Here is a 72,089-nt window from a genome sequence, read left to right as displayed (position 1 = left end):
CTGGATGGTCCGTGTTTCGATTCTGCACCCCTGTTTAGCTCTGACCAGGTTTACTAAACCTTTCTGCGCCTTACTTTCTTCAGGAGAAAATGGGCATAAAATGGTACCTACCTTTTAAGATTTTGTTAAATGGTTAACACTCACATGGCCATATGCTTCCCACGTAAGTACTCAATACAGTTCAGTTCAATTCAGTCGCTCAGTCGTGTCCGACTCTTCGAGATCCCATGAATCGCAGCACACCAGGCCCCCCTGTCCATCACCAACTCCCGGAGTTCACTCACACTCACGTCCATCGAGTCAGTGACGCCATCCAGCCATCTCATCCTCGGTTGTCCCCTTCTCCTCCTGCCCTCAATCCCTCCCCACATCAGAGTCTTTTCCAATGAGTCAGTTCTTCCCATGAAGTGGCCAAAGTACTGGAGCTCAGCTTTAGCATCATTCCTTCCAAAGAAATCCCAGGGCTGATCTCCTTCAGAATGGACTGGTTGGATCTCCTTGCCGTCCAAGGGACTCTCAAGAGTCTTCTCCAACACCACAGTTCAAAAGCATCAATTCTTCAGCTCTCAGCCTTCTTCACAGTCCAACTCTCACATCCATGCGTGACCACGGGAAAAACCATAGCCTTGACCAGACGGACCTTGGTCGGCAAAGTAATGTCTCTGCTTTTGAATATGCTATCCAGGTTGGTCATAACTTTTCTTCCAAGGAGTGAGCATCTTTTAATTTCATGGCTGCATCAATACAGGTTAACAGTCATTGTTATCCCCTTGTGCTCAGTTGTGTCCGACTCTTTGCAACCCCCGTGGACTGTTGCCTGCCAGGCTCTTCTTGTCCATGGAATTTTTCAGGCAAGAATACTGGAGTGGGTTGCCATTTTCCTCCTCCAAGGGATCTTCCTGACCCAGGGACTGAAACCACAACTCCTATATCGGCAGGTGGATTCTTTACCACGAGCACCACCTGGGGAGCCGATGTCATGAGGTGCAGGGATCGAAAATCAGGTTCTCCTAGTAGGGGGTGTTCCCTCAGGAGATACTTTTTCTTTTTCAAGCTTTCCTGTCGTTCGGGAATTAAACTGACTGGAGGCTGGTTAACCTTCTACTGGCCTTATCCCCTTATCACAGCTAATAGGCTTGGGAGACGATCACAGCTCTGTGAAGAGGGAGACATTTCTCTTCGGATACAAATTGTAAGGGAGTCGCTCATTGCTCAGGGGGAGAAAAGGAGACAGAGAGCAAGCTGTCTTAGTTAGCTTGGGCTGCTGTAACAGAATCCCATGCTGTGTGTTCCAACACTGTGTTAATCTCCAATATTCATCTCTCACAGCTCCAGACGCGGGAGTCTCACATAAAAGCGCCAGCAGGCTGGGTTCTGGTGAGCATCCTCTTCCTGGCTTGAGCATGGCCATTTGCTCACTGTGTCCTCCTATGGCAGAGAGAAAGAAAGAGAGCCAGGGAGCTTTGGTCTCTCTTCCTCCTCTTCAGTTCCCTTCAGTTGCTCAGTCGTGTATGACTCTTGGCAACCCCATGGACTGCAGCACGCCAGGCCTCCCTGTCCATCACCAACTCCCAGAGTTCACCCAAACTCCTGTCCATCGAGTCGGTGATGCCATCCAGCCATCTCATCCTCTGTCGTCCCCTTCTCCCCCTGCCCCCAATCCCTCCCAGCATCAGAGTCTTTTCCAATGAGTCAGTTCTTTGCATTAGGTAGCTAAACTATTGGAGTTTCAGCTTCAGGATCAGTCCTTCCAATGAATACTCGGGACTTGTTTCCTTTAGGATGGACTGGTTGGATCTCCTTGCAGTCCAGGGGACTTTCAAGAGTCTTCTCCAACACCACAGTTCAAAAGCATCAATTCTTCGGTGCTCAGCTTTCTTCACAGTCCAACTTTCACATCCATACATGACCATTAGAAAAACCATAGCCTTGACTAGATAGACCTTTGTTGGCAAAGTAATGTCTCTGCTTTTTAATATGCTGTCTATGTTGGTCATAGCTTTTCTTCCAAGGAGCAAGCGTCTTGGCTGCAGTCACAATCTACACTGATTTTGGAGCACAAGAAAATAAAGTCAGCCACTGTTTCCATTATTTCCCCATCTATTTTCCGTGAAGTGATGGAACCAGATGCAATGATCTTAGTTTTCTGAATGTTGAATTTTAAGCCAACTTTTTCACTCTCTTCTTTCACTTTCATCAGGAGGCTCTTTAGTTCTTCTTCACTTTCTGCCATAAATGTGGTGTCATCTGCATATCTGAGGTTATTGATATTTCTACTGGCAATCTTGATTCCAACTTGTGTTTCATCCAGCCCAGCATTTCTCATGATGTACTCTGCATATAAGTTAAATAAGCAGTGTGACAATGTACAGCCTTGATGTACTCCTTTTCCTATTTGGAATCAGTCTGTTGTTCCATGTCCAGTTCTAACTGTTGCTTCCTGACCTGCATACAGACTTCTCAGGAAGCAGGTCAGGTGGTCTGGTTTTCCTATCTCTTTAAGAATTTTCCACAGTTTGTTGTGATCCACACTGTCAAAGGCTTTGGCATAGTTGATAAAGGAGAAGTAGATGTTTTTCTGGAACTCTCTTCCTTTTTCTATGATCTGGTGGATGTTGGCAATTTGATCTCTGGTTCCTTTGCCCTTTCTCAATCCAGCCTGAACATCTGGAAGTTCTCAGTTCATGTACTATTGAAGCCTGACTTGGAGAATTTAGAGCATTACGTTGCTAGTGTGTGAGATGAGTGCAATTGTGTGAACATTCTTTAAACATTCTTTGGCATTGCCTTTCTTTGGGATTGGAATGAAAACTGACCTTTTCCAGTCCTGTGGACACTGCTGAGTTTTCCAAATTTGCTGGCATATTGAGTGCAACACTTTCATAGCATCATCTTTTAGAATTTGAAATAGCTCAACTGGAGTTCCATCACCTCCACTAGCTTTCTTTGTAGTGATGCTTCCTAAGGCCCACTTGACTTTGTATTCCAGGATGTCTGGCTCTAGGTGGGTGATCACACCCTTGTGGTTATCTGGGTCATGAAGATTTTTTTTTGGTATAATTCTTCTGTGTACTCTTGCCACCTCTTCTTAATATCTTCTGCTTCTGTTAGGTCCATATCATTTCTGTCCTTTATCGAGCCCATCTTTGCATGAAGTGTTCCTTTGGTATCTCTAATTTTCTTGAAGAGATCTCTAGTCTTTCCCATTCTATTGTTTTCCTCTGTTTATTTGCATTGATCACTGAGGAAGGCTTTCTTATGTCTCCTTGCTATTCTTTGGAACTCTGCATTCAGATAGGTATAACTTTCTTTTTCTCCTTTGCCTTTAGCTTCTTTTCTTTTCTCAGCTATTTGTAAGGCCTCCTCAGACAACCATGTTGCCTTTTTGCATTTCTTTTTCTTAGGAATGGTCTTGAACCCTGTCTCCTGTACAATGTCACGAACCTCTATCTATAGTTCTTCAGGCATTCTGTCTAACAGATCTAGTCCTGTAAATCTATTTCTCACTGCCACTGAATAATTGTAAGGGATTTGATTTAGGTCATATCTGAATGGTCTAGGGGTTTTCCCTACTTTTTTCAATTTATGTCTGAATTTGACAATAAAGAGTTCATGATCTGGGCCACAGTCAGCTCCTAGTCTTGTTTTTGCTGACTATATAGAGCTTCTCCATCTTTGGCTGCAAAGATATAATCAATCTGATTTTGGTATTGACCTTCTGGTTATACCCATGTGTAGAATAATGGTCAACAAAAGAGTCTGAAATGCAGTACTTGGATGAAATCTCAAAAATGACAGAATGATCTCTGTTTGTCTCCAAGGCAAACCATTCAATATCACAGTAATCCAAGTCTATAACCCAACCAGTAACGCTGAAGAAGCTGAAGTTGAACAGTTCTATGAAGACCTACAAGACCTTTTAGAACTAACACCCAAAAAAGATGTCCTTTTCATTATAGGGGACTGGAATGCAAAAGTAGGAAGTCAAGAAACACTTGGAGTAACAGGCAAATTTGGCCTTGGAAATTCACTGGTCATAGCAAACACCTTCCTCCAACAACACAAGAGAAGATGCTACACATGGACATCACCAGATGGTTAACACCGAAATCAGATTGATTATATTCTTTGCAGCCGAAGATGGAGAAGCTCTATACAGTCAACAAAAACAAGACCAGGCGCTGACCGTGGCTCAGATCATGAACCCCTTATTACCAAATTCAGACTCAAATTGAAGAAAGTAGGGGAAACCGCTAGACCATTCGGGTATGACCTAAATCAAATCCCTTATGATTCTACAGTGGAAGTGAGAAATAAATTTAAGGGCCTAGATCTGACAGATAGAGTGCCTGATGAACTATGGGATGAGGTTCATGACATTGTACAGGAGACAGGGATCAAGACCATCCTCACGGAAAAGAAATGCAAAAAAGCAAAATGGCTGTCTGGGGAGGCCTTACAAATAGCTGTGAAAAGAAGAGAAGGGAAAAGCTAAGGAGAAAAGGAAAGATATAAGAATCTGAATGCAGAGTTCCAAAGAATAGCAAGAAGAGATAAGAAAGCCTTCTTCAGTGATCAATGCAAAGAAATATACGAAAAGAACAGAATGGGAAAGACTAGAGATCTCTTCAATAAAATTAGAGATACCAAGGGAATATTTCATGCAAAGATGGGCTCGATAAAGGACAGAAATGGTATGGACCTAACAGAAGCAGAAGATGTTAAGAAGAGGTGGCAAGAATACACAGAAGAACTGTACAAAAAAGATCTTCAGAACCCAGATAATCACGATGGTGTGATCACTCATCTAGAGCCAGACATCCTGGAATGTGAAGTCAACTGGGCCTTAGAAAGCATCACTATGAACAAAGCTAGTGGAGGGGATGGAATTCCAGTTGAGCTGTTTCAAATCCTGAAAGATGATGCTGTGAAAGTGCTGCACTCAATATGCCAGCAAATTTGGAAAACTCAGCAGTGTCCACAGGACTGGAAAAGGTCAGTTTTCATTCCAATCCCAAAGAAAGGCAATGCCAAAGAATGCTCAAACTACTGCACAATTGCACTCATCTCACAGGCTAGTAAAGTAATGCTCAAAATTCTCCAAGCCAAGCTTCAGCAATACATGAACCATGAACTTCCTGATGTTCAAGCTGGTTTTCAAAAAGGCAGAGGAACCAGAGATCAAATTGCCAACATGTGCTGGATCATGGAAAAAGCAAGAGAGTTCCAGAAAAACATCTATTTCTGCTTTATTGACTATGCCAAAGCCTTTGACTGTGTGGATCACAAGAAACTGTGGAAAACTCTGAGAGAGATGGGAATACCAGACCACCTGACCTGCCTCTTGAGAAATCTGTATACAGGTCAGGAAGCAACAGTTATAACTGGACATGGAACAACAGACTGGTTCCAAATAGGAAAAGGAGTGCATCAAGGCTGTATATTGTCACCCTGCTTATTTTACTTATATGCAGAGTACATCATGAGAAACGCTGGACTGGAAGACACACAAGCTGGAATCAAGATTGCCGGGAGAAATATCAATAACCTCAGATATGCAGATGACATCACCCTTATGGCAGAAAGTGAAGAGGAACGAAAAAGTCTCTTGATGAAAGTGAAAGGGGAGAGTGAAAAAGTTGGCTTAAAGCTCAACATTCAGAAAACAAAGATCATAGCATCTGGTCATGTCACTTCATGGGAAATAGATGGGGCAACAGTGGAAACAGTGTCAGACTTTATTTTTCTGGGCTCCAAAATCACTGCAGATGGTGATTGTAGCCATGAAATTAAAAGACACTTACTCCTTGGAAGAAAAGTTATGACCAATCTAGATAGCATATTCAAAAGCAGAGGCATTACTTTTCTGACTAAGGTCCGTCTAGTCAAGGCTATGGTTTTTCCAGTGGTCATGTATGGATGTGAGAGTTGGACTGTGAAGAAAGCTGAGCACCGAAGAATTGATGCTTTTGAAGTGTGGTGTTGGAGAAGACTCTTGAGAGTCTCTTGGACTGCAAGGAGATCCAACCAGTCCATTCTGAAGGAGATCGACCCTGGGATTTCTTTGGAAGGAATGATGCTAAAGCTGAAACTCCAGTACTTTGGCCACCTCATGCAAAGAGTTGACTCACTGGAAAAGACTTTGATGCTGGGAGGGATTGGGGGCAGGAGGCGAAGGGGACGACAGAGGATGAGATGGCTGATGGCATCACTGACTCAATGGATACGAGTCTGAGTGAACTCCAGGAGTTGGTGATGGACAGGGAGGCCTGGTGTGCTGTGATTCATGGGGTAGCAAAGAGTTGAACACGACTGAGTGACTGAACTGAAAATGTTGATATTCACTCTTGTCATCTCCTGTTTGACCACTTCCAATTTGCCTTGATTCATGGACCTGACATTCCAGGTTCCTATGCAATATTGCTCTTTATAGCATTGGACTTTACTTCTATCACCAGTCACATCCACAAATGGGTGTTGTTTTTATAAAATATAAATTTATTTTTTTTAATTGGAGGCTAATTACTTTACAATATTGTATTGGTTTTTCCATACATCAACATGAATCCACCACAGGTGTACACGTGTTCCCCACCCTGAACACCACCACCCCCCCACCCCCCCCCCCACACACACCATCCCTTTGGTTCGTCCCAGTGCACCAGCCCCGAGCATCCGGTGTTGTTTTTCCTTTGGCTCTGTCTCCTCCTTCTTTCTGGAGTTATTTCTCCACTGATCTCCAGTAGCATACTGGGCACCTACCCACCTGGGGAGTTCATGAGGTTCTCAAGGCAAGAATACTGAAGAGATCATTCCCTTCTCCAGTGGACCACATTTTGTCAGAACTCTCCACTATGACCTGTCCGTCTTGGGTGGCCCTACATGGCATGGCTCATAGTTTCATTGAGTTAGACAAGGCTGTGGTCCATGTGATCAGGTTGGTTTTTCTGTGATTGTGGTTTTCATTTTGTCTGCCCTCTGTTGGAGAAGGATAAGAGGCTTACGGAAGCTGCCTGATGGGAGAGACTGACTGGGGAGAACTGGGTGTTTTTCTGATGGGCGGGGCCATGCTCAGTAAATCTTTAATCCAACTTTCTGTTGATGGGTGGGGCTGTGTTCCCTCCCTGTTGTTTGACCTGAGACCAAACTGTGGTGGAGGCGATGAGGATGACGGCGACCTCCTTTAAGAGGTCATGTGCACGCCCTGGCACACTCAGTGCCCCCAGCCCTGCAGCAGCCACCGCCCACCCATGCCCTGCCGGAGACTGCTGGACACTCCGGGCAAGTCAGGGACAGTCTCTTGTGGGGTCACTGCTCCTTTCTCCTGGTGCACACAAGGTTCTGTCTGTCCCCTCTAAGAATCTGTTTCCCAGTCCTGTGTAAGTTCTGGTGGCTCTCTGGTGGAGTTAATGACGACCTCCTACAAGAGGGCTTATGCCAAACCCAGGTCTGCTGCACCCAGAGCCCGTGCCTCCGTGGCAGTCCACTGCTGACCTGGACCCCACAGGAGACGCTCACAGTTCTGTCTCAGCCTCTGTGGGTCCCCGTGTCCTGGTGCACAAGGTCTGTTGGAGCCCTCTGAGGGTCTCTGGCGATTTGATTCTCTGGGGTTTGATTCTAAATATGATTTTGCCCCTCCTCCCATCTTGCTGGGGCTTCTCCTTTGCCCTTGGACGTGGGGTATCTCTTTTTGGTGGGAGCCCACATTCTGCTGTTTATGGTTGTTCAGCAGCAAGTTGTAATAATTCTAAGGCCAAAGGCTAACCTCCGAATATTAATACTATCACACTGAGAGTTTAGGGCTTCAACGTAAACATTTGGGAGACCTCTAACATTCAGTCCACACTATTAACAAACAGAAAATTTAAGAGATAGTTTCAGAGTGTGGTCAATGTCAGGAAGAGAATGGTTCATAAGAATGGGTTTGTTTGTGCCTGGGATTGGGTGGGACAGAGACCTACTCCAGCTGGGTGAGCAGGGGTGGGCTCTCTGGACTGGGATCTGAGTTAGAGCAGGGATCTAGGGGGAGGATTCAGGCTGTGGGAGTGAGAGGGTGAAGACCCCGAGGTGGGGAAGAGCCTGGGGCATTGGGGAAGCAACAGATAAAGAGCCCAGCGTGACCCCAGGAAATGCACAGAGAAGGGAGAGGGGAGAGAGGGGAGGGGAAGGAGAGGGTGTTTGGGGCAGGGTTTGGAGGGGGAGTGAGTGGGTTTCATCCTGAGTGCCACGAGAGCCCACTGCAGGTTTTAGCCAAGTGGAGGTCGGCCAGTGTGTCCCGATTGTGTTTCACACCTGGTGTTACTGTGCTTTCCATGTGCTGTGATGTAGGATTTGCATTATTAGTATGGATAGATGCATTTATTAAGTACTTACTGTATGCTAGGCCTCTGCTAACAACTCTGCACACATGTGCTGGGCAGTAGACTAAAAACTGCTGCAGAGGACTCAGGGCACTGTAGGCGTGTAACTCCATTATAGGCGTGTACTTCCAAAGTGAGATGCCAGACCAGATGCAGATTTTCAAGGCAGCAGGGGCTGCATGATGTGAACACCTGCCCATAGGATGTAAAGAGCAGGAAGAGTGCCTTTGTGAAGACGATTTCTTTGGAGACAGCTGATGCCAAAGTCTGCCCCCTCCTCCCTGATAACTGGGAGCTTCAGTGGGGTTACTTGGAGAGTGGATTGTCAGGGCTGACAGTTTGGGGACAATCTGCCTGCAATGCAGGAGAGCCCGGTTCAATTCCTGGGTTAGGAAGATCCCCCGGAGAAGGGAAAGGCTACCCACTCCAGTATTCAGGCCTGGAGAATTCCATGGACCATGGGGTTGCAAAGAGTTGGACTGCGCGACTTTCACTGAAATTGGGTGGGTCTCATATGAGAGGAGGCAGACGAAGGGCAGGGAGAGGGGATGGAGGAAGAAATGAGGAAGCAGGTCAAAGGCACATGAAAGTTTGGCCAGAGGCGCAGATGGTGGAAACACTGGGCCAAGACCATTTGGAAGGAGACAGCCTAAGAGGCTCCCCCTAGAGGTCTGAGTTCCCTGCAGAATAGACCCTTGGCGGGAGAAGAAGATTTGAAGACAAGTCACGTGTGACAATTGCCTTGAGCTAGACTTTCCCGTCTGAATTGAGACTGTGTTTGAAAGTGACTAGAGGGTTTTTTTTTTTTTTTCCAAATCATGTGAGTTTCACTGGTTGTGGGCCAGGGTTCAGACAGACTTCCACCAGCTACAAAAGCCTCCGTGACCAAATACATTCTAAAGAGAAATGTTGAGTTTGGATAATAACCCTTGAGCTACTCTTGTTCCAACAATACTGGTTCTAAATGGTTTTTCATTTAAACTTCTCTGAGGTGGGCGATCTTCTTATCTGCACTGAAAGATGAAGTTAAGGCTTAGAGAGTTTCTGCTAAACAGCATGAGGTCACAAAACTGGCTGGGAGGCTCACGGGTTTGAAGCCTGAGCTTCAATGACCACACTGTGCCATGCTACTGAGGAAGCAAAGAGCCCACCAGCTGGACAGAAAACTGATGGAAATAGCTTGTGGGTGGTGGGTTTTAGATTGTTTAAGAAAGATGTCAGCCGATGTACCAAGCCTGATCCACCACCTCTCAGCTGAGGACAGCCTGAAAGTTTCCCTGGAATGAAGTGGGACTTTGTCTCCGTGGGCGGCATTTTCTCTTGCACACTCCACGAGGGCAGAGCTGGGTCTTTAGGGAGATGGGGAAGAAGGGGTGCCGCCTTCTGCCCCCATCCGGGCCCTCTTCCCCTGCTGTGTGTGCTCCCCGCTGGTAGCTTAGGGAGGACCCAGAACTGTAAGTTCAGGCCCAGGGCTGTGACTGTTCACCCGGTCTTCATCTTGTGTCCAGTTTGCTGAGCTCTGGGGGTGCTGGGGCAGCTCTAAAGTCACAGAACCCTTATGCTGGAGACACGAGGAATTACGTTTTCCAAAGGGGCTCTCAAGGACCCCTCTCTGCCACTGTTACCTTTCTCAGGGAGCAGCCTGAAACCAGCTTGTGTGTGCCACCATTCCTGGTACAAAGCCATTGTTGAACACCCATTGTTAGGATCACGGCTATCGGATAAATGAAATGCTGCTGTATATTCAAGCATGGCCTTTACAGCATTATATTAAAACAATAAATCAAGTATCACAGGCTCAGCGTTTGAGCCAGCTTTTATTGCATTATTCCATCCTCTCCATTATCCAGCTTTAAAAATCCCTCCCTCTGCATTTATGATTTTGAAACATTACATCAGTTACGTTCCCCTGGCACTTTAATCTAATCCAACATTTTAAAGGGGTAGGTAAGTGTTTCGGACACTGGGCCAGGCTCTGATCATTTTATGAAACTGTTGTTTTATCGAAGAACATTACCTTTATTACCAGATTCTACGGCGTACTTGAGGGGGACTATCTGGTTACAATTACAAATAGCATTTCTTAGGAGCTGCAGTAGAAAGCTCAGCCGTTTGAAGATGGGCTGTGGCTTCCACGATGGGCTGGAGCATGTTACTGCAAGATGTCAAAAGGAAGCATGTTCGTGGCTCGGCCTGGTGCTTCTCCTGGGGGGATGTTAGGTTAGCTATTGGTGCAGGGGGTTCCAGTGGAAAACCTTGACCCTGGGCCCTGAAGTAATGTTAGTCATTCTTAGCGCAGTTGTCACCTCCAGGAAGGGAGGGCCTTGAGGTACAGCCTAATGCAGTTTGTTAAACTCACCCCAGATGAAGTGGATGCCATTAAACCTTGAGTGCAGTGGGCTCCTTCTTACAGGGTGGAGGTCAGACTCCTGGAGGAGGGATCACCGTCTACAGGGCTGCCTCTCCATCTCTCGGGAAGAAGTGGGCGTCTGTCCCCATCAGCCTGTAAGCAGCTGCCAATATCTGTGTGTGTTGTTCCTCAATACTCGTTTATTTCGCTTGTACTCGGGGGGGAGTCCGTAGATAAGCCATTTTTCAACAACAATCCAAATGGTGTCAGTAGGATACTGTTTAAAATTCAAGGGGCCCATCTTTCATATCCCATGAGCCTCTAGGAAGCCAGTAAATGTCAAAGAAATGTCAAATTATGTGTGCATTAGTTGGGGCCTCAGTGCATTTATGAGGAAGCCTCATGTTGTTTGGCCATCTCATTCTGTGAAGGCAACGAACAGAATAGGTGCCATGAATACATCAAATTTCAGCATCTTGTTCTTTAGTTGCTAAGTCATGTCCGATTCTTTTGCGACCCCATGGACTGTCACCCGCCAGGCTCCTCTGTCCATGGGATTTTCCAGGGAAAGAATTCTGGAGTGGGTGTCCTCCAGGGGATCCTCCTGACCCAGGGAACAAAGCCGCGTCTCCTGTGTCTCCTGCACTGGCAGGCGGGCTCCTTACCGCTGAGCCACCAGGAAAGCCCATTTCATCAGCTACCCCTGCAATTGATTGTCTAGCTTTGGGAGCACGCAGGGCTCTTCCCTCTTGGGAGCTGCCTTTGCTGGGTGATTCTTTTCACTCTGCTGTTGAGAGTAGGTGGGCAGACACATCCTGACCATCAGAGAGGAAGGCCCAAGTTAGGGTCGCCTTGATGTTCTGAGCCCTTATGGCAGACACTTTTATTTATTTATTTTTTAAATATAGATTTATTTATTTTAATCAGAGGTTAATTACTTTACAGTTCCATGGAATTAGGCTGCCCAGGCACCTTGAGCAGTCACCTGCTGGGTCAGAGGAAGGTGATGCCTTGAAGAAAAGTGGGCTGAGCATGGCATTGGTGCCAGTGTCAGCAAGGGCTTCTCCGAGACCACGGCGGCTTAGCCATCTGAGGACACGGGCATTGCACAGAAGGACCCCTGAGGTGCTGGGTCTTTCTGAATCAGATGGTCTTCAGGGACAGAGCTGAGCTGAGCTGAACCCCAGGAGCCAGTTTAATGTCTTTCTTCTCTTTATTAAGACCAAAAGTGAATTTGTCAAACTTCTTATAAAAACGCTTGCATCAGTATAAAGAATAAATTACTTATTTTCTTTTCTGTGTATCTCTTCCCACAGTCATTCCCTCAAACTACTTGAATTCTATAGCCAAAGTTTTTCTTTTCGATGACTGAGGATTTGATGTTTATGGAATACCCACTTTCTGCCAGGCACTGTGCTCCACTGTTTATGTTTATATTAGCTCTAGTTAGGTCTGCAAGACATGAGGAATTGTCATTTTAGAAGGGATAAAACAGGCTCCGATTTACCAACTTCACCTAACCTCTCCATGCCCAAGCAAGTGTTTGGACCAAGCTTTTCCTGGCCCCCCAGTCTAATTTCTGGGAGGTACCCAGGAAACCCCTACTTCTGAACAGGTGTGTGTGTGGGGGTTTGAAAAAATATACTCAAAGCTGTTTAGCTCTGAACTGTGTCCAGAGGCAGTCATTGCAGAGGGCCTCAAACCGCACCCATGCTCACTCAGCAATTTTTCATAGGAAATGGAATCTCAGTCTCCTTGCCAACATGCTAGGGGAGAAGATGTGAGGCTGATCGTCATCAGTCAGTGCAGCTGAAGGCAGAAAGGATGAAGAATGGGATAAACTGGAATCAAAAAGTGTGTGGCCAACTCTATTGACAATGCTATTTATTTGAAGCTTTAGAATAATAGAGTCTTGAATAGACAGTGATTGGCTGTCAAGGAAAAGCATGAAGTGTCATGATGCCAAGGCATAAGACTGGACATGTCCTGTACATACAGTGTGCTAAGAGAGTTCAAAGAGTTTTTCATCTGACTACTTCTCTGCTATTAAAATGGGTGGGGAGGACCACAGACTCCATGTGAACGAAGTCACATTTGTGAAAGAGCTTTGGGATTTTAGAAAGAAAACTTCTTTGGAAGAAGACTCCATCAATCTAGTTTTATTGTTAGAATAACTCTTCACTCCTGATTTGATAAACTGCCTTAATTTACTCTGTCTCCCTTGAACCTATCATGAGACCGTTTTCCACTTGAATCAATCTGCAAATGATTCCTCAGCTTTGTTGGAGACTCAGGTTCTGATCCAGCAGGCACTTATTCAGGTCCAGCATGAAACATTTGCTCCTGTGTCTTTCTGAGAGATTCCTTCCCCCAAGCATTTCAGGACTTCTCTGGTGGTTAAGAATCTGCCTGCTGACGGACACAGGTTCAATCCCTGGTATGGGAACTAAGGCCTCACATGCTGAGGGGCAACTAAGCCCAAGCACCTCAGCTACTGAGCCCAGGCACCCTAAAGTCTGGGCTCTGCAATAAGAGATGCCACTGCAATGGGAAGACCAAATGCTGCAGCTAGAGAAAGCCAGCTCGCAGCAGTGAAGACCCAGAGTGATCAAACGTAAATAAATGAGCACTCCACTGAACACACCAGCAGGAGCATCTCTCTCAGTGGAAGACAAGGGGCATTTTCTGGCTTTTCCTCTGCATTTGCACTAAGGGAAAGGATTATGTCTTTAAGAAACGTTCAGATACCCAGTGAAATTGTTATACAAACCCTACTTGTTCTCTGCTTAAAAGAAACATGAACAATTTGGACTTCACTGATATAGAACTTACTTCAAGTTAAACATAAGCTTGAAAAATTACATTTATTAATAACCAAAACTAAGCTGCAGGGCACATGGTTCACCTCTGCTAAGAATACTTTATTTGAAAGTCCATTCAGCACCTATTTCCATATCAGTAATTGATGTGCTATTTACTGATCATTTAAATCTGATTATTAAAGCAGATCCTGAAAGAAAATTGACTTGCTAATTTGTAGCCATCTTGTTTAGGCTGAAATATATAGTCATACTTAATAAGCCTGCATATCTTTGAATATCCAATATTCAGGATTATTTTCGCTGATGACCTTATGCAGAATCAATCTAATTAATGAGATTGCTCTATGCTTCATTGTTGACAACTTTCTTTTCATATGTTTAAATTTTATTTTCAAGAATTTTCATTCTTAGAAATATAAACAGATGACACAGGAGTTTTGAAAGTATCGATAAACGGCAACAATAGGAGAGTTTTGTAAGGAAGGGGAATTAGAGACGATTTGACACCCATTTCTGACCGTTGGCTGCCATCATAGGTGTGATGCTTGATTCTGACTTTACTGGGCCACAGTGCCCAGGTAGTCAGTCAAACATTTTGGAGTTTCTGAGGTTAACATTAGTTGGTTGACTTTGAGTAAAACAGATTACTGTCCATGATGGCAGGGGTGGGGGTGGGGAGGCTCATCAAGTCAACTGGAGAAACAAATAAGATAAAGGCTGATCTCCCTTGAGCAAGAAGAAATTCTGCCAGCAAAAGGCTTCTGAGCTGGACAATAGCTCTTCCCTGCATTTCCAGCCTGCTGGCCTGCTCTGCAGATTTTGGACTTGTACCTCCATACTTGTCTGAGCCAATTTCTTAAAGTCAACCCCCACCCCCTCTCTTTCTTTCTCTCTCAACTATCCGTTTATCTTCTTGGTCCTGTTTTTCTGGTGTACCCTGACAAGCACAACAGGCTTCTCAGAATACTAACATTCTGAGAAAGTACCTAGTCCCACTCTCGGCACATTTAAGAAGATGACTGTTCAAAGCTTTCTGAATGTCGGGTGTTGCTGGCTTTTAGGTCTGATGCCGAATGGCATTTTTTATAGTTTCCTTGTCTCTATTATCAGTGTGATTTTGTATAGTATTTAGCACAACCGTAATGGTTGGCAAACACATGCAAGAATTTTGTACAACACCTGGACAAAAGAGGGCAAAGTAGTCCAGTGGCATCAAACCAGAGAGAAAATAAACTTTTATTTTTCTGGCAGGATTCCACTCCAGAAATGGTTTCAAGCAGTTTCCAAATGTCAGGGTTAAACTAGCACATGCGAATAGTGGAAGAGAATAGGTTGTTGAATTTAAATAGAAGAAAATGTTAATTTTAAATGTGTTTAAGGGAACTTTGAAGTATTTAAACAAGCGCAATTGGCCTCCTCTATACAGTTCAGTGATTGCAGCCACAAAATTAAAAGACACTTGCTCCTTGGAAGAAGAGCTATGACCAACCTAGACAGCGTATTAAAAAGCATAGACAATACTTTGCTGACAAAAGCCTGTATAGTCAAAGCTATATTTTTTCCAGTAGTCATGTATGGATGTGAAATTTGAACCATAAAGAAGGCTGGGTGCTGAAGAACTGATGCTTTCAAACTATGGTGCTGGAGAAGACTCTTGAGAGTCCCTTGGACTGCAAGGAGAACCAACCAGTCCTGAGTATTCATTGGAAGGACTGATCCTGAGGCTGAAACTCCAATACTTTGGCCACCTGATGTGAAGAACTGACTTCACAGACCCTGATGCTGGGAAAGATTGAAGAGAAGGGGACGACAGACGATGAGATGGTTGGATGGCATCACTGACTCAATGGACATGAGTTTGAGTAAACTCTGGGAGTTGGTGATGGACAGGGAGGCCTGGCGTGCTGCGGTCCATGGGGTCGCAAAGAGTCGAACACAACTTACTGACTGAACAACAAAAATATAGTTCAGTTAATAAGAGAAATGCTGGTTTTGTGAAATCAACTGATAAAATGCAGGATATTCATTTTATGAAATAATATTTTTCTTCATAAAAGTGCTGCATAAGAATATATAGACAACTTGGAAAATATGGAAAGATAGAAATTAGTCATCTTTTAGAAGATGACCATTGTTAACATTTTGGAGTATTTCTTTCCATCTTTTTATCCATGGTATTTTTATTTTAGAGTTTGGGTTTTTCATGGTTGTATTACATTTTAATACACAATATCACTTTTGGAAGTGTGTGCGCAAGGAGTGGAGCTCACCTTTCTGAGAATCAGAGCCAATGACTATAAAAAATTTAAAAAGAAGACATGCTATTGCTGTCAGCACATTTTTTCTCTGTCCTGTTGGTAGTCCGTGCCTCTATGAGTCTCTCTGGACTGTAACCCACAGCGGTGTTTCCAAGGTGAGCAGTCCAGACCGGTGTTCAGGCGCAGTTCTTGTTCAAATGCCAGCACTCACCTATGGGTAAACTCAGCCAAGTTTCCTCCTCTGTAAAGTGGGGCTTATAAAACTCTCTCTTGTATGTTGCAAGGATAGCATAAAAACATGGAAAAACTCCCAGAACAGTGCTTACAACATAGAGCCAGACTCTGTTTGCCTTTCCTGGACACTGCAGTTACCATCAGCTGAGGGTCTGTGGCAGAGCCCATGTTGACCTCGTCTTTCCACGCTGTTTTCCCATAGAAGCTGCTCAGTTCATGTCTGTGTCATGGTTTGGTAATTCTTTGCAGTATTTCAAATCCTCCACCATCAGATGGTGGTTAGCAATCTTTGGCAATAAAGTATTTTTAAATGAAGGTATGTACATTTTTTTGACAATAAGTGTGTAAGTTATTATACATGTAATAGACTATAGTATAGTATAAACATAATTTTTATATGCATTGGGAAACAAAAAATTCACGGGGCTCACTTTTTAAAAAAGTTTATTTATGTATTTATTTGAGTGCCTGGGCCCTAGCTGTGGCCTTAGGATCTCCCGTCTCCGGTGTGACACGCGGGTTCTTTACTGTGGCATCTGGAGTCGTTTACCAGCAGCAGGAGCACTCTTAATCGCAGCATAAGGGATCTGGTTCCCTGGCCAGGGATGGATCCCCGGGCCCCTGCACTGGGAGGTGGAATCTTAGCCACTGGACCTCCAGGGAAGTCCCCACATGAGACTCACTTTATTTTGATATTCCCTTTTTTGCAGTTGTCTGGAACTGAACGTGCAATATCTCTGAGGTCTTCCAGTAGTAATCTCTCAATTGGTGAAAACTATTGGACTTCCCTTAAAGCTTGGTTTGCAAAGAATCCGCCTGCAATGCAGGAGACCCTGGTTCAATTCCTGGGTCAGGAAGACCCGCTGGAGAAGGGATGGGCTACCCACTCCAGTATTCTTGGGCTTTCCTTGTGGCTCGGCTGGTAAAGAATCCGCCTGCAATGCGGGAGACCTGAGTTTGATCTCTGGGTTGGGAAGATCCCCTGGAGAAGGGAACAGCTACCCACTCCAGTATTCTGGCCTGGAGAATTCCATGGACTGTGTATAGTCCATGGGGTCACAGAGAGTCAGTACACAACTGAGCAACCTTCACTTTCACTTTCATTATTAGATAAAGGGAGATTGCTTCAAATTACACCATTAACATAATTTTTAGACACAATAATAAGCCCCTAGTTAGTGAGTGCAATTTGTTAGCACTTCACACATATACCTCATTAGCCTGTCTGTTCATTACGACAGTTTGTGGTACAGACACTGTGTGGATCATGATAAACTCAGAAAATTCTGAGAGAGATGGGAATACCAGACCACCTGACCTGCCTCTTGAGAAATCTGTATGTAGGTCAGGAAGCAACAGTTAGAACTGGACCTGGAATAACAGACTGGTTCCAAATAGAAAAAGGAGTCCGTCAAGGCTGTATATTGTCTCCCTGCTTATTTAACTGATATGCAGAGTACATCATGAGAAACGCTGGCCTGAAGGAAACACAAGCCGGAATCAAGATTGCCAGAAGAAATATCAATAACCTCAGATATGCAGATGAGACCACATTTATGGCAGAAAGTGAAGAGGAGCTAAAAAGCCTCTTGATGAAAGTGAAAGAGGAGAGTGAAAAAGTTGGCTTAAAGCTCAACATTCAGAAAACGAAGATTATGGCATCTGGTCCCATCACTTCATGAGAAATAGATGGGGAAACAGCGGAAACAGTGTCAGACTTTATTTTTTGGGGCTCCAAAATCACTGCAGATGATGATTGCGGCCATGAAATTAAAAGACGCTTACTCCTTGGAAGAAAAGTTATGACCAACCTAGTTAGCATATTCAAAAGCAGAGATATTACTTTGCTGACTAAGGTCCTTCTAGTCAAGGCTAAGGTTTTTCCTGTGGTCATGTATGGATGTGAGAGTTGGACTGTGAAGAAGGCTGAGCGCCAAAGAATTGATGCTTTTGAACTGTGGTGTTGGAGAAGACTCTTGAGAGTCCCTTGGACTGCAAGGAGATCCAACCAGTCCATTCTGAAGGAGATCAACCCTGGGATTTCTTTGGAAGGAGTGATGCTAAAGCTGAAACTCCAGTACTTTGGCCACCTCATGCGAAGAGTTGACTCATTGGAAAAGACTCTGATGCTGGGAGAGATTGGGGGCAGGAGGAGAAGGGGACGACAGAGGATGAGATGGCTGGATGGCGTTACTGACACGATGGACGTGAGTCTGAGTGAACTCCGGGAGATGGTAATGAACAGGGAGGCCTGGCGTGCTGTGATTCATGGGGTTGCAAAGAGTCGGACACTACTGAGCGACTGAACTGATGCCCATTTTGCAGATGAGAAAATGGGAGTGACATAGCTGGGTTAGTTACACAGCTATCCCAAGGTCTCCCAGCTGGTAAGTGGGAAGATAGAAAGTTGAAAGTGAAAGTTGCTCAGTCATGTCCTACTCTTTGCGACCCCATGTTCTATACAGTCCATGGAATTCTCTAGGCCAGAATACTGGAGTGGGTAGCCGTTCCCTTCTCCAGGGGACCTTCCCAACACAGAGATTGAACTGGGAGTCTCTTCCACTGCATGTGGATTCTTTACCAGCTGATCTACTGGGGAAGTGGGAAGAGAAGCCACTAATTTTTCAGGTCTTCCCTTTAACCTCTAGAACAAGTAAAACTTAGGTACCTCTGGTCTTATCTATACAGACGTGGGAGCAGCTGCAATCGGAGAAGGAAATGGAAAGAAGGAGAGGCGGGTTTGGGGGAAGTTGGCTGTGATCTGCAAGGGCTCTGGAAGCTCACACAGAGAATGGAAGCCAGGGTGAAGTATGTCTTAGTGCCTGCACTCATTCTTTCAGCCCTGCTCCTCCGAGACCAGACCATGTGAGTTACCAGTTTTTGATCACTGTGCTCAGAATCTTTCTGGTTGAAAATAAAAAACAACACCAAAAAAGGAGAATGTCTGTTCTTCATGAGGAATTGCAGAAAAGGAAGGCACACTTTTCTTTCTTCAATTTTCCCGGGGAAGTAAGTCATCGCGTCTGAGAATGGTGCGCAGAGCGCGAGTCAGTTCTCATGCATGCTTATGTCATCGGCAAACAGCTTTTGAAAGAAACACCCAGGGTAATTTATCAAGGAAACAGCTTTTGACTCTATTCTTTTCCCTGGGGTTTATGAAACTTCAGCAGGTGGCATTTTGGTGTTTAGCATGACAAGCTTGTGGAACTGCAACAGCCCGCAAGGAGAAGGGCAAGTTGATTTGGCTGCTTTCAAACACCAAGGATAAGGGGGAAAGAAACTAATATGGATTGAGCATCTCGAATAGGCTGGGCTCTAGACTAGGGGCTGTAACATGCATCTAATTTTTGTTTAATTTCACGTGCATCAGATTTAACTGCAGCGTTCCTTTAGTCATTCAGCTAAGTGCCTGCGCGTGAGCGGATACTAGGTCAGAGGCTGAGGCTGCAAGGTGGTACTTGGGGCCACAGATATAGCCCCATTTCTGCAAGTCTCGGGGCTCCTCTGATGGGCACCATTGGCTTAGGGACTCCCTGATGGCCTGAGGGAAGCTTCCTTAGGCTGTGTGGCAGGCAGAGTCTTCACCCACACAATTTCCTGCCCTCTCTTCCTGGGCAGATCAGACCTGCATTGTGGTCCAGTGGCTCTCCTGGCCTCTACATGTTCCCTTCCCTTTTCCCCTCACTGGCATTTTCCCCCAATAAATCTTTTGCTCATCTTATCGCATTTTGGCATCTACATCTTGGAGAACCCAAGCTAATGAGATAGAAGTAATCACAGGGCCCTTGTTTATGCATGTGGCTAAGCAGGCAGTTCCCCAAATCTTGCTTTAATAGCCAGTGGCTCAAATCGCATGAGCTTCCCGCCAGTATGAAGCAGCAGAGGGAAACGAGCTCATTCGCTGGCTGAGCGGCAGTCACATAGGAGGGGACGCCACGCTGACTCCAGTGTCCTCTCAGGTATTTGCTGGATGGCGGCTGACTCAAGGATTTCAGCCTGCTCTGCAGATATGTCGGTTTTACCAAAGAAAGCATCTCAGTATCTTGGACTATCAACTCCTCACTGGGGCACTTCTTTTCATGAAGATGCAACAAATCACACGTCTTCTCCAGGGACTCCGCTTTGATCTGTTTCCTTCTGAAGCAGTTTGCCATCCCTCCCGGCCCTGACCGTGTAGCTCTAAGTGCAGAGTTCATAAACTAGTTCATAAAGCGATCAGCCCCATCCCTTGGCCAAAGTGATTTCTCCAGCTTGAGAACACAGAGCTATTACTACCTGGGCCACTAGCTTGGGCTTTATTTTACTACCTACCATTCTATCTTATGGAATATCAGTGGCTCAGTGGTAAAGAATCCCTCTGCAAAGCAGGAGACAGGGGTTCCATCCCCGAGTCAGGGAAGATCCCCTGAAGAAGGAAATGACAACCCACTCCGGTATTCTTGCCTGGAGAACCCTATGGACAGAGGAGCCTGGGGGGCTACAGTCCATAGGATCACAAAGAGTCAGACATGACTGAGTGACTCCACTTTCTTTCTTTAATGTTTAAAAGAAGTCACAAAAGAAAAGCTTAAGCGATCTAAGTGGGAAGAGAGAGAGAGATTGTAGTTCTGATTCCAGCTCAGGTCTTCATTAACCAGGCACCCTGAGTGAGTTTTGTAATGTTTATGTGTTTAGTTTTCTCATCTGGAAAAAGGAATTATAATGCTGCTTGGCTTGGAGGGAAGTATTTCATATAAAATATCCATTTATGAAGGAGCATGAAGGTACTGGTGGAGAAGGAAACGGAAACCCACTCCAGTATTTCTGCCTGAGAAATCCCATGGACAGAGGAGCCTGGAGAGCTACATTTCACAGGGTTGCAGAAGTCGGACGTGTCTTAGCCACCGGACAGCAACAACAACCAGAGTAACAGGGGTCACAGAGCAGGGCTTACCCACCAGCAACCAGGAGACCAAAAGGCCCCGGAGGCTGGCAAGGCCTGAAGGGCAGCCAAGGGGGCTTGAGCAGTGGGAGTTAAATAAATGCGGGCTGATTTTTAAACCCTGCATGAGCTCTGTGAGCCGTCAGTGTAGAATTCTATTACAGACTCTAAAGGGCAGGCCGTTGGGATCCATGGTGCCAAAGGAGGCCCTGCCCCCAGCAAGCGCTTCGTACATACTCTGTGGATGAGTTGGTAGCAAGGGAGCTGGAAGCGTAGGAGACCACCGGTGCAAGAATATGCCTCTCATTCCTTCCCTGGAATCTTCTCCCCAAAACAAGCCCCAAAGGAGGGAGACTGTGTCTTGAGAGGAAACTATTTGGATGTTTAATTGCTTCCTCATTTATCAGCATCTATTAAGCATAGTCTAAGTGCTTGGCTGACGGTTCAAGGAGCTGTCAGATCGGTCTTGGAGAGAGCTCACTGCTGCTGCTGTTGTTGAGTCGCTTCAGTCGTGTCTGACTCTGCGCGACCCCATAGACGGCAGCCCACCAGGCTCCCCCGTCCCTGGGATTCTCCAGGCAAGAACACTGGAGTGGGCTGCCATTTCCTTCTCTAGTTCATGAAAGTGAAAAGGGAAAGCGAAACGCTACCCAGAGTAGGGAGGGGCTGGTCCAGAAGTCTCCAGGGAGGAAATGCCACTGGAGTTTAGTCTGTGAGGTAGTATGCGGAACGTGGTCATTTAAAAAGGGAGTGTCCTCTCACAGGTTCAGAGTCATAAAAGAGCCTGGTTGTAGGGGCTTCCCTGGTGGTCTAGCAGCTAAGACTGCACCCCAGTCTCAGGGTTGAAAGTTCAGTCCCTGGTCAGGAAACTAAGACTCCACATGCATCGTAGCCAAAACATAAAATAAAAAAGCAAACCAAAACATAGGGAAAAAACAGAAGCCATGTTGTATAAAATGCTATAAAGACTTTTAAAAAAATGGTCCACATTAAGAAAAAATATCTTAAAAAAATAAGAGCCTGGTTGTTACGGGCAACAGAGTATTTTTCATGAGCTATGCACCAGAAAATTACAGAAAATAAAGTGTTTCCCAAGTGAAGGAGAGAGAAACGTTGGAAGGACTGTACTGGGGCATGATATTATTCTGTTCGCCAACAAGATCTGAGACAAAATGCCGGAAGTGAGATATATCGTGTGGAGGAAGAATTTGCAGAACCCTGTGTCTGCAGCAATAAGCCCTCGGCAGATTGGGGTCAGTGTCTCTGATGGGACTTTTGCAGACACTGTCTATCTCCAGAGAATCTCTTCTGCAACAGCCTTGGAGATGGACGGGAATATGCATAAAGGGAAAGCAAGACCTCAGCCCTTGGATAGTCAAAGCTATGGTCTTTCCAGTAGTCATGTATGGATGTGAGAGATGGACCGTAAAGAAGACTGAGTGCCAAAGAATTGAAGCTTTTGAACTGTGGTGATGGAGAAGACTCTTGAGAGTCCTTTGGACTGCAAGGAGATCCAACCAGTCCATCCTAAAGGAGATCAGTCCTGGGTGCTCATTGGAGGGACTGATGCTGAAGCTGACACTCCAATACTTTGGCCACCTGAGGCAAAGAGCTGACTCCTTGGAAAAGACCCTGATTCTGGGAAAGATTGAGGGCAGGAGGAGAAGGAGACGATAGAGGATGAGATGGTTGGATGGCATCACCGACTCAATGGACATGAGTTTGAGCGGACTCCGGGAGCTGGTGATGGACAGGGAGGCCTGGCGTGCTGCAGTCCATGGGGTCGCAGAGGTCGGGCACGACTGAGGGACTGAACAGCAACAGCAGCCCTCGGAAGCGCTGACAGGTGGTTGGGCTCCACGGGGTTTGCGTCTCCACTCAGCTTATGGTCCACAGGTCCTAGCAGGCAGGTGTGTAAAAGCCACCTGAAGGAGCCATTCAGTTTCTCCGCACAGTCTGCTTCTTGCCTTTTCCAGCCCACCAGTGACTCTTTCTCATAAAGGCTTCCACCCCTTCATGTGCCACTCCTGGGCCGCTCTGATTTCCTCTTTATTTTGGCCCTGTGGCACGCGGCATCTTAGTTCCCCGATGAGGGATCCAGCCCTCGCTCCCTGCAGTGGAAACACAGAACCTTCACCACGGAGCCACCAAGGGGGGTCCCCGGGTTTTGGTTTCTTGCTCTGCCCACTGCTGTGCTGAGGGTTTTCATTCTGGGTCACAGCCCGCCCCCCTGCTCCATCAGTGACAGCTCACCCTCCCGCCTCCTTCCGCATATCCTCTTTGGCTGAACCATCTTTCTTCCCTCATATCCCCTCACCTCTGTTTCCCCAGGTCATTTTTATTTACCCTCTAATAATTTTCTCCCTCAGTTAATAAACTCTGCTTTGTTTATTCCCCGCACCTCCCCCCACCCCGCCCCATTCACCCAGCAATGAGGTTTCAATGCGCTTTCTTTCATCTAAAAATGTTATTATGCTTTGTAGCAACAGAGTGTTTCATCCACCAAGGTTCCAGCTGGTTCCCTGGGGCGGGGGCGCTCCCTGTCTCCCTCTCCCTGTCTGATCACTCGGAGTAAGTGACATGCTTCAGGCTCTCAAGTCCGGCAGACTCCAGCCTGACCCCCGTCTTCCCGCCCGACAGGCCCCTGCTGCCTCCCTTCTTGTCTTTGTCTCACAAGCAATTACCTGAAGCCATTCCTGTCTGCGGACTTCGAGTGGCTGTGAACTTTATTTCCCAGCCCATCTTTGGGGTGGTGCCTTGGATAAAATGGGCGAGGCGACCGACCGTGAAATAAAATGTGTTTCTTTGTTGCTGCTGCATTTTGCCTGGAGTAGAATCACACGCGTACAGAGGCCCCCACGGAGCATATTGCGGGCTCATCACTCTGACTTAAGACTTGGTACATCTATTCATTTACCCTGAGAGTTTGCTTTCTTTCAAAATAAAAAGCAATTTTTTTCTAATATTCAAAGCAGTGCAGGTATAAAAATTATAAAATATAGATAGTGAAACAGTAAGAAAATATAGATGTAAAATAATATAAACAATGCATTTAAGTAAAAAGACAATTAAAAAATAAAATAAAATGCCCCTCATCCCACAATCCAGGAATAACTATGTTGGTATTTTATCATATCTACAGTTATAACTCAGGCCTCCTAGGTGTCTCAGTGGCAAAGAATCTGCCTGCTAATGCAGGAGATACAAGAGATGTGGGTTTCATCCAGGGTTGGGAAGAGCCCCTGGAGGAGGAAATGACAACCTACTCTGGTATCCTTGCCTGGAGAAGCTCATGGACAGAGGAGCCTGGCGGGCCACAGTCCTTGGGGTCTCAAAGAGTTGGACACGACTGTGACTGAGTGCACACAGTCATAAGCACATACACACAAGGACACAGAATAGTGGAGGGGGTGTGTGTGTGTTAGATTCCCATTAGCCTCCAATTAAAATAAATAAATTTAAATTAAAAAAGGTAAAATTAGAATCATATCATACAGAAAATTATGTAGAATGCTTAATATAATATGTCATGAACATCTTTTCACATCAATGCTTATTTATCTGTTTCCGTTTTGATAGCTAAATAGTGTTAATACATCATTTCAATGTAATGTAATTTTCTTAACGGATTTCCTGTTCTGGGTTTTCTATGTTGCTTCAAATTTTTCATTATGTATACAAAAATAGACATTGCTGAACCTTCAGGCATGGTCCTGCCCAGACCTGCCCTGCCCACGATGCTTTCCCCCTCGCCTCGATTATTTCCTGGCTGTCTTTCTTCCTACTGCAGTGGGTCCCCTCTGTGTGAGCAAGTTCTGTGCTGAGAGTGCATTCTTAAGTCCAACACAGGTAGCCTAGATACCCAACGAACATGATCGGCTATGTAGTACTGTATTGTAATAGTTCGTAACGCTTTTCACACAAATAATACATAACAAACACGAAAAAATAAAGAAAACATTTAAAATCTTACACTACAGTCCTTTGAAAAGTGCAGTAGTACCGTACCGCTAGCCATTTCTCAGCCGCAGCAGCTACATCACCTCTGCTTTTACGCTTAATTCTGGATACCCTGGGCTTGAACTAAAGATCCTGGACAACTGCATTGTATACGCTACTGTGAAGTACACAAAAGCACAGCCTCTTACAGAGGACACACGCCCGTGGCAATCCGCGCCAGATCCATGAACTCCACTATGTGACTGCACACGTTTGCATCTTTGAAAGTTTGCACGGTGTTAGAAAGTGATCTAGTTTCATTCTTTTACAAGTGGTTGACCAGTTTTCCCAGCACCACTTGTTAAAGAGATTGTCTTTACTCCATTGTATATTCTTGCCTCCTTTGTCAAAGATAAGGTGTCCATATGTGTGTGGATTTATCTCTGGGCTTTCTATTTTGTTCCATTGATCTATATGTCTGTCTTTGTGCCAGTACCATACTGTCTTGATGACTGTGGCTTTGTAGTAGAGCCTGAAGTCAGGCAAGTTGATTCCTCCCGTTCCATTCTTCTTTCTCAAGATTGCTTTGGCTATTCGAGGCTTTTTGTATTTCCATACAAATCTTGAAATTATTTGTTCTAGTTCTGTGAAAAATGTGGCTGGTAGCTTGACAGGGATTGCATTGAATTTGTAAATTGCTTTAGGTAGTATACTCATTTTCACTATATTGATTCTTCCGATCCATGAACATGGTATATTTCTCCATCTATTAGTGTCCTCTTTGATTTCTTTCATCAGTGTTTTATAGTTTTCTATATATAGGTCTTTAGTTTCTTTAGGTAGATATATTCCTAAGTATTTTATTCTTTTCGTTGCAATGGTAAATGGAATTGTTTTCTTAATTTCTTTTTCTACTTTCTCATTATTCGTGTATAGGAATGCAAGGGATTTCTGTGTGTTGATTTTATATCCTGCAACTTTACTATATTCATTGATGAGCTCTAGTAATTTTCTGGTGGAGTCTTTAGGGTTTTCTATGTGAATGAAACTAGATCACTTTCTAACACCGTACACAAAAATAAACTCAAAATGGATTAAAGATCTAAATGTAAGATCAGAAACTATAAAACTCCTAGAGGAGAATATAGGCAAAACACTCTCAGAAATAAATCACAGCAGGATCCTCTATGATCCACCTCCCAGAATTCTGGAAATAAAAGCAAAAATAAACAAATGGGATCTAATTAAAATTAAAAGCTTCTGCACAACAAAGGAAAATATAAGCAAGGTGAAAAGACAGCCTTCTGAATGGGAGAAAATAATAGCAAATGAAGCAACTGACAAACAACTAATCTCAAAAATATACAAGCAACTTATGCAGCTCAACTCCAGAAAAATAAACGACCCAATCAAAAAATGGGCCAAAGAACTAAATAGACATTTCTCCAAAGAAGACATACGGATGGCTAACAAACACATGAAAAGATGCTCAACATCACTCATTATTAGAGAAATGCAAATCAAAACCACAATGAGGTACCACTTCACACCAGTCAGAATGGCTGCGATCCAAAAATCTGCAAGCAATAAATGCTGGAGAGGGTGTGGAGAAAAGGGAACCCTCCTACACTGTTGGTGGGAATGCAAACTAGTACAGCCACTATGGAGAACAGTGTGGAGATTCCTTAAAAAATTGCAAATAGAACTCCCTTATGACCCAGCAATCCCACTTCTGGGCATACACACCGAGGAAACCAGAATTGAAAGAGACACATGTACCCCAATGTTCACCGCAGCACTGTTTATAATAGCCAGGACATGGAAACAACCTAGCTGTCCATCAGCAGATGAATGGATAAGAAAGCTGTGGTACATATACACAATGGAGTATTACTCAGCCGTTAAAAAGAATTCATTTGAATCAGTTCTGATGAGATGGATGAAACTGGAGCCAATTATACAGAGTGAAGTAAGCCAGAAAGAAAAACACCAATACAGTATACTAACACATATATATGGAATTTAGGAAGATGGCAATGACGACCCTGTATGCAAGTCAGGAAAAAAGACACAGATGGGTATAACGGACTTTTGGTGTCAGAGGGAGAGGGAGAGGGTGGGATGATTTGGGAGAATGGGAATTCTAACATGTATACTATCATGTAAGAAGTGAATCGCCAGTCCATGTCTGACGTAGGGTGCAGCATGCTTGGGGCTGGTACATGGGGATGACCCAGAGAGATGTTGTGGGGAGGGAGGTGGGAGGGGGGGTCATGTTTGGGAACGCATGTAAGAATTAAAGATTTTAAAATTAAAAAAAATAAAAAATAAAAAAAAAAAAAAAAAAAAAGAAAGTTTGCAGCTTGAAGGTTGGCACACCGGGGCCTTACTGAAACATACCCCCTGTGGGATCGCCTGTACTGGACTCTGCGCGTTTCTCTCTCAGTCGCTGTGTAGACACGTGTAGGTGCTCTTCGCCTCCCTGACTTAACTTCTCCACGGGGAAGAACGTTTGAGTTCTTTCCTTAAGTTACACGTTGCCTGGCACCGGACGCCGCATGCGGTAGCTGATACACGCCTGCCGACTCAGATGGCTTTTGAAGGGGATCACAGCCCTGTCCTGTAGCTATTGCTTTGTTGTTCAGTTGCTAATTCATGTCCAGCTCGTTGTGACCCCATGGACTGCAGGGCGTCAGCCTCCTCTGTCTCCCACTATCTCCCAGAGTTTCTCAGATTCATGTCCATCGAGTCCGTGAAGCTCTCTAACCATCCTCTGCCCCCTTCTCCTCCTGCCTTCAATCTTTCCCAGCATCAGGGTCTTTTCCAATGAGTCAGTTCTTGGAATCAGATGGCCAAAGGCTTAGAGCTTCAGCTTCAGCATCAGTCCTTCCAGCGCTTCTGCTTAGCTGGCATTTCTAGCAAGTGGAATAAGTTGTAGAAAAATAGCAGCGTGGATGAGAAGGGTGTTGTCTTCACAATTTCTTGAAAAACAAACCATACACTGTTCTCGGGAGCCCTTTCCTAAAGGCTTCAGAGAAATGCCTCATGGCCTTTATTATCCCTTCAAGGAGTCAGAGAGCTTGCTGTTTTCAAGCTGTGTTATATGGAAAGTCGAAGCTTAAATCAAGTTTGCCTCTTGTTGTCCCTCAGTCCAGGCTCTGGGTTTTATTTCCTGAGCTGGAATTTGCAGGAGGAAGGGCGCGTTCTCAGCCTGAGTGGAGTCAACAGGCTGTTTACCCGGGTACCTGATGCACACCGAGCCTCCGTTACTCTTGCAGTTTCGGATACTCGCCCACAGCTTTTGGGCAAACCGCGGCAGAAGCAGTTTCCCTCACCTTTACCGCTAATCATTGGATCTCCTGGCCTTCTGTTCAAACAGCTTCCCCAGCCTCCTCTCACGGTGAACTGCCTCCTGGTGTCCTGGAGTCTTGACATTACGGGTTGCACTGAGAGGACTGAGTTGGGGGTGATAGTAAGAGGCTTTGCTATTAATGCATATGAGTGGAGTCTAGGAAAAGTGGTAGAGAGGATCTTATTTGCAGAGCAGAAATAGACACAGGCACAGAGAACAGGTGTATGCGTGCCGAGGGGATGGGGGTGGGGGGGATTGGGAGACAGAGACCACCACATACACACTGCCGATGCTGCGCGTGAAACGGACGCCTGATGGGAACAGACCGCGTGGCCCGGGGCTCGGCTTAATCCCGGCTGGAGACCCGAATGGGAAGGAAGTCCGCAGGAAGGGGACACGTGAGTGTACGGCGGACTCACTTTGCTGAACAGCAGAAATGAACACAGCATTGTAAAGCAATGACACTCCAATAAAATTTTTTTAAAAATATAAATTTATTTATTAAACTGGATGCTTGGGGCTGGTGCACTGAGACGACCCAGAGGGATGGTACGGGGAGGGAGGAGGGAGGGCGGTTCAGGATGGGGAACACGTGTACACCTGTGGCAGATTCATGTTGATGTATGGTAAAACCAATACAATATTGTAAAGTAAAAAATTTTAAAAATATAATTAACCCTGTAAAAAGGCATTGTTAAATCAGAAGGATGGTTATAACTTGGTAGTAATTTGATTTAGCCACAGTGCCACGAGTCATATTTATGTCCATTTATACGCGGGTGTTCATGGGAAGGCCTGTGGCTGAAGCTTAAGCTCCAATACTTGGGCCACCTGATGTGAAGAGTCAGTTCATTGGAAAAGACCCTGATGCTGGGAAAGATTGAAAGCAAAGGGAGAAGCGTGCTACAGAGGGTGAGATGGTTGGATCGGCTCACCAGCTCTGTGGACATGAATTTGAGCAAACTGCAGGAAACAGAGAGGACAGAGGCGCCTGGTGAGCTACAGTCCATGAGGTGGCAAAGAGTCAGCCACGACTTAGCGGCTGAGCAGCAAGCACCACTGCATGGAGGAGGGATCCTGGGGCCTGGGCGCCGCGGTGGCAGTCGCCTGTGAGGCCTGGGCCTGTGTGGAAAGGTGGGAACAGAGTAGATGTGGGAGGAGCGTGCACTCTCTCAGGTCAGCCTTTGGGATCAACAGATTGACGAAGGCTTGTGATTTATGAGTTGGGAACAGCCACACTCAAGTGCTCAGCAGTGATGGATATTTTTCTCATTACATTTCAAACATAGAAAACGCTCCTTTCTGAATGAGAAATCTGGGGCCATTTCAGTCATTAGTCATTTGAAACTTTCTCTCCTGGTGTTACTGAGAAAAAAATGACGAGAACTAAAGCACATTCTTTGCTCTGAATTGCTTCTATAGAACAAAACGAGATGCTTAAGCTCAGTAACTCGATTAGCCTGGTGGTTTCCTTCTTTTTCTATTTTCTATTTCTGGTTTAGTGGCTTTGTTGTATTCAAATCCTTTACTATGTGGGAACGGTGAGTAATTGAACACATACCGGGCTGGGAACACGTGCGTCTATATTAACTCTCCAATGGGTCCCTGTGGCACCTGTAATAAAATCTAACTCCCTTGTATGATTCAAGGGAGGCACTCAACTCTCATTTGATGATTGAACTGAGTGGGCTGAAACAATGACGCCTCCACTCCACACGCGTGAAAGCATGTATTCGGGAAATTCTGGGAAGGACTCTTGGTTTATCTTCAGCTATGTTGGTGTCGGACGGATAAACCTGCCGAGAGGCGTGGTTGCAACCTCTTTTGGGTTCCGGACCCTGTTTCAGTGCGTGCGTGTGTGTGTGTGTGTGTGTGTGTGTGTGTGTAGTTCCCACACATGCAGCAAGCGGTGCTGTGATCAGCTTTGTGTGAGGGTGTGTGTGCTCCGTCTCTGTCCACCTGTGACACCGTGGGCCTGTGTTCAGGCACGCCAGGACAGACCCACAGAAAATCTCAGGTGCGTCTCCCTCACCCTGGTGCTCAGGTGCTTGGGTGGACACCAGCTTGTCTGAGACAAACTGCTTTCTGAGAAAGGGATCTGGATTCATTAAAATCTCAGAGAATACCCACAGATGAAAATACCTTTGAAATACACACACATAGACACACAACATACCTCTCACTTCTTAAATATACAACACAAAGCGAGCAGCTGAAGTATCAAACTTATGTTAGCCATTTTTGACAGGAATGCCTAAATTACACAATGAGGTGAGACTTATCCTGCCTCCTTACACAGATCACATGAAATTAGCCTTAAACTTTGTGAGGGGAGGAACTGTGACTATTTTGCTCATGTTACATCCTTAGTACCTAACTCTGGATCGACAGCAGAGTAGATATTATATAAACGTTTGGTGAATGAGTCAGTGAATGCATTTAAAAGTACAATTAAAGATGACATAGTCAACTTTAATTTTTTCTCCCTTTTTTATTGGAATGTATTTGCTTTGGGATTTCCCTGGAGGCTCAGTGGTAAAGAATCCACCTGCCTATGCAGGAGAGGAAGGTTTGACACCTGGGTCTGGGAGGTCTCCTAAAGAAGGGAATGGCAGCTCCCTCCAGTCTTCCTGCCTGGAGACTCCCATGGACAGAGGAGCCTGGTGGGCTACAGTCCAGGGGGTCCCAAAGGGTCAGACATGACTGAGAGCATAATTGCTTTACCACGGTGTGTTAGCTTCTGCTGTGCGACACTGCGGATCAGCTATGTGTGTACATACACCCGCTCCCTCCTGAACCCCCTCCCGACTCCCTCCCTGCCATCCCGTCCCTCTAGGTCAGCACCGAGCACCCAGCTGAGCTCCTTGTGCTAGACATAATGACTTTTAAAGAAGTCAGCGTGTTTTTGGTGGTGATTCATTTCAAGTCAGTGCAGATCTTCACGTGTTAGTGGTCTAATCTGCACCTCAATTTTATTAAAAAAAAAAACACAAAAAACCAACTCATCACTTTGCTCTGGACCTGTCTGGAAGCACTTAGCCACAACTCCACAGCTGCTACTCAGCTAGAACCAAGTCAAGCTTCACCTCAGCTCCATCGGATTTGTGCGAGCTAGTGCACCTTGGATTATTTTCCTAAGTAAAAGGAAACCATTTGCTTGCTGACAAGGCACTAATTTAAATATACCTTCAGGTATGGATTTTCCATAAACCTGGTAACCAGCCCAGCCCATTTGGCTTTTAATTCTGAAATTTATTAGCTCTTCCTAGCCATTTGCAGATACAAGCTCATTCTTAATTGTTCATTCTTATTCTTACCCTAAACATAGTAAATCTTAATGGCTATGCTTCTAACATTAAGAGGCAATGTGGTAGCTATAGGAAAAAAAAGTATTCAAAACACATTAAATTAGGAGCAGGATAATAACATTTCCAAGCTGTTCATAGAAACTTATATTGGCTTTCAAAGAGTAATTGTGCTGATAGGTTTTTTTTAGAGGGATCCTCCAGATGGGTGAATTCTTTCCACCTCAAGTTTTTGTCATAACATGTTTCCTCTTCATCTCTGAGTCATTCAGAACTGTGAAAATTCTATTTTCCACTTTAATTACAGAACTGGTTGGGAATGTATTCTGTTGTTTGGCAGTATTACTAACGCACACTATTTGTTTATGGCTCTTTGCGAAAGCCATTTTAATAAGGTCAGATTTGCAATTTAAATGAACTTTAATATTTCTTGCAAAGGCTGGGGCTGCTTATTTATGTGAGGGGTGAACATGGTAGAAATTTATGGCTTAAAAATACGTTCTCCTGTTTTCTTTTCCAAATGGTACATCTCAGCTGATAAACGCTTTCAACTGTATTTATAATTTTTTTCCAGAAAAGGGCTGAAAATCCAAATCAGTGAAATAAATCATGACTCTAAATGGGGTTGTTATACTGTATTTTTCTGCTTTTCCCATTAAAACTTGTACCCCAAGCCCCTATTGTATTTATGAATAAATACTAGTCACAATTGGATGGGGTGAACACTTTTATAAGCATTTTGATACTTTTATAACACAAATAAGCAAAAACAAAAAAAAATTAAAACTGTTCCCTGAACTTTAAGGTGTCATCTTTTATTGAATTGATGGAAAAGACTTAGGTATAAAAGGAAGGTAGCCCTTACATTTACCTATTTAAAGAATCTGAAACTGATCATCAGATAAGTCACTTTATATTGTATCCTTACAATTCAATTACCCCCAGGATGGGTGAAGTTTAGTAAAATTCATTTAATCCATTGAGGAATTGTTTCTCTTTTAGAGTGACAACAGAGAAACACTGTGGTCCTTTCCCTGGCTTGAACTCTGCTGCGCACTTTGTGTTTCCAAGAATAGCTGTTGAAAACCCAATGGAAGATCAGAAGATCTGAATGAAGCTTAAGTAATAGATGCTTGCAGGCACCCACTCTGAAAATACCTGAATACATTGAAAGAGGAGGATTCCAATTTCATTTTTAAAACCAAGGTAAGAATGAGAACGAGAGCTGTATGATACAAGTTTTCTGAAAGATACAAATTTATCTGCAGAAACAAAATTCTACCAGGACCTAAATCTCAGTGAAACGAGCCTCCCTCCCACTCTCCCTCCATTCCTTCTTTCCGACAAATTACTATATTGTCTCATCTGTTTGAAAGGCTTGGTGTCCTTTGGAGTTAGGTAACTTCGGCTACAGCCTTGTCTCTCTCCTTCTCTGCAGAGCTGAGCTTCATGGGAGAGTAGCCTCCATTATCGGCACATTTCCTCACCTTCCATGCACTCCTCAACCCACACCCTTCCCACGACCCTTCCTGACGTTCTGCCAAGTTCAACAAGATCCTCACAATTGGAAATTCAATGGACACTCTCTCCTGGGATTGCCTGACTTCCCTTGACAATATTCCCCATCTATGTGGTCCTCCTTCTCACCTGTTCTTCTTTGCTCTTGTGAAATCTTGCTTTTACTCATGAATCTATGGAGATTCCTTCTCAGTCTCTCTTAAGAATGCTGAGACTGTGAGTGTCGCGTTTGTCTGTGCCCTTCCTCCATGTGCTTTCCCAGGTAATCTCATCGGAAAAGTAGTAAAGAAAAGGAAAAAAGAAGAAAAGCTGCCAGGAAATCTCACCTGAACTCACAACTTTACTTACCACTTACATAACATATGACAGTATCTGCAGTGTTCTGAGCTGGGGTCAAACAGTGGTTCTCACTGGTTTTGTGGTTGCTAAACTCAGATAGTAAAGAACCCGCCTGCAATGCAGGAGACCCAGGTTCAATCCCTGGGTTGGGAAGATCCCCTGGAGAAGGGAATGGCAACCCACCCCAGTACTCTTGCCTGGAGAATTTCATGGACAGAGGAGCCTAGCGGGCTACAGTCCATGGGGTTGCAAAGAGTTGGACATGACTTAGAGACTAAACCACCACCACTTCCAAACAGACCTCCATTCTCAGAGTCACCCCCGTGCTGCAGATGAAGAATCCTTTCTAAAACATGATATTTGGTCCTATTACTTTCCAGTTTCATACCTTCCATGACTGTCCAAACTTTTGGTATAAATTCTTAATCCCTCAACTATCTCTTTGCCATTACTTTCTTTTTAAATACTATTGCCAAAGAGCATATAAAGAGTTTGGTTGTATGATGCTGAGTTTTAGGAATTTGTCAAGATAGGAAAGATTGAAGGCGGGAGGAGAAGGGGATGACAGAGGATGAGATGGTTGGATGGCATCACTGACTCAATGGACATGAGTTTGAGCAAGCTCCAGGAGTTGGTGATGGGCAAGGAGGCCTGGCATGCTGCAGTCCATGGGGTCACAAAGAGTTGGACACGACTGAGCGACTAAATTGAATTGAACTTTTGTGGACTTGTACACAATGATTTTTAAAAATTATTAGATCAATATATTCTTTAAAAGAATCATTTTCTCTAATTGTTTTTATTCGTGAAGAATAGAAATCAATTTGATCTTTCAACCTAGGAACTTAAATTTTTCTTCAGTTCTTGGAAATTCAAATGTTGCTATTTTCTTATATTTATTTTCTTCTTCTGTAAATTCTATTGGACATATGTTACTAATGTCTCATTCTTTTCACTATCATTTGAATCTCTTACTGATATTGTTCATCTCTATATGCCTGTACCCACTCTGGATGTTTCTGTAGTAATGTTTTCTGTTCTATTAATCTGTAATTTAATTTGTCCATTGCATCTCCTATTTCAGTTCCTGTGTTTTCCATTTTTTCAGTCTTATTTAGTTCTTTCTAAAATTCATTTTTAAAATCCTAGTATCCTATCTTACCATCAGTGTTTCTATGCTTTCTCTGGTTCCCCCCACTCTTTTTTTTAAAAAAAGAATACCAAATTTTAGTATTTAGATATTGTAGCTGTTTCCAGTTCTTGGAATGCTAATTCTACTGTTGGTCACAACTGCTGATTCTCCTTAGGATAGTATGTGTCTCCCTGTGATTTAAAAATTTTGATTGTGAATTTATTTCAGGAGGACTGTGGGAATCTTAAGTGTTTGAGTTGTGGGAATATCTTCTGTAGAACAGGTTTGGACATTTTGGTATGTAACCCAGGAGATCCACTGTTCCATGGCCAGTTTTGATGTTCATTTCCCAGCTGATATTCTTGCATCATGCGTCTAAAGGGGATTTGGATTCCACATCTGGTATCACACAGGCTTTACTGGGGCCCCAGCTGCAACAGGGGGGAATGGGAACAAACAGCAGGTTTCCCTGCTTGCTTGCTCCCCTGGGTGGTAAGCTTGTTCCTCGTATGGGGTGAGGGTGGGCGTGCGCCCACGGGCCAGGCAGGAGGGATGACTTAGGCGCTTTGCGCACCCCTCTGGTGGTGCTGCGTGCAGCGTGTATACTTGGTGCCCCGCTTTTGCTTCCAACAATCTGTTTTCACTCCTGGCTCTTCAGAAGCGGCGGCTGAGTTTTTGGTCTCTGTATCTTTTGCCCAGAATTTGCCCCAACCGCAAACATGTGCAGCAATTTTTAGTCCCATATAGTTTCCTTGTATCTTGCTGTTTGAGGAGCATGTGCCCAGGTTCAGGCATTACGGCCAAGGGTCTCAGGTCCTAGCCGGTCTCAAAAGTGTCTTGTGACATAGAAACCTTTGCTACATACCTGGCAAGTGAATACATGGAGGAAAATGAGGTGGTTTAACCTCTTGGTGGGGTTTGGGGTCGGAGCAGCTCACGTGTGAGGTGTGCCAGGTGGTCCTAGAGAGGGTCCAGTAACTCCTGCTTCGTGAAGTGGCCACAGGCATCCCAGGGGCACAGCCACCGGGAGGGCACAGGCCTGTGCCGGGAGAGAGGCAGCCTCGAGGATTTGCTTTAAAGTGAAAGCCACGCGCTGTAGGCAGCAGAATGAGGGAGGCTCATGTCTGTGTATCTGACCCGGTAGACGGTCAGCCGCCACGAACACAATCACACTGATTCAGAGGAACCACACACGGATGCGCGCGCATCACACATACAGTCTCGGGGCCGCGTATTTAATTTTTTAAAGACGCACTTGACCCATGTCACAGTCTCCCGGTGCTGGGCTGAGGCCCCGGGCTCTAAATCACATATGAGAGGAAGGCCAGCCTTACTCAGAAGATCACTGAGCTCAGCTTTTACCAAGTGCCTGCAGAGCCCGGTCTCAGCCGTGAACACTGTACAAAGTGGAAGCTTTGTCTCTTGTATCTGCCAGGATGAGTCAGCAGCAAAATGGTCACGTAAACACTTGGGAGATAACAGCCTGGATCATTTAATTGAAAATTATTGAAGCCCTACCTGAGCCTGTTTGAATTTTGAAGTGATTCATTGTAAACTTTCTTCTCACAGGAGTATCCGGCCAATGGCCCCTTTTTCCTTTCTTTTGTAAGCTTTCCTCACTTGTATTTTCTCCTTTTTTATTTTGAGAGAAAAGGGACGTTTGGATAGAAATTGTTAATGCTCATTCTTAGATCTTGTTGTCTGTCGATTACCTTTGTCAGTGAACGTGAAGGTGGGAGTCACATTTAGGAACAAATGAGAAAGAAGTACAATGAAGACGATGTTCTTGGTGCCAAAACTCAACTCGGATTCAGCTTTGTGATACATTCTGATTTGTAAAGATTTATACTCCTAATTGTTTACTTTTGAATTTATGTCTCCAAAGCCCTCAGCATCTGGGGCATACTGGTTGGCAGTGGGGTATATTTCAAAGTCTGCTAAGAGTTAGTTGCTCAGTTGTGTCTGACGCTTTGTGTCCATGGGCTGTAGCCCACCAGGCTCCTCCATCCATGGGATTCTCCAGGCAAAAGTACTGGAGTGGGCTGCCATTTCCTTCTCCAGGGGACCTTCCCAACCCAGGGATCAAACCCTGGTCTTCTGCACTGCAGGCAGGTCCTTTGCCATCTGAGCCACCAAGGGTGTATTTCATGCTGTAGATGGTTTGCACCCAGGGCTAAGTGAATGAGCACATTCCAGAATGGAGACGCAGGTGGACCGGAAGGAGCCCCTGGGGCTGTGATTTTTCTCCGCGAGCGATAACACATGCTCATCGCCCTAGCTAGTGAGGCAAAACACCAGCTTGAAGGGGTGAGAGCTCAGGCCTAGTGGAGCCACCTAGCTACTTCATAAAACTGCCAGATGAGGAAAAAAGGAATTGCTTTTTAAACGACTTGATACATTTGCAGAGATCACAGGAGTTCAGGCCAGCAACAAATGTGTTCGCCTATCTTTTCAAAAGAGGAATGATCCCTGAGATTACCTCTAGGAAGTTTAAATGTATGGAGAAAAATGGCCCAGAACATCCAACAAGTAATGGAATCATGAGTGAATAAGCAGCTTGGTGTTGCCACAAATAAATCATCCAGGACTCATCTGAAAGCTGTTTAAAATTCACAGTGGAAGGGAACAAAGCTACCACAATTCATCTTGATTTTGGTACTGTATTTGATACCACGTCACAAAATTTTACTTATGAAATTAATTGACACTGGCTTGGATGTGAACGCTGTCATCGGGATTGATAATTTTCAGGAGGTCTGTAAACAAGGCGTGGTGATGAATAGTATGACACCCAGCCAGAGGTAGTTGATTAGTAGGGGTGCCAAAGAGATTGGTGTTAAGCCTGATCATATGCAACAATGTTATTAATGGTTTCCAAGAGAAAGTAAAGAGAATGTTAATGAAATTTGCAAATTATCCAAACTGGGGTGGCGCTGGAGTAAATCCAGTAAGAATGATGGATAGAATTTATTCCAAGAGATATAGACAGGTTCAATATATGGGTAATAAACAGCAAAATGAGATTCATTTTCAAAAAATGCAAACTAGGATAGATCGGGGAAGGGGAAATAAAAGAAAAAAATGATTCCTAGAAGGCCACTATGAACTTAATTTGCAAGATGCTTCAGAGTTCTTTCTAGCAGGTCACCAACCTAGCTCTCTGCTGGAGTCATAGAGTCATCCTCTCCTATTTGCTGTCTGCCCTCAGCAGCACTGCCAGCACCCACCCCCAGGAATCTCCTTGAGTGGTCTATGGTCTTTTACAGCTCCATGAGATTGCAAACACTGTCCCCTTTGACCAAATGGCTTTTCCTTTTATTTGTATTTGTAAAAGTGGATGAATTCTTCAATATTCCACTCACTGTTCATCTTTTTTTCATAGGGTTTTCTCCTCCCCAGAGAGCCACTTTCTCCTCTGAATGACTGTCTTGTTACCTACCAGGGTTCTTGGCCTTCCCCAATCAATAGAGATTGACTAGAGGTCAGACAAGAAATTCAGCCAAGGCTTTCCTGGGGCCCCTGTTGCAGTGGTGGGGGAGGGTGGGGGTCGGTGAGAACAAACAACATATTTTCTTGCTCTTTCCCTGAGGGGGGCGGTGAGCTTGTTCCTTATATAAATAAGGGTAGGGGTGTGTCCAGTAGGAGAGGTGGGTTGGGTGTCTTGCCCATTTCTTAAGTGGTGTTGTATGCAGTGGGCATCACATTGGGAATATAGTTTCATCATATGAATTTGCAGGGGACACAGCCATTTGGTCCATAGCAGGTTTTTTTTGCAAGGATTCAGTAACATACTCTTTATAAAAATGGGCTTGGCCAGTTTCCATACTGTCTTCCTTAACAGTAGCGCTGGCTTAAACCTTTTTAGTGTAGTGTTACTGTCTCACTGGTGTCCGACTCTTTGCGATCCTGTGGACTGTAGCCCACCAGGCTTCTCTGTTCATGGGGTTCTCCAGGCAAGAATACTGGCTGCCATTCTCTTCTCCAGGGAATCTTCCAAACCCAAGGATCAAACTTGGGTCCCCTGTATTGAAGGCAGATTTTTTTTTTTTTTTTTTTTTTACTGCCTGAGCCTCAGGGAAGCTAAAAATCCATAAATTCTTTGAGGGCAGAAAATTATGATTGAATTCATTCATCTCCTCCTAGTGCCTTGCACAGTGCCTGGTGACTGGTGGGACTTTTAGACAACCAGTGGGCAGCACATTACTGTGAGTTCTTTTGAAGCTCTCAGAGTCATTTCTTTTGCTATTTGTATTTTGGGTTCAGTCAGGAAATGGAGGATCTGGTTAATTTAAGCGGTTTCCCAGTTCCTTTCACAGGTGTTTCAAAGGCAAGTGTGGGATATTTTCATCTCCGAGTTGTGTGCTATTGCAAACATCCAGTGGAGACTTTCTGGTGTCTTTCTGGTGAGATCATGTCTGAAGGAGTATGGTGAAGCATGGGCCAGATGTAGCCAGATGGGTGGAGTGGGGGACAAGAAGGCCAGTCTGGTTTATTAAAGAGAGGCTCTGGGGATGGGGTGGGAAGGGAAAAGCATTGGGAGGGAAGACAGACTGGCAATTATCTAATACGTGGGAACCCTAAGGATGGAACAGGATCTTGGCACATCATATGGCTTGGAATTAACACCTCAGACAACAAAGAAAAAGAGAAACATGACTCCAGTGTTCTGACCGATGCCAGCAGACTCCCTCTGGCTCTGGAACAGTCATTTTGGTTGAAGTGCAGTGTTTTTATACGCACAAACTTTCTGAAAATAGATGAAGCCCCAGGAAGGATGTAGCCAATCAGTTTTTGAGATAATAGCCTGTGTTGCCTGACACGCAGACGTGCTAGAAACCACCCCAGCCTGCCCATATTTGTTCCCCAACCCCAGTCTCTGCCCCTACACATTTTTGGAAATCTAGTATCAGTCAATATATTGTTGTTGTTCAGTCGCTCAGTCCTGTCCGACTCTTTGCGACCCCATGGACTGCAGCTCTCCAACATTCCCTGTCCTTCATTGAGTTTGCTCAAACTCATGAGTTGATGATGCCACCCAACCATCTCATCCTCTGTCACCCCTCTCCTCTTGCTCTCAGTCTTTCCCAGCATCAGGTCTTCTCCAATGAGCTGGCTGTTCATAATAGGTGGTCAAAGTATTGGCGCTCCAGCATCAGTCCTTCTGATGAATATTAAGAGTTGGTTTCCTTTAGGATTGACTGGTTTAATCTCTTTGCTGTCCAAGGAACTCTCAGCAGTCTCCTCCAGCACCACAATTCAAATGCACCAATTCTCTTTGTGTGATAAACAGGAATCTGCAGGTCAATTGCAGTTTGCTTGATCTAGGCTGAATTAGGCTGAGCCAGGCTGGACTCCAGCCAAGTGCAAGTCTGCTCACGTGGAATCTTGGGGCATGCTCTTTTCAGGGGAGATCGCAGGGTTACGGGAAATCAAGCCAAGTCACACACATGCATTTGAGCTCTGCTACCATTATATCTGCTAATACTCCACTGATGAAAGCAACTCACGTGGTTAAGTGTAACATCAGAAATGCAGAGAAGTGTCCTCAGCCTCCACCGATGGAGGATGCCTGTCAAGTTACATGACAAAGACCACAGGTGTGTAATTCTCTAACGGGAGGAAAGGAAGAATCGGGAAACACTCCAATATTTGTTATCGCCATTCCATTGCTTACCTGTTGCTCAGTTGGCTCAGATACAGTTTTCTTTATCCAATTTGTATCCTTAACCAACTACTTCCACCACTTCCGCTCCGGCCTCTGGATGTGACTGCTCTTCTGAGTCTTTCTGCACTGGCTACAGCTGCTGTATCCCTGGCCCATGCTCAGGGCCTGTCCGTGCCACCAGGGGAGACACCTGGAATTCGAGGGGCCCTCCGCTACTGCTCATACCACCCCCATCAGGGAGCATTCGGGCATTCAGATGGTAGGGCCAGAAACCAGCTGTCACCTCCTCTGAACTGCTACTCCGGTTGCCCCTGAAGGAGGACGGGGCATACTTAAATCAGCCTTCTCTGGACTGCTTTTTCAGCACAACTTGGTGTTGCTTAAGATACCTATCCTTCTCTTCAATGTAGTTAATCCAGGCTGATTTCAAGGCTTGACCCTGGAGTCGGCTCAGTCAGCACTGGACATAGATTGGAGGAGAATCAGTATTTCAGATGAATGGAATGTTATTCGAAAATAGAAATGTTAGGAGGTTTTCTAAGGTTTTAACTTTACAGTAAGTTCAAATATTCAGCTTCTACTCGTTGGGAGGCCAAAACCCAGGGACTGGCACTCAGTGGGTTGGAAGGAACATCTCTCTGCTTTGGCCTAGGGCCCAGGTAAGTCATGGCCCCTGACAGCCCCTCTACACTCCTCATGCTCTGCCCCTCCCCCACCCTCCCCCCGTTGCAGTCCTGTTCCCCTGACATTCTCTCTGTCCCTTGAGCCACCGAGCTTTCATCCCTCAGGGTCTTTGCACATGCTCTCTCTTCTACCTTGACTATCCTTCCCTGACTCGGCTTGGTTAGTTCCTTTCCAATCTTTTTTCCTCCACATGTGGGTCCCCTTCTTAGAGAAGCATTTCTTGATTGCTTACATTGGCTATTTCTGATTGCTTAGATGCACTTTCTCCCTTTCTCTACCCAGCCCTGGGTTCTGAGATGCACTGACAGGCTCCCAAGCCCCCTGGTTTACTGCTGGGATCAGAAGATCAGAGGGTGGAGAGGGGTTGGGGATTTACCCCTTGAGCTCCTCCTGTGATGGGTCACGTGGTTGGGCTGTGTCCGTCAGCTGGGACCTTCTGCCAAAGAGATGCTATCTGTGACCGTGGACCGCTTCCTCCTGTGCCCTTTAGGGTTGATAAAGGTAAACTGCAGCTTTCCTCTTCCTTCCCCACCAAGAGCTTCTCCATTCCTTGCTAGCTTCTCTCCATCCTCCTCATACATTTTTACTCTGGAGTCTCTTCCTAAACGTTCCTCAGTTACTCTGCTTGAGTTTGTCATCTGCTTCCTGCCAGGACTCTGACTGAAACAGTACTCTATCTAAATAGGTCTCCCTCCCCCATTAGTTTCCTTTACTTAGTGTTCTTTTATCTGCATATATTACAGTTATATGTAATTTTAAAGTTTGTTTACTGTTTCATGCACATATCCCCTCCTGATGGTGAGTTCCATGAATATAGGGAAAAATCGTATTTAATAAGACACAGTCACTTCCTGGCACTTTGTGTTTGGCTTGAAAACTTATTTGTTCAATGAGTGAACAAACAAATGAATGGATAACAAGTTTCCAGTGAGGCTGCCGGACGAGAAGCGTCATTGGCTGAGCGATCGCTGTTTGCCAGCTCCTGTGTTAGCTGCTATCTGTGTGTTACTTCATCTGCACAACCCATAGGTAGATGCGATGGACGTCACTGTCATATACAAGGAGATACTACAAGTCTGGGAGGTTACATGACTTTTCAAAGGACACAGAACGAGTAGGCTGTGGCCCCAGGATTCAGAGTTGGCTCTGTCTGACTCCAGGCGCTGTGCTTTTTATCAGCGTGCTACGGTGGTTGGGCCCTGGAAGGTAATACAGGTCCCAGGAACCACTCACAATCTTCATTTTGGCTGGTAGAATCGTCCATCATGTTTTCCTCTCATCCATGAAGAACCCAGTCTGGCTCAAGGTTGTAGCAGGGTAGTTCTCTGTGCTGCGTAGCAGTTTCTTTGCTGTCTGTGTGTACCAAGGGTATTTAATGATTTGCTCTTATGTACGTATAAGATGTGAAGAGAGGTTAATTCCATAGCAAACGGAACACCTGTCAAAAAATTAGTGCCTTAGTTTTATAAATCCCCAGCCTCTCTTTGATTATTGCTGTAACTCACGCAGACAGAAAATAATCTCTAAATTATACAGAGCTTCATGATTAAAATATTTTGCCCCTTTTTAATAGCTGAAGAAGAAAGAAGATGTGGCTTTGGAGGCTCGGTGTCAAATTAAGCAATAACAGAGCTATAGAAGAACATAATAAATATGCATAAAGAGACTAAAAAAAGCATTTCTAATAGGTCCATGCTGCAGGAATTTGCTATGTGTGAAATTGAAAGACTTCCCAGGGAAAATTCTTGGCCCATTTGCTTTTAAATTCACTTTTTATGCTCTTTTGTTAAAAAAAAAAATGTTTTAAGCTCCATTATTCCCTTGCAGAGGAATTGGATCAAAGGAACATTCTCCAAGCTTTGGAGCTTCCCAAATGCCAGCTTAGAGAAAAACTTTGCTGGGGGCGGGTACCTTCTGAGCCCGCTGCCAGCCAATGATTAGGGTAGGAAATATCCTTGTTGTGGTTTTTTTCTCCAAAGACCACAGCGATAACCCCGGGAATAATCAATCAATGAAAAGGATCCAGAAATATTTACTAAGACCATCTGGGCAAGAGTTAGCAGGTGAGAGAATTGAAAGACAGTCTCAGGCCTGAGGGAGCTTATCTGGGCCACTGGACATCTGCTGTAGCGGGTGGCACTGCAGACTGGTTTGAGGACTGAGATGTAGGGAGGTCCAAGACTGGGAGGTGAGTTCCCCTGGCAGCGCCTTTTGGGTGGAGGAGGGGCTTATGTGGCCTTGTAAGCTGATGTCACTTCCGGAAGTCTGGACTTGGGTCTGCAGTGAACAAAGCTTCTTGCTGAAGCGAAGGCAGCACAGAGACTCTGAGAAGAGTGTTCTCAGAGCAGATCTAAATTCCAATGCCACTCTTGCTGCTTACAAGATAGATGTCCTTTGCTTTTCCTTCAACGCTCGGTTTTCCTTTTTCCAAAAGATAAAGAGGAGGAAATGGCTGGAAGAAACAGTGGGGAATGAGAAGTCTTTCATTTTCCAGAATATTCTATCTGTTCTACAAAAGCCTGCAGAGTTGCATATGGTTCAACTTCCTTGCCCAAGATTTATAGCCATAGTGAGATTATGCCCTTGGAGAGGCAAATCTTCCAGACCTTTCTTGCATATCATGCAGGTATTTGTTAACTTTGTACCATTTATACGTTTAGGAGGTGTTGTGGATTTATTTAATGTTTTCTCCATCATGATCCAAATATAAAAGTTTCGGGAAAGTGCCTTAGACTATGTAAATATCTACAACATTGTTGTATGGGTTTTGTTGGTATCTGAGAATTTGGAGATCGTGATAGACAACAAAAAAGTTGACTGTCAGAAAAATATGTTTTCATTTGGTTTGAGATCTTGTATGAGCAGGTAGATCTTTTAGCTGTTGGGAATCAGATCACATTTATATAGCAACAAAGAAAACAAATGAGCTAATACAGCCCCTATATTTTTCACCTCACATAACTGAGCTGAACTTTTATAGCTAATGTGTTACTGAAGTTTGCCTATTTTCTTTTTATCTAGAGGCAAAGGAACGAGAAAATAATGATGACCCGAGCAACTGCTGCATGCTCTGTGCTGGGGGGTTTACAACGATTTCTTACTTCATTCTCGCAATCACAGTCAAGGCAGGTATCACTTGTATCATTATAAAATGGTGTAATAACAATGCCTAAGTCTCAAAGATACCATTAGGATATAATAAGATAATGTGTACATAGTATTTAGCTGAATGTCTTCCTCATAGCTATAATCATTATCATTATCATTTTTATTTACCCCACCAGTGTTATCCAGTCAATAGGAGCTATGATTGAAGCCCTCTTATAAAAAGGCCAGAACTGATTCATATTTGGAAATAAAACAAGGAAGTTAGTTTTCCTGATTATCCCTTATGTGTAAGAAAGAAGCTTATATTCAGAGGTTCCTTAAAAATTCAACTGGATCTGGATTCATCCAAATTTAGTTGGACCATAGTGTTGTATTAGGCACCCAGTCATGTCCAGCGCTTTGCAACCCCATGGACTGTAGCCTGCCAAGCTTCTCTGTCCACGGAATTCTCAAGGCAAGGATACTGGGTGGGTAGCTGTTCCCTTCTCCAGGAGATCTTCCCAACCTAGGGGCTGAACTGCACTGCAGCTGGATTCTTTACCATCTGAGTCACCAGGGAAGCCGCAGCTGGCATATATCTAGTGTCCAAATCTTTTTTTCTAATAGTATTCTTCAACAAAAGGATTCAGGGCTTTCTGGAGGAATGGCTGATTCTAGGTCTGGGAAGGAAATACACAGGGTGAGCCTGGACCATTTTGTAGTACTTGAGAATAAGGAATTGCTCATAAAACAAACAAACAGCAAATGCCATTAATGAGGGGTGTATGTTAAAGGGACATAAAGAGTTCTTGATGGCTAGAACTGGAGCAATGTGAATAAGATAATAAAACAGTGTTGCTTTCTAACTCAAAGTATACAATAAATACGCACGAGTCCATACTGACATAACTAAATAATTAAATAATCGAATAACTGGGAGGAAGAGACAACGCATACAGAAGAATTAAAAAGAATTTATGTAGGTTCTGTTTTCAAGATCATGGGTGTGACTCTCCATCCTTAAGAGGGGGCTGTGCAGAGTGACTTCCTTCCAAAGAGCATGGCAAGAACGTAGGGGGAGAGAGTCATTTTATAGCGAGAAACTGCCTTTAAAAATTAACTTTTATTGGTGTATAGTTGAGTTACAACGTTGTGTTAGCTTCTGCTGCACAGCAAGTGAATCAGTTATGTGCACACATATGTCCACTGCTTTTAGATTCTTTTTTCAAGCAGGACATTACAGAGCATTGAGATACCTGTGCTGTACCCTAGATTCTTACGAGTTCCCTCTGGCTTCCCTTGTAACTCAGTCAGTAAAGAATCTGCCTGCAATGCAGGAGACCTGGGTTCGATCCCAGGGTCAGGAAGATCCTCTGGAGAAGGAAATGGAAACCCACTCCAGTATTCTTGCCTGGAGAATCCCATGGACCGAGGAGCCTGGCGGGCTACAGTCCATGGGGTCACGAGAGCTGGACATGGCTTAGCAACTAAACCACCACCACCATTTTATATACAATAGGGAGTGTATGTCAGTCCCAATCCTTCAATTTATCCCTCCCCTCCTCCTTCCCCCCTTGGTAACCATAAGTTTGTTTTCTACATCTGTGACCCTATTTCTGTTTTGTAAATAAGCTCATTTGTACCATTTTTTAAGATTCCACGTATGAGCAATATCATATGATTTTTGTCTTTCTCTGTCTGACTTACTTTCGTGAAGAATCTTGACGAACGCGATCTCAGCCAAGTAATCAAGGTCCACACCAACAGGGGTAAGTCATGCCAGGAGCAAGGATGCGAGAAAAGCTTACTTCCCCTCTTTGGTCTTCTTCCTAAAAACCCGTAACTCCCATGTAATCATGAAAAAAAAAAAAAAAAGCCTCGGACAAACTCCAGCTGAAATGCATTTGAGGAAATACTGGTTAGCACTCCTCACCCTCCTCAACTGTCAAGGTTGCCAGAAACAAGGAGACTCTGAAAAGCCATCACAGTCACGAGGAGCCCAACTGTGATCAAACGCACTGTGGTATCCTAGACTGTATCCTGCAGGAAGACACGAAGGAAATCTGAGCTAAGAATAGGTTTACTTAATAATAATTTATATTGTTTCATTAATTATAACTAATTGTGTGATGCCAATAATAGGGGAAGTTGGGTGTGGGAACTCTATCATCATTGCACTTTTCTGTAAATCTAAAACTGTTTAAAGACATTAGTTAGTTTTACATAAACTTGCTGCGATTCATGTGCCCGTATGTGCGGTCCTGGACTAAATAACCAGAAGACATCGTAGGTGTTTTGGAAATACACTTTGAGGCTGGAGAAGCTGTAGATATACGGGGGCAAGGAAGCAGGCAGCAATTTCTCTTATTTTTAGGTTATGGTTTTTAAACAGTGCATCTTATATAGTTAATGCTGGTACCATGTCAGTGAAGAGCTAATTATTTCTCCGGCATGGTTGGTGGGAGCTATGCTGAGGACAAAGGACTTGGGAGTCCTCCTGGAATCTCCTGTCCTCACAGCTACCACGATCATGGCTGGGAAAGTGATTTGTAAACTGCAGCACCCTTAACACAAGTCATTGCCTTTCTCCCTTCGGGAGGGAAGTTTTAGGAATTTCAACCAAAGGCGGCCTGGGGTGTGGTTATGATGGGTCTTGGCTCCCTGAATGAAGCCCCTGAACTTTGCTTTATGAACAAATGGGGCTCATGGGTGAACTTTTAGAGCAGGAGGGGGTCACGGTCAGACAGCGCTTCAGGCCTACAAGTCAGGGGATGGGAAGGTCGTGACGGTAACAGGAGGCCAGTCAACCACAGAGAGAGAGCGTACGCGTAGGAGAACTCACTGAAGAGCAGTTGGGAGGATGCGTGGGGTGACAGGTAGAAGGAGAGGGGCCTCTTGAGGAGAGGAAATGACAGCGGACGCCGGTTTAGACCAGTAGCAGCTCCGAGGGAAGGAGGGCCGCGGGAGAAACGAGCTCCGTCGCGAGTGCGGTGGAGAGCGCGGTTGGTGGAGGGTCTGGGCAGCCGCCCTGGACTCGTGGGTTAGGGGAGATCGCTCGGAACGATGCAGAGAGAAGCATCTCAGGCAGTGCGGACAGGGAGCGCTCCGGAGGAGGCAGAGAGGCCAGGGGCGAGGCAGAGCCTCCGGAGGACGCAGCCCCCGAAGGCAAGGGAGGAGGAGCTCGGGAATCCCAGCAGAGGCTGCGCAGGACCCATCCAGCCCATGAACGGCTGGAAAGGGCAGCCATCCGAGGAGATTCCCCAAATTATCCTTTTGTTTGAGGCTCCATTACAAGGTCAAATCAATAGGACCACCCAAATTTTATCATCCAAATCAAGGCACATTTTGGGAGTGAAATGAAGTGCTCTTAATAATTACAAGGCCATCATGAGCCAGCCAGGCCTCTTCCAGGCAAACCTAATTCAGGGTCAACCTACACACCAGTATGTTCACAGAGCAGGAGAAAATTTTGCCCAAACTACCCTATTTCTTTCAAGATCCTTTGGGTGAGCTTAGGGACTTCTCAGGGCTTCCCTTGTGGCTCAGCTGTTAAAGGGCAGCCATCTGAGGAGATTCCCCAAATTATCCTTTTGTTTGAGGGACCTGGGTTCTATCCCTGGATTGGGAAGATCCCCTGGAGAAGGGAAAGGCCACCCACTCCAGTATTCTGGTCTGGAGAATTCCACGGACTGTATAGTCCAGGGAATTGCAAACAGCCGGACACCACTGAGCAACTTTCACTCACTCCCTGTGGGCTCTTCAACCACTCTTTCTCTTTCTCTCAACGAGTTCTGTATATAGTGATCCCTGCCTGTATTTGGCTGACAGTTATTTTAAATGATCTTGCCTTTCCCCAGGTATTTCTGTATTGGATAGAGTTATGGTGCTGAATATGAGAACAAAATGGACATTTCTAACAACCGGTCATTGTCTTATTTCCTAAAGAGGTTTCAAAGAGTAGGCATGTTGAGGATGAAATAGTAAGTAGTTTGATGTGTGGGGAGGAAAGAAGTTCAGGATGCTTCGCGGATGGAAGATAATGAATCCAGGAGTGGATGCCAGGTCTTTCTTTTCCCATGTTGCTAAACTTTCTGGCATTTTCAGTTTGTAAAGCACTGGTGTAGTAGTCTTCTGATAATTCACAAAATTCTTAGCCAAGGCTTTTTTTTATCCAGCCCCTCATATTACACCCAGTTAGGTATGTTTCATGAGCTGTGATTGATAATTTGCCATTACCCGAATACATGCCAATGCTGAAGGAAGCTGACTGTCAAAAATAAGTGGACAGAAGTGCTGACCAACCACAGGGCAAGGGGAATGGAGAATTGCTTTGCTGATTCTCAGTGAGGCAGAGACCAAGCTGCTGCTGAGGATTTTAATATGAAATCTCCATTTATTTCTCATAAGAGACAACTAGATTCAAGGGAAAAAAGGCAAAGGTTTCTTAAAGAGTGAAGTTCCCTTTGCATGAGGGCTCTCTGCTCACAGGTTTGTGACCTCTGATACATCCTGATGGGATCAGAATAAACAAATTTAAGTTATTGGTGGACTGGACAATTTCTCTTGGAACTTTATGTAATTTTGTGGCTTAATTTACAGGTTGTGGTGGTATCAGATGACTTTATACTCTAAGCAACTATCTAATATACGGTTGAGCCTTGAACAATATGAGTTTGAATAGCATGGATCCACTTGTACATGGATTTTTTTTTTTCAATAAATACTACAGTACTACCTAATCTGTGGTTGGTTGAATCTGTGGATACACAACAATAGATATGGAGGGCTAGCTACAATTATACATGGATTTTCGATTGCTCAGAGGGTGGGTGCCCCAACCCCTGTGTTGACAAGCATCAACTGTACTTATAAACAACTTGAAAAGAACTTGGTTGCAATAATTTGGGACATTAGGTGGCTAGATTAAGTTATATATTTCATTTTATAAGATGGTGTGATAGTTTTATACGTCAACTTAACTAGGCCATGGGTGTTCAGATACTTGGCCAAACATTATTTTAGGTGTGTCTTTAAGGGTGTTTCTGAATGAGATGAACATTTAAATGGGTAGACTGAGTAAAGCTGATTGTTCTCCCAAAGGGATGGTCTCATCCAATGACGTGAAAGCCTGAAGACCAGAGTGTGACCTTGTCCAAGCAAGAGAGAAATCCTGCCTAGCTGCCTTTGGGCTGGGACCCTGACTGTTTCCCTGCCTTTCACTTGAACTGAAACATCAGCTCCTCTTGGGTCTTGAGCTTCTGGGCATCCACAACATTGGCTCTCCTGGATCTTCACCTTCTGACCACAGATCAGAAGACAAGACTTGTCAGCTTCCATGATTACACGACCCATTTCCATAATCCCACTGGTCCATCATCTGTCCATCCCATCCTTCCAGCCTTCCAGCCGTCTATCTATTATACATCTACGCATCTAAGTATCTGTCTATCGGCCCACCCTTCCACCTTTCTGTCTTTCCTGCTGGTTTGGTTTCTCTGGAGAACACTGACTAACAGAGATGGCATTAGTTTACTAGGACTGCCGTAACAAAGTATGCCAGATGGAGTGGCTTAAGCAACAGAAATGTATTTCCTCACAATTCTGGAGGCTAAAGGACTGAGCTGAAGATGCTGACAGAGGCGGTTTCCACCGAGGCCTCTCTCCTTGGCTTGCAGACGTCTCCCTGTCTTCACACCGTCTTCCTCTGTCCACTTCTGCCCTGGCTTCCGCTTCCCATAATGCCACCAGTCATATTGGATGAGGGGCCCACACTATGACCTCATTTTAACTTAATTCCCTCTTTAAAGACTCTACCTCCAAATATACTCACATTAATAGGAAGTAACAGGGGGTTAAGTCATAAACATATGAATTTGGGGAGGGGAACACAATTTAACCCCAAACAATGACGCTCTGTAAAGGAGTCAGGAGCTTCCAAGTCAGAACTTGATGCTTTAAAAGTAAATGCTGGAAATGATCTATACAGAAAAAAAAAAAAAAGGAAAAGAAAAAAAGAGATTTTTAGTCAGGGGAATTATGAGGCCAAACACCCTTTTCTTTACAAATGTCTTCTATTTCCCTTAATGGAAACAGTTGAAAGGATAACCATGGTTGAATGACTCTAGAGATACAGAAAGTGAGGAGAGGATATAAAAAATTGTGTTTAGATTCCTAAATACTAAGTAGAGAGATTGCGGCGATGGCCCAAGGGCATCTCAGTCAAAAAGTAAAGGCTTTTAACTGTGGGGCTTCTCTGTGAACGTCTTGCCATAAGAATCTTCTTAAATGGGGCACATTCATTGGCCTCTTGTAATAGTTAGGACTCCTTGATCAAAGGTGACAGAAAGCAAACTCATCCTACTGAAGGAAAGGGGGAATTTAATGACAGAATCTGAGTATTTTGTGAGGATCAAAGCAGCCAGAGGACGGGAGGCAGCTGGGCTCAGGAGTGACGAGCAGCGGGCACTCGGGCGTCATCAGGGCTCTTTCCTTTGCCGCCACTGCTTTGCTTTTTGCTGTCTTCGGCTTCATTCTCTTCTCTTCTCCCCTCCTTTCTCTCTCTCTTCACCAGGTCAGACCACAGCCACAGCTGTCCATCATGGAGCGTTAGCTACCCAGAAAACCACAGACTCTCCTAGAGCTCCCAGGCCTTCCCAGTGGCTCAGATGGTAAGGAATCTGCCCGCAGTACAGGAGACCTGGGTTGGATCCCAGGATCAGGCAGATCCCCTGGAGAAGGAAATGGAAACCTACTCCAGTGTTCTTGCCTGGGCAATGCTATGGACAGAGGAGCCTAGTGGGCTACAGTCCATGGGGTCACAAAGAGTCAAACGTGACTAAGTGACTCATTTTCACACTTTATGAATACATTTCTGGGAAATCTCCGGTTGACTCTGATTGGCCCAGACTGGGTCAAGTATCTGCCTCTGGACCAATCAACTGTAGCCAGTAGGCAGGACTTTGTTGTATAAAATAACTGCTTTCATAGCAAGAGTGGGAGGGAAGAAGTTGCCAGATAAAGACGGGCAAGCAAACAAGTCTTATTGCTATCCTCTGCACCTTGTGTTAGTAGTTTTTATACCTTTTATAAAAATGACCTTTGATAGTCCAACGCTTCAGTTAGGGACTGTTAGCCTTTCGAGTAAAGAACTAAAACAATGGAAAATTTGATTCCTACAAATTAGGGAGCATCCTAGGATAGTTATGATCAAGACAATCGATAATCAAGACACCTAGAAAGCTTAAAAATTTGCTACAAAAAATAGAGATCAAACAAGTAGCAGTATTCTCCAAGGAGATTTCAGAAAGCAAAACGGCACTAAGTGCTTTTAGAGATAAACATCTGTTAGGGTGACATATAAGCAGGATGACCATGAGTTTTGTCATCTAATCCAGAAAGGTTTGAAAGGCAAAAGGAGGCACTAAATAATTAGGCAGGGAGGTCCTGAGAACGTGTATAGTCAGTCTTGTTTACATAGCCCATCTCTTCTTGAAAGTTGTCCACTTTTTCCATTAGAGCCTTTCATATACAGTAATGATAGTTCTTTTAAATACTCTGTAAGGTAATTCCAACATTTCTGTCACATTTGAGTCTTGCTCTGATGCTTTGTCACTTAAGTTGTTTTTCTTTTCCTTTCAGCAGGCCATGTAATCATTTGCTGAAAGCCCAACACTCGGGTGATAGAAACTGAGGTGAACAGGCCTAGAGTGATATTTTATGCTAATTGGGTGAGGAGTTGAGTTGTGTTTTTTGCTGTAGCTGCAGGTGTCTGAGGCTTCAGATTCCTCTAGCATCCCTGTTTTTGTCTCTCCTGTTAGTTTTGGGCTTCTATAAGCACACCTCCTCAGTGAAAGTCTGCATCTTGCTGTAATCAGCTCTTTATATTGGAGCTCTTTGGGTTTGATGTTTCAGTTCAGTTGCACAGTCGTGTCCGACTCTTTGCGACCCCATGGACTGCAGCATGGCACGCTTCCCTGTCCATCACCAACTCCCGGAGCTTGCTCAAACTCATGTCCATCGAGTTGGTGATGCCATCCAACCATCTCATCCTTTGTCATCCCCTTATTCTCCTGCCTTCAATCTTACTCAGCATCAAGGTCTTTTCCAATGAGTCAGTTCTTTGCATCAGGAGGCCTAAGTATTGGAGCTTCAGCTTCAGCATCAGTCCTTCCAATGAATATTCAGGACTTATTTCCTTTAAGATGGACTGGTTGGATCTCCTTGCATTCCAAGGGACTCTCAAGAGTCTTCTCCAACACCACAGGTCAAAAGCATCAATTCTTCAGTGCTCAGTTTTCTTTATGGTCCAACTCTTACATCCACACATGACTACTGGGAAAAACAATAGCTCTGACTACACAGACCTTTGATGGCAAAGTAATGTCTCTGCTTTTTAATATGCTGTCTATGTTAGTCATAGCTTTCCTTCCAAGAAGCAAGTTGTCTGTTAATTTCATGGCTGCAGTCACCATCTGCAGTGATTTTGGAGGCCCCCCCCCCCAAATAAAGTCTGTCACTGTTTCCATTGTTTCCCCGTCTGTTTTCCATGAAGTGATGGGACCAGATGCCATGATCTTAGTGTTCTGAATGCTGAGTTTTAAGCCAGCTTTTTCACTCTCCTTTTTCACTTTCAAGAGGCTCTTTAGTTCCTCTTCACTTTCTGCCATAAGGGTGGTGTCATCTGCATATCTGAGGTTATTGATAAGTCTCCTGGCAATCTTGATTCCAGCTTGTGCTTCATCCAGCTCAGCATTTCTCATGATGTACTCTGCATATAAGTTAAATAAGCAAGGTGACAATATACAGCCTTGATGAACTCCTTTCTCAATTTTGAACCAGTCTGTTATTCCATGTCTGGTTCTAACTGTTGCTTCTTGACCTGCATACAGATTTATCAGGATGACTCATATGACTCAGATAATCACAATGGTGTGATCACTCACCTAGAACCAGACATCCTGGAATGTGAAGTCAAGTGGGCCTTAGGAAACATCACTACGAACAAAACTAGTGGAGGTGATGGAATTCCAGTAGAGCTATTTCAAATCCTAAGAGATGATACGTTAAAGTGCTGCACTCAATATGCCAGCAAATTTGGAAAACTCAGCAGTGGTCAGGTGGTCTGGTATTCCCATCTCTTTCAGAATTTTCCACAGTTTGTTGTGATCCACACACTCAAAGGCTTTGGCATAGTCAATAAAGCAGAAATAGAAGTTTTTCTGGAACTCTCTTGCTTTTCCGATGATACAGTGGGTGTTGGCAATTTGATCTCTGGTTCCTCTGCCTTTTCTAAATCCAGCTTGAACATCTGGAAGTTCATGGTTCACATACTGCTGAAACCTGGCTTGGAGCATTTTGAGCATTACTTTACTAGCATGTGAGATGAGTGCAATTGTGCGGTAGTTTGAACATTCTTTGGCATTGCCTTTCTTTGGAATTGGAATGAAAATAGACCTTTTCCAGTCCTGTGGCCACTGCTGAGTTTTCCAAATTTGCTGGCATATTGAGTGCAGCACTTTCACGTATCATCTCTTAGGATTTGAAATAGCTCTACTGGAATTCCATCACCTCCACTAGCTTTGTTCATAGTGATGCTTCCTAAGGCCCACTTGACTTCACATTCCAGGATGTCTGGTTCTAGGTGAGTGATCACAGCATCATGATTGTCTGAGTCATGAAGATCTTTTTTGTATAGTTCTGTGTATTCTTGCCACCTCTTCTTAATATCTTCTGCTTCAGTTAGGTCCATACCATTTCTGTCCTTTACTGAGCCCATCTTTGCATGAAATGTTCCCTTGGTATCTCTAATTTTCTGAAGAGATCTCTAGTCTTTCCCATTCTATTGCTCTCCTCTGTTTCTTTGCACTGATCACTGAGGAAGGCTTTCTTATCTCTCCTTGCTATTCTTTGGAACTCTGCATTCAAATGGGTATATCTTTCCTTCTCTCCTTTGCCTTTAGCTTCTCTTCTATTCTCAGTTATATGTAAGGCCTCCTCAGACAACCATTTTGCCTTTTTGCATTTCTTTTTCTTGGGGAAGATCTTGATCACTGCCTCCTGTACAATGTCATGAACCTCTGTCCATAGTTCTTCTGACACTCTATTGGATCTAATCCATTGAATCGATTTACCACCAGTGTATAATCTTAAGGGATTTGATTTAAGTCATACCTGAATGGTCTATTGGTTTTCCTTACTTATAATTATCACATAATCTTATGATTAAATTTCAGTTGGTTATAGTAGGCTTGTGTCTCGGATGTGACTTTCACAAATTTCCTTAGCTTTCCTCCACTGCTTGGGTGAGACAAGATGGCTGGATTAGGAGAATATCCTTCCCTCAAGTGGGATAAGACTCTGATGAAGCCTTTTCTCCTGGCCTATGTTACAGACTGCCTTGATAGTGGTAACTTCCCCCTCTTCCTGTAAGAACAACTAGCTGATCTTTTCTGACTCTTCACCATGAGAACCTCTAAGCTCTAAGAAGTAAAACCCAATAAATTTTGGGGACACCCCTGACTGTGGCCTGAAGACATTTCTCATTTTCCTCTAGTACATCCAGCCTCCACCAGTTCACCGAAACTTTATTATTGTAGTGTTTCTATCAGCCTTATCCAGAGGCTTCTGGGTAAGCAGATCTCTGTTCTGACTTCCTGGATTCACCCATCTCCCCAGATTTTAGGGTACGATTTTGCTTGAGACCTCAGTTCTCTGGTGGGTCCAGAAGTCATCAAATTTCAGTTTTCCAAGCTTTTTACATTGTAAAGAGAGGTGACTGCTTTCAAGCTCTTTATATACTGGAGCTAAAACTGAAAATCCTTGAATCTAGAAGTGTTTTTATTCTCATGATAAACCATGTATCCAGGAAGAGAAAAGCAGAGACACTTCTGACATGCAAGCATTCAAACATTTTACCACCTAGAGATAGTGCCTGGAGAAAAGTATGGTCTAGTGAAATTACAAAGAGATGAGAACATCTGTTCCTCAGAAGGTGGAGTAGGCATGCTTTTCTCTATTTCCCTTACTAAGTGAAAGCTGGAGAAAAGCAAGTGGACCTGCAAAAAACCTTGAGACCTTTTTCCCCCGCATATATACCAGGAATTGAAGGAGACAACAGTCCATCCAGTAACGGAAACAAGAGACAAAAACAAAACAAAACCCTAAGCAAAGACTGCTCTCTTCAGCAAAAGGACACCAAAAGGGGAAGCCTAGCAAAATAGGAGGTTTCAGACAGTAACTGCTCCTCCTGAGCTAGCACAGATACATCCTCAGGTCCCACCTCTAGCCCCGCCAGCAACAATCAGCAGGAGGTGTCTAGACTTCCTCCTTTGTTGTGCTAAAGGCACTCCAGTAGCCCATCAGGACAAGGTCAGAGAAGGCCAGATGAGAGCCAGGACTTCTACCATCATCACACGGTGATGAGGGCGCCCCTTTCCTCTGTGTTAAGAGCGCTGTGTGGGGAACAGTGGCAAGGCATTCCTACCGCCTGACCCGGACAGGGCCGGTGGAGGGAGGCTGGCGGGGGCCTGGGTCTCTCGCCCTGCCCAGCAGGGATGAGGAGCACCTCCCTCGGGTGTCACAGGAGACCGAGTGGAAAATCTCGACTTTCACCTCCAGTTGGCAAGAATAAGACGATGCTTCCCCTTACCATGCCAGAGGAGTCTGAAGAAGCCAGCTAACATGGAACATTTAGATAAGATTCAGAGTCGCGTGACATAACCAAACAAAAGTTCCGAGGGACAGAGGGGAACATTTCACTGTGAAATGGTCAGCCCACCAAGGCCTAAAAATCTGGAATGCATATGCACCAAACAACTGAATTTCAAAATATGCGAAGTAAAAACTGATAGACCTGGAAGGAGAAATAGGTAATTCATGAGCGCAGCTGGAAGCATCATTTCTAAAAGCTTGATCAGTTCAGTTCAGTTCAGTTCAGTCGCTCAGTCATGTCCGACTCTTTGCGACCCCATGAATCGCAGCACGCCAGGCCTCCCTGTTCATCACCAACTCCTGGAGTTCACCCAAACTCATGTCCATCAAGTCGGTGATGCCATCCAGCCATCTCATCCTCTGTCGTCCCCTTCTCCCCCTGCCCCCAATCCCTCCCAGCATCAGAGTCTATTCCAATGAGTCAGCTCTTCACATGAGGTGGCCAAAGTATTGGAGTTTCAGCTTTAGCATCATTCCTTCCAAAGAAATCCCAGGGCTGATCTCCTTTAGGATGGACTGGTTGGATCTCCTTGCAGTCCAAGGGACTCTCGAGAGTCTTCTCCAACACCACAGTACAAAAGCATCAGTTCTTCGGGGCTCAGCCTTCTTCACAGTCCAACTCTCACATCCATACATGACCACAGGAAAAACCATAGCCTTGACTAGACAGACCTTAGTCGGCAAAGTAATGTCTCTGCTTTTGAATATACTCTCTAGGTTGGTCATAACTTTTCTTCCAAGGAGTAAGTGTCTTTTAATTTCATGGCTGCAATCACCATCTGCAGTGATTTTGGAGCCCCCCAAAATAAAGTCTGACACTGTTTCTACTATTTCCCCATCTATTTCCCATGAAGTGATGGGACCAGATGCCATATCTTCGTTTTCTGAATGTTGAGCTTTAAGCCAAGTTTTTCACTCTCTTCTTTCACTTTCATCAAGAGACTTTATAAAAATAGCTAAATGGAAAGTCAGCGAGGATAGAGAACTTGACACCAGCAACCAACAGAATCTGAAATTCACAAAACACTTATTTCACCAAACAGCAGAATGCACATCCTTCTCAAGTGGCTATGAATCATATTCCAAGGGAGGTCAGAGTCTGAGCCGTAAAACAGCCCTCAACAAATCTAGCAGAATTAAAATCATTCGGAGTGTGTTCTCTGACCATAATGTAATCAAATGAGAATTCAATAGGGAACTGATATGTAACTCTCTAGACACTTGGAAGCTAAATGACATACTTACAAATAATCTATGAGTCACTAAATGACATACTTATAAATAAACATGGGTCAAAGGGGAAGTTAGAAAAGAAATAAAAATTAGCCACATGGGAAACTACATGCATATAAATCTACAATTATCTTAAAATCACTGTAAAGTAATTAACCTCCAATTAAAATACAAAAATTTATATAAAAAAATAAAACAACTCCATGGAAATGGAAGACATGGATGCAAGAAAAAGTGGATACAACCCAGGAAAACAAAAAGGAATCCTTGGATGACGGTTATGCAATCCTGAAGTCAGTTCACTTTAAAACAGGGTGTAAGGGCCTTTCTCTTGTATTCCAGGAGGTGATACTCTGGGGCTTCCCAGGTGAAGTGGCGGGAAAGAATCCACCTGCCAATGCGAGATGCAGGAGACATAAGTTTGATCCCTGGGTCAGGAAGATTCCCTGGAGTAGGAAACGGCACCCCACTCCAGTATTCTTGCCTGGAAAATTCCATGAATGGAGGAGCCTGGTGGGCTACAGTCAGGAGGTCACCTAGATTGGAGTGAGCAGCTGAGCATGCGTACCATGGGTGATCCCATAGCGCAAGATGTGGTGTGTATACAACGGGATATTACTCAGCCATAAGAAAGGCTGCTGCTGCTGTTGCTGCTGAGTCGCTGCAGTCGTGTCCGACTCTGTGCGACCCCATAGATGGCAGCCCACCAGGCTCCCCCGTCCCCGGGATTCTCCAGGCAAGAACACTGGAGTGGCTTGCCATTTCCTTCTCCAACGCATGAAAGTGAAACGTGAAAGTGAAGTCGCTCAGTCGTGTCTGACTCTTGGCGACTCCATGGACTGCAGCCCACCAGCCTCCTCCATCCATGGGATTTTCCAGGCTAGAGTACTGGAGTGGGGTGCCATCGCCTTCTCTAAAGAAAGGATGAAGTCTTGCTATTTGCCATACATGGAGAGACCTTGAAGGTACTATGCTAAGTGCAATAAGTCAGGCAGAGAAAGATACTGCGTGATGTCAGTCATCTGTGGAACAAATGAAGCAAAGCAAGCGTAATGAGCAAAGCGAACCAAGCACACAGGGGCAGAGAGCAGAGCAGCGACGACCAGAGGGGAGGCGGGGAAGGCGCAGCCGGAGGGGAGGGGCGCGGAAGGCGCAGAGAGCGGCGCGCGGGGGAAGCAGCCCCAGGGCGAGAAGCAGAAAAGAAGCTTTCGGAGGCGAGCCTGCTGCAGTGTCCACAAACGCTGAAATACGGTGCTGCACACCTGAAAATCCTGTAGTGTCTTAACCCATTAAAACACTGAAGCAACGAAACAGAAACCACTTTAAGGATTCAGAAGGGTGCCAATATAAATACTATTTTTAAAGGCGAAATAACAACAACTTTACCAAAACCCATGAATGTTCCATGTAAGACAAAAGAATGCAGAGGAACGTTAACAGGTGATGTGATTCGATCGATAGTTCTGAAGATTAAACAAACAAGCAAACCAGACAAAAGAGCAAGAGAAAATAGGGAACAGTAAAATTCCTGGAGATTATCTGTAAGAAGAAACGGTTATCTTTTCACCCAGAGACTGGGTGGTCTTATAGTACCTTGAAAATCTAGCATTAAATTATTTGTATATCTAAGAACTTGAACTGTGGTGTTGGAGAAGACTCTTGAGAGTCCCTTGGACTGCAAGGAGATCCAACCTGTCCATTCTAAAGGACGTAAGTCCTGGGTGTTCTTTGGAAGGAATGATGTTAACGCTGAAACTCCAGTATTTTGGCCACCTCATGGGAAGAGTTGACTCATTGGAAAAGACTCTGATGCTCGGAGGGATTGGGGTTGGGAGGAGAAGGGGATGACAGAGGATGAGATGGCTGGATGGCATCACTGACTCAATGGACGTGAGTCTGAGTGAACTCCGGGAGTTGCTGATGGACAGGGAGGCCTGGTGTGCTGCTATTCATGGAGTTGCAAAGAGTTAGACACGACTGAGCGACTGAACTGAACTGAAGTATTTTATATATACAATTGGAATATACTGGTCCTCCTTCTACACTCCTCTGAGGTTTTGATATTAAGGAGAACAGGTTTAGTGATGTTCTCTGCTGGTTCAATTATTTATTTTATGGTATATAGTGAATAATATATACATCCTATATTGTTAACACTGATTATTGGTTTTCAATGTAGAGTCAACTTATAAATAAGGCATGAAAGCCTTATTATATTTTGACGTTGATGTAAGTGTTATAAACCTTGACACTGACCATGTGAAATTAATGGCATGTTGGACTAAGCAGCAGATGGGGAGGCAAGAACTGGGGGCTCTGAGGGAATATTAAGGCGAATGCAGGGCCACTGATTTCCTCATCCTCACACGTTGTCTGAAGTCAGTGGGTCAAGATGTTGTGTAAAGTCACTGGTTCAAAGACTAAAAATGCATCATTTAGGCTTGTGAACATAGCCTACGAAATTAAAAAACCAAAATGACTGGCAGAAATATTGAAGCTAGAGTATGGGAGAGAGAACTAATGAGCTCAGTTCCTCGTTTTTCATTTCAGTTAATGTGCAAGAGGACCCAGGGAGCGAGCGGTCTGGACGTAGCGGATATGTGCAAATCAGCTCTGCTGATTGGAAAGGACATTCGTTTCTTTCCTTACAAGAGCAAATATTAACGAGGAAGAGGCGGATATTTAGAAAATTAGAATGGCTAAGCCAGAATCGGAATTTGGAATGCTGTCGTCCTTTTTCACTTCAACCTTGAATCAGCCAAACCTGAGACAGTTCCAAAGAATCACGTCCTCCTAGCATTTTAAATTTTGGGCTGCTGCTAAGTCACTTCAGTCATGTCCGACTCTGTGTGACCCCATAAACGGCAGCCCACCAGGCTCCCCCATCCATGGGATTTTCCAGGCAAGAGTACTGGAGTGGGGTGCCATTGCCTTCTCCAGGAAGTTGAACCATATGCAACTCTGCAGGCTTTTGTAGGACAGATAGAATATTCTGGAAAATGAAAGACTTCTCATTCCCCACTGTTTCTTCCAGCCATTTCCTCCTCTTTATCTTTTGGAAAAAGGAAAACTGAGAGTTGAAGGAAAAGCAAAGGACATCTATCTTGTAAGCAGCAAGAGTGGCACTGGAATTTAGATCTGCTCTGAGAACACTCTTCTCAGAGTCTCTGTGCTGCCTTCGCTTCAGCAAGAAGCTTTGTTCACTGCAGACCCAAGTCCAGACTTCCGGAAGTGACATCAGCTTACAAGGCCACATAAGCCCCTCCTCCACCCAAAAGGCACTGCCAGGGGAACTCACCTCCCAGTCTTGGACCTCCCTACATCTCAGTCCTCAAACCAGTCTGCGGTGCCACCCACTACAGCAGATGTCCAGTGGCCCAGATAAGCTCCCTCAGGCCTGAGACTGTCTTTCAATTCTCTCACCTGCTAACTCTTGCCCAGATGGTCTTAGTAAATATTTCTGGATCCTTTTCATTGATTGATTATTCCCGGGGTTATCGCTGTGGTCTTTGGAGAAAAAAACCACAACAAGGATATTTCCTACCCTAATTGTCTTTCAATGGGGTACCATTTAAGTTGGGCCTTGGAGGATAAGTAGGGGTTCTCTATGAGGTGTGTGTGGTTACCAGGGTATTAGCATTTCTAAATGATGTAGAGATCAAAGTTCAAGGAACCGAGGCTAGAGTTCAAGAGAGAGAGCTGTGACTGGCCCTCAATGGGTGGCAAAAGTATGTCCAGAGGCATGCTTAGGCTACCCAGGTGGCGCTAGTGGTAAAGAACCCACTGCCAGTGCAGGAGACCTGAGACACGGGGGTTCGGTCCCTGGGTCGGGAAGATCCCCTGGAGAAGGGAATGGCCACCCACTCCAGTATTCTTGCCTGGAGAATCCTATGGACAGAGGAGCGTGGTGGGCTACAGTCCATGGAGCTGTAAAGAGTTGGACACGACTAAAACAACTTAGCACACCCCCAAGAGGCATTCTTAGAGAGTAACTCTGGCTGTCCTAAGATCAGATATATAAACCAAAGCACAAGTTTATTAAATTACAGAGGAGACTAGTAATTGTTAATTCTTGGATTATTCCAAACTCCTTCCTCAAATCCATGAAACTAACTTGGCAATCAGAGCACTATTTGGTGAGCAGCCACCTCTCCCATCTGCTAAGCACTGTCTCTCTGCCCTGGCTAAACCCTGAAACATTATTGCTCTTGACTTTCCTATCTAGATGCTGGGAAAGACTGAAGGCAAAAGGAGAGGAAGGTGGCAGAGGATGAGATGGTTAGATAGCATCAGCGACTTAATGGATGTGAATTTGAGCAAACCCCAGGAAATAGTTAAGGACAGGGGAGTCTGGTGTGCTGCAGTCCATGGGGTCACAAAGAGTTGGATATGACAGTGATTGAACAGCAGCAACTTTCTAGATACACAGAGACTGTCTAGTCAGCCTTATTTTTCTTTCTGGAACTGCCCAGATGAAAGCATTCTTTAGTCACCATCAGGCCTGAGGAAACTCCCATGTCGCCGCCATCTTTAATCACCATTGGCCCTGAGCAAACACCCAAGTGTCCTCCACCTTTAGTCACCATCAGGCCTGAGGAAACACCCGTGTCTCCCCCATCTTTAGAGTGCCCCCACACACCTCCACTTCACCTGTGGTTCCAGTGGAGGAGAGACAGAATCTGACATTGGCTGCAGAGTATCGCTGCCCTGATCATTCTTGGAATTCCTGAGCGTGCTTCTCTTTCTAGAGTTGCAAAACCACTCTAAATTGAGTAGTTAAGCTGATTTAAAGTCAGAGATGCAAACTCTTTGCCTTATAAACTTTGATGAGGTCTTCTTCTGAAAGAGGTGTGTTTGCTATATGTTATGAGGTATAATTATACAACTCAGGAGTTCAGCGTGAAAACAATGATTATACTTTAAAAGGGAATAAGAGAGACATTGAGTTTGGGCAAAAAAGCTTTCCTGATTGGGAGATGGAAGACTGGATTGGGAACGCCTACTGAGAGCTGCTTCCACTAGGAATCATGAAAGTGAAAGTCGTTCAGTTGTGTCCAACTCTTTGTGACCCCACGGACTATACAGTCCATGGAATTCTCCAGGCCAGAATATTGGAGTTGGTGTCTGTTCCCTGCTCCAGGGGAATCTTCCCAACCCAGGGATGGAGCCCAGGTCCCCCTAGCATTCTTGACCCCAGTTACTCTGGGATGTCAATGCGTATGTTCGCTGAATATTAATTTCATTGGGGACTCATGGCATTTCAGGCACTGTGCTGGTGCCCTGGATAAACGGATGTTCCTTCTCTCCTTATCCGCCTCCTGATCCAACACTTGCCAGGTTGCTTCTGCCTCCAGGGTTGAATTTGAGACAGAGAGAGCAGTTAGAATGGCAAGGATATTCTCACTGACTGCAGTGTGCACAGAAATAGCTTTCCAAAGAAGTAGCGTTAGTCGCTCAGTCATGTCTGACTCTTTGTGGTCCCATGGACTGTAGTCTGCCAGGCTCCTCCATCCATTGGATTCTCCAGGCAAGAACACTGGAGTGGGTTACCATTTCCTTCTCCAGAGGATCTTCCCAACCCAGGGATCGAACCCAGGTCTCCTGCATTGCAGGCAGACGCTTTACTGTCTGAGCTACAGGGAAGATTCCAACGAAGGCCAAATACTAATCACTGGAGCCTGTGAATGTGTGAGGTTCCAGAGTAAAGGAGAATTAACAAACCTGTAGTTACCAAAGAAGAGAGGGGTATAAATTAGAGGTAGGAGATGAAGAGATACCAATTGCTCTTTCTTTATGTATTTCTCTCTCTTTAGTCGCTAACTTGTGTCCAACTCTTGTGACCCCATAGACTGTAGCCTGCCAGGCTCCTCTGTCCATGGGATTCTCCAGGCAAGGATACTGGAGTGGATTGCCATTTCCTTCTCTAGGGGATCTTCCTGACCCAGGAATCGAAGCCAGGTCTCCTGCATTGCATGCAAATCTATCTATCTATAATAAATTAGCAAAGAGGATATAATGTATAGCATAGGGAATTATATCCAGTGTCTCATAATAACCTGTAATAAAATCCTGAAAGATTATGCTGTTAAAGTCCTGCACTCAACATGGCAGCAAATTTGGAAAACTCAGCAGTGTTCACAGGACTGGAAAATGTCAGTTTTCATTCCAATCCCATAGAAGAGTAATGCCAAAGAATGTTCAAACTATCACACAAATGTGCTCATTTCGCATACCAGCAAGGTAATGCTCAAAATCCTTCAAGTTAGGCTTCAACAGTACATGAACTGAGAACTTCCAACAGTATATAAAATTAGTACAAGCTGGATCTAGAAAAGGCAGAGGAACCAGAGATCAAATTGCCAACATGTGCTGGATCATGGAAAAAGCAAGGGAATTCCAGAGAAACATCTACTTCTGTTTCATTGACTACACTAAAGCCTTTGACTGTGTGGATTACAACAAACTGGAAAATTCTTAAAGAGATGGGAATACAAGACCATCTTACCTGCCTCCCGAGAAACCTGTATGCAGGTCAAGAAGCAACACTTAGCACCGGACATGGAACAACGGACTGGTTCCAAATAGGAAAAGGAGTACGTCAAGGCTGTATATTGTCACTCTGCTTGTTTAACTTCTGTGCAGAGTACATCATGCGAAATGCTGGGCTGGAAGAAGCACAAGCTGGAATCAAGATTGCTGGGAGAAATATCAACAACCTCAGATATGCAGATGACACCACGCTTATGGCAAGAAGTGAAGAAGAACTAAAGAGCCTCTTGATGAAAGTGAAAGAGGAGAGTGAAAAAGTTGGCTTAAAGCTCAACATTCAGAAAACTAAGATCATGGCATCCGGTCCCATCACTTCATGGGAAATAGATGGGGAAACAGTGGAAACAGTGTCAGACTTTATTTTCTGGGGCTCTAAAATCACTGTGGATGGTGACTTCAGGCATAAAATTAAAAGACCCTTGTTCCTTGGAAGAAAAGCTTTAACAAACCTAGACAGTATATTAAAAAGCAGAGATATCAGTTTGCTGACAAAGATCTGTATAGTCAACTCTATGGTTTTTCCAGTAGTCATGTATGGATGTGAGAGTTTGACTATAAACAAGGCTGAGCACCAAAGAATTTATGCTTTTGAATTATGGTGCTGGAGAAGACTCTGGAGAGTCCTTTGGACTGCAAGGAGATCAAACCAGTCAATACTAAAGGAAATGAACCCTGAATATTTATTGGAAAGACTGATGCTGAAGCTTCAATACTTTGGCCACCTGATGTGAAGAGACCCTGATGCTGGGATAGATTGAGGGCAGGAGGAGAAGGGGACCAGAGAGGATGAGATGGTTGAATGACATCACTGACTCAAACGATATGAGTTTGAGCAAACTCTGGAAGATAGTGAAGGACAGGGAAGCCTGGCAGGCTGCTGTCCATAGGGTCGCAAAGAGTCGGACACGACTTCGTGACTGGAAAAACAACAATGAAACGTGGGGCTTTCCATGTGGCACGGTAGTAAAGAATCCACCTGTCAATGCAAAAGACTTGGGTTCGATCCCTGGATGGGGAAGATCCTCTGGAGTAGGAAATGGCAACCCACTCCGGTATTCTTGCCTGGGAAATCCCATGGATAGAGGAGCCTGGAGGATACAGTCCATGGGGTCACAGAGAGGCAAACATGACTGAGCACAAGCAGAACAACAACGGAATATAATCTAGAAAAATAATGGATGGCTCTGGGACACGTCGGAAATGAATACAGTGTTATAAATCAGCTATACTTCAGTAAAAATAAGAGAATTAAGGTGATAGATGGAATTAAGGCTGCCAATCAACTCACCTGGAGGTGGGAGGTCATCCTGGATTGTTCAGCTGGCTCAGTGTCACCACAAAAGTCCTTTAAGTGGAGAAGAGGGCAGGAGAGAGTGTCAAAAGGGACGTGACTTGGGCAAAAGTCATCTGGCCATTGCTAGCTTTGAGGATGGAAGGGAACCAGGAGCCAAGGAATGCTGGCTAGAAGTTGAAAAAAGCAAGAAGCTCTAGAGTCTTCCTTAAACTTTCTAGAAAGTTTACACCTGGAAAGTTTGCACCTTCCCAGCTGACACCTTGATTTTAGCCCATTGAGACCCCTGAACACTTCTGACTCCCAGAATGTCATGTGGGATCTTTCCGGTTTAGTCGCTCTGCAGGGCTCAGTAGTTGCCGTGCTCAGGCTCAGTTGCCCCTTGGCATGTGGGATGTTAGTTCCCCAACCAGGGATTGAACCCACATTCTGCATTGCAAGGCCGATTCTTAACCCCTGGACTCCCAGGGAAGGCCCTCACCAATTCCGTCTTGAGCTGGCCTTTGCCTTTCTTGGGTTTGGCAGCTGATTTTCCTTCTCATGGAGCTGCTCTCCTGTTTTTCCCCCCAGAGAATTCCTCTGCCCTCCAACACCGTTTCCTCCCAGCCTCTTAAAACAAGCTTTGATCAGCAACTCTTTGCCTAGTTTCTGCTTTATGTGGGTGAATGTGGGTGAAAGCACCTCTGTTCCAGCTGGTCACTTATGGCTCCTTCCTCAGTATGCGGCATTCCCAGCGTATTTTTCTGAGGTCCTCATGACCAGGGTCTTACTCCCTTCTAGCAGGCTGCCGCGGCCTGGCCAACAGGAAACACTGGTGCCTTTTGCCCCAGCGAACTCTCCTGGTGCAGGCCAGTCTGGGTGCCTCTCCTCTCCCCCATCTCGAAAGAGTGGTCTGTCTTCTTTGTGTTTCTCAGCTGTGAATCAGACGCCAGACTCCTGTGGCCTCAGCTGTAGGGGACACAAAGCAAGCTCTCCATGTCATCCTAGTGAAGTCCCTTTCCCCAGCTGGAGGTGAGGGAGCACTCTTACCATCGGGAGAGTAGACTCCAAGCACAGCTCTCTGAAAAGAGACCCTCTTCTGGACTTCCCTGGTGGCTCAGGGGTGAAGAATCTGCCTGCCAATGCTGGAGACACAGGTTTGATCCAGCCTGGGAAGATCCCACATGCCACGGGGCAACCAAGCCCATGCATCACAACTGCTGGGATTTTTTGTTCATTTCTCTCTTCTCCACTGTACTGTGAGCTTCTCTGAGGCAATGGAATTCCAGTGGAGCTATTTCAAATTCTAAAAGATGACGCTGTGAAAGTGCTGCACTCAATATGCCAGCATATTTGGAAAACTCAGCAGTGGCCACAGGACTGGAAAAGGTCAGTTTTCATTCCAGTCCCAAAGAAAGGCAATGCCAAAGAATGCTCAGACTACCACACAATTGCACTCATCTCACACGCTAGTAAAGTAATGCTCAAAATTCTCCAAGCCTGGCTTCAACAATATGTGAACCACGAAATTCCACATGTTAAAGCTGGATTTAGAAAAGGCAGAGGAACCAGAGATCAAATTGCCAACATCCGCTGGATCATCGAAAAAGCAAGAGAATTCCAGGAAAACATCTGCTTCTGCTTTATTGACTATGCCAAAGCCTTTGAGTGTGTGGATCACAACAACTGTGGAAAATTCTTCAAGAAATGGGAATACCAGACCACCTAACCTGCCTCCTGAGAAATCTGTATGCAGGTCAGGAAGCAACAGTTAGAACTGGTCATGGAACAACAGACTGGTTCCAAATGGGGAAAGGAATATGTCAAGGCTGTACACTGTCACTCTGCTTATTTAACTTATATGCAGAGTACATCATGAGAAACCCTGTGCTGGATGAAGCACAAGGTGGAATCAAGATTGCTGGGAGAAATATCAATAACCTCAGATATGCAGATGACACCACCCTTAAGGCAGAAAGTGAAGAGGAACTAAAGAGCCTCTTGATGAAAGTGAAAGAGGAGAGTGAAAAAGTTGGCTTTAAACTCAGCTTTCAGAAAACTAAGATCATGGCATCTGGTTCCATCACTTCATGGCAAATAGATGGGGAAACAATGGAAACAGTGGCAGACTTTGTTTTGGGAGGCTCCAAAAGCACTGCAGATGGTGACTGTAGCCATGAAATTAAAAGACGCTTGCTCCTTGGAAGAAAAGTTATGACCAACCTACACAGCACATTAAAAAGCACAGACATTACTCTGCCGTCTAGTCAAAGCTACGGGTTTTCAAGTGGTCATGTATAGGATGTGAGAGTTGGACTATAAAGAAAGCTGAGCACTGATGAATTGATGCTTTTGAACTGTGGTGTTGGAGAAGACTCTTGAGAGTCCCTTGGACTGCAAGGAGATCAAACTAGTTCATCCTAAAGGAAATCATTATTTATTTACATAATTATTAAATCCTAAAGGAAATCTTGAATATTCATTGGAAGGACTGAAGTTGAAGCTGAAACTCCAATACTTTGGCCACCTGATGCGAAGAACTGACTCCTTAGAAAAAACCGTGATGCTGGGAAAGATTGAGGGCAGGAGGAGAAGGGGACTACAGAGGATGAGATGGTTGGATGGCATCACTGACTCAATGGACATGGGTCTGAGTTAACTCTGGGCGTTGGTGATGGACAGGGAGGCCTGGTGTGCTATGGTTCCTGGGGTCGCAGAGTTGGAAATGACTGAGGGACTGAACTGGACTGAACTGAGGCCAAGATTGTGCCCCTTACTGCATAATAGATGCTCTATTATTTTCAGTGATATTTATTAAGCTCCTATTATGTGCTCTATAAATTATTACTGCCATTGGATATTCAGATTGACCTCAGAGGTATTGTGAGTTTGGTTCCAGACCACTGCATTAAAGTGAGCATTGCAATAAAGCACATGACACTAACTTTTTGGTTTTCCAATGCATATAAAAGTTATGTTTGCTCCATACGGTTGTCCATTAAGTGCTCAATTAACTTATGTCTATATATTAATATGGACATATATTTGGAGAAGGAAGTGGCAGCCCACTCCAGTGTTCTTGCCTGGAGAATCCCAGGGATGGGGGAGCCTGGTAGGCTGCCGTCTATGGGGTCGCACAGAGTCAGACACGACTGAAGCGACTCAGCAGTAGCAGCAGTAGCAGACATATATTAATTTAAAATACTTTATTGCTGACAAATTCTATCATCTGAGCCTTCAAGTTGTAATCTTTTTACTATCAGTTCAGTTCAGTTCAGTCGTTCAGTCGTGTCCGACTCTTTGTGATCCCATGAATCGCAGCATGCCAGGCCTCCCTGTCCATCACCATCTCCTGGAGTTCACTCAGACTCACGTCCATCGAGTCTGTGATGCCATCCAGCCATCTCATCCTCTGTCGTCCCCTTCTCCTCCTGCCCCCAATCCCTCCCAGCATCAGACTCTTTTCCAATGAGTCAACTCTTCGCTTGAGGTGGCCAAAGTACTGGAGCTTCAGCTTTAGTGTCATTCCTTCCAAAGAAATTCCAGGGCTGATCTCCTTCAGGATGAACTGGTTGGATCTCCCTGCAGTCCAAGGGACTCTCAAGAGTCTTCTCCAACACCACAGTTCAAAAGCATCAATTCTTCATAGTGACATCAAAGATCCCTGATCACAGATCACCATAACAAATATAATCCTAATGAAAAAATTGAAGTATTACAAGAATTACCAAAATGTGACACAGAGACAGGAGGTGAGCAAATGCTGTTGGGAAAATTGTGTTGATAGGTTTGCTCCCTGCAAGGTTGCCACAGACTTTTACTTTGTGAAAATACATAGTATCTGCAAAGCTCAATAAAGCACAGCCTGATAAAACCAGGTATGCTTGTAGCATAAGAGATGTGGCAGAAACACGTTTTTGTAACCGGAAGCATCTACATTTTGGTGGGGGGGCTCTCTTAAAGAAAAAAAGTAACAGATTCTGGATATCAAATGCCTGTCACCTCCTTGAGAGAGGTCCCTGCACCCGGGGGTCCCTGCAATGTAAATGTTGTTATTTTGGTGATGGAATGCTTTTGCACAGAAGTACTCCATTGGGCAAAAGTGACTCCTGGCTGGTTGACCTGGGTTCAGCTGTTGCATGCTCAGTTACTCAGCCGTGCCTGACTCTTTGTGACTCCAAGGACTGTAGCCCACCAGGCTCCTCTGTCCATGGGATTTTCCAGGCAAGAATACTGGAGTGGGTTGCCATTCCCTTCTCCAGGGGATCCTCCTGACCCAGGGATTGAACCCATGTCTCCTGCATCTCCTGAATTGGCAGGCAGATGCTTTACCACTGTGCCCCCTAGGAAGCCCAGCAGCTGAGAGAGGAGGATTTGGGAGGTGGACAGCTGCCCAGAAAGGGTCCCTTCTGTCCCTGGACCCGAGCTGGCTGGGGGTCAGGGGGCAACACAGTTTGTGCCCAGCTGAGTCTTGACCTGGCCCCTGGGATCACAGCCTCCACTCTTGGTGAATGGGTGGCCATGAAGGAAAATGCCAAAGCCTCTCTCTGCCTCTCTTTTTTCTATTTAAAGAGTTAATTGATTGGTTTTTCGCTCCGCTGGGTCCTTCTGTAGTTGTGACTGGGGACTATTCATGGTTGCGGAGCTGGGGCTCTAGTGCGCGCCGGTGTCAGCAGCAGAGGCCCCCGGGCTCTAGAGCGCAGACACAGTAGTTGTGGCGCTCGGGCTGAGCTGCTCCGTGGCCTGCGGGATCTTCTTGAACTCGTGTCCCGTGTACTGGCAGGCAGATTCTTAACCACTGGGCCACCAGGGAAGCTGGCTCTGGCTTGGAAGAGCAGCGAAGCGTGTGGTTGAGGTCAGGGATTAAGAGCAGGTGGTGTCCAGGGTCCCGGAAGTCACGTGACTGCTTCTGGGCTGCACTGTGTGGGTCTTTCCAAGAAGCCAGGAGGACGATTCCCGCTAGACTGAAGTTCCCATTTTCATAGCCTGCTCAGCATCCTCCAGCCAGCCTCTTCCCTGCTCTCTGCCCTGGGGAAACCGTCCCCTGTTCAGATGCCTGAGGATGCACTTCCGTCCACTTCCTCCTATTCCCCCTGCACGCCCCAGAATCAGCCTGGAAGCTTCCACCCACAGGGAGGGGGAGTTCAGAAAGACGCGTCAGGTTAGCTGCCAAAGGAACGGGTTTGGGACCCAGTGGACTACGTTCCCTTTCCAGCTCCCAGCCTCCCTGTGCCCTGGGGAAGTTACTTAACCTTCTAAGACTCTTAAAAGGCTCTTTCTCCATCTCTAGGAGGGGAGAAGTAATCACCATCTATTCTTGACAGCTAAGGTTTATTTTTAATTTTCCGAAACCTATATTTAAATTTCTAAACATTTTCTCTTTCTGGAACAGACTGTGGCATTTTCTTCCATGGATTCTTAGGAGTCACAAATGAATAGAAGTTGCATGACTTTCTTAGAGGACTCTTTGTTTCTTTTCATTTCCTGATTGAGGCAGAAAGCTTACAGAAAGAAGACAGAAGACATAGATGGAAAGAGAGAAGGACATGCAAGCTTTTAAACATCTGGTTTGTGCACCATAATGGAAGAACAGGAGACCTCATGGATGCTAAGATGCGTCTAAGCAGCTTTACTGTTCTCTCTGTAATGCACAGGGAAGTAAGCAGATGTGTTCCTAGTGAAATCTGAGGCAGAAACGATCCATGAGCTGCTCTGATCTGCAGTGACAGGGTCAACTTAAAAAATCTTCCTGTTCGGTTGTAATCTGAAAATGAAGCAACTTCAGAGAGCTGAGACTGATGGGTCTTTTGTTCTCCAGTCTTTTTTGTCCACGATTATATAACTTCATGGTTTCATATGATAGATATTTTAATTACTTTTTAATTAATTATGATTACAGATCATTTGGAGAAGACTCTTGAGAGTTCCTTGGACAGCAAGGAAATCAAACCAGTCAATCCTAAAGGGACATCAACCTTGAATATTCACTGGAAGGACTGATGCTGAAGCTGAAGCTCCAATACTTTGGCCACCTGATGTGAAGAGCTGACTCGTTGGAAAAGACCCTGATGCTGGGAAACATTGAGGGCGGGAGAAGGGGCGACAGACGATGAGATGGTTGGACGGCATCACTGACTCGAAGGACATGTGTGCGAGCATGCTCAGTTGCCTCAGTCAAGTCCGACTCTGCGACCCTGTGGACTGTAGCCCGCCGGGCTCCTCTGTCCGTGGGATTTTCCAGGCAAGAATACTGGAGTGGGTTACTGTTTCCTCCTCCAGGGGATCTTCTAGACCCAGGGATTAAACCCTCATCTCCTGTATCTCCTGCATTACAGGCAGATTCTTCACCCATTGAGCCACCTGGCCAGTCCTGATGGACCTGAGTTTTGAGCAAACTCCAGGAGATAGTGAAGGACAGGGCAGCCTGGCACGCTGCAGTCCAAGGGGACACAAAGAGTCGGACACAGCAACTGAACCACGGCAACACATGATTTTGTTCCTGGGCTTTGGTCGTGGGCTGACTGGCAGCTCCTAAAAGGTATGTCTCCATTCGCATCCTGAGAACCTGTGACTGTGACCTTATTTGGAAAGGGGGTCTGGGCAGATCATCCTGAATTATCAGAAGCATCTCTACCAAGAGACACGTGAAAGAGAGATGCACAGAAAGGACGCACAGGGAGGATGCAAGGGGAAGGCAGAGACTGCGGAGGAGCAGCCAGAAGCCAGGGACTCACTGGAGGCGAAAGGAGGCGAAGAAGGGGTCTCCCACGGGGCCTCCGAGGGAGCGTGCCCTGCCTGCACTTTGACTTCTGGCCTCCAGAAGGGCCACAGAATAAATTCCTGTTGTTTCAAGCTACCGAGTTAGTAGCTTGGTGATTATGGTACATAATTCATTACGGTAACCCTAGGAAATGAATATAGATAGATCTCAAACTCCAGCTTACGCTTATTCCCAGCTCCCTTTTAAGGCATTGTTTTTGCCAGTTTACACAGCGGAATGGGTATGTATGTTAGCAAATACAAATAATACAAAAAACGTCTAATCACCTATTGGCATCCATCTCTAACCATAAGGGTTATTTTCTCGGCACTGCTGAACCTGGGGAGAGCTCATCACCAAGAATGTTCTGTAGAAAGCCGATGTTCCCAGGAACTGGGGGCTGTGTTCCCAAGAATTGGAGTTTGTGTTCCCCAAATCTCTATCATGAATATTCTGGTGCTTAGGAGACAGGTTGATCCATGGTAGTCATTGCTATATGATACCTATTTGATAGACTTTTTTTTTTCTGTATAACATATCTGATAATTACATAAGTAGGAATCTATGCTTTATCTAGGGCAAATTCAGGAGGTTTTGGTTTA

Source organism: Ovis canadensis, chromosome 7 (genome assembly GCF_042477335.2).
Source record: "Ovis canadensis isolate MfBH-ARS-UI-01 breed Bighorn chromosome 7, ARS-UI_OviCan_v2, whole genome shotgun sequence".
NCBI lineage: Eukaryota > Metazoa > Chordata > Mammalia > Artiodactyla > Bovidae > Ovis > Ovis canadensis.
The sequence above is the reverse complement of the archived record's forward strand: the minus strand, read 5'-3'. Positions refer to the sequence as shown.